This window comes from Mugil cephalus, chromosome 13, assembly GCF_022458985.1.
Source record: "Mugil cephalus isolate CIBA_MC_2020 chromosome 13, CIBA_Mcephalus_1.1, whole genome shotgun sequence".
NCBI classification, from domain to species: Eukaryota; Metazoa; Chordata; class Actinopteri; order Mugiliformes; family Mugilidae; genus Mugil; species Mugil cephalus.
The window spans coordinates 20,244,377-20,316,465 of record NC_061782.1 but is presented as its reverse complement, the minus strand read 5'-3'; the positions used below and the strand labels follow the sequence as shown (position 1 = coordinate 20,316,465).

Genomic DNA, 72,089 nt, shown 5'->3' with positions numbered 1-72,089 from the left:
AGTTCCCTCTCTAGCATCGCCACCTGCTGATCATTTTGGTTTAACATTACATTTGTTTTTTTGTGTTTTCGACCTGTGATATGACATTCTACTTTCTCAGGTTCAAACTGCTCAATCCTTTCATTCAACAAATTTGGGAAGTTGAAAATTGTCTTTGATTTGGCTCGCATCTTGTCATTAAGGGGTAATGGTTGGTCCTGAAGCTGGACCAGTTGAGAACCACTGATGCAGAGCACTAAAAAAGTATAGTGTACCTGTAATTGATGTAACTGTATGTATTGTAGATGATGTTTCTTTTGCTGCTGTGTTAAATATTTAATTGGTAATACGCATTTGTTCCACCCACCAAATTTCGCCACACACAACTTGATGCTTGAAACTTGAATGTTACCAGATTACACATATTTCAGACCAGATGTGCATGTTATTCTTGAGCCAGCAGTGTATGAAAAAGTGTGGGGATAAAAATTAAGGTGGAGTTTTAGAGATTACATTTACATTGCTATATGGGTGCATAACAACATTGTACACCTAAAGAAACATTTCATACTTCAGAATAAAAGCATACCAATGCACGTCTCATTTCTCTTTACCTTCTGCCCTATATCTGGCGCCATATTATGTGAAAACTTCTTGTTCATTTGCAAGACAAAGTCACATGAAAAATCAGATGAAGTCTGATAATATATAGCATAAAAATAAGGATCACTCAGCCTTCCAAAGAGTTGTCCTCCCTTCATTTAAAGGAGTCTATAACAATATGACGACTTTTCTCTGACATTTGTGCACATTAGCATACTTGTGAGGTGTCTCTGCAGGCATATTATGAAGGCTGACACATATAGGATGGAAAGGGCACGGAAAGAGCTGACAGGACACACACATGCAAGTCCGAAGATGAAAATGACATGAAACATGAGTCATGTTTCTATCGGAGTTTCGTAGAATAGGAGAAAGAGCTGGAAATTTGAATCAGTCTCCCACACGTGCACACTTGACCTTACAGCATGCCACACAGACAAGGTTGGTGTAATTAGATACTTACAAAGGTGCATGCTGACGGACATTTTCTTTATCGTGCTCATCTCTGTTTCTCATACACACACAGAGATGCCAGATGCTATGTTATATACTAGATGCATGCATGGTGGAACATATGAGACAGCAGATTTATACAGAGTTAAGAAAACACACATTTCCCAATTTTTGGGTCCTGATAACATGAACTGAACTATCACATTGACCTGACTATCACTACTTTGGCAAATAACCCTAGACTCAGGTGCAAATCTCATCAAATCTCTGGGGGTGATCCACAGAGGCCCCTCCCCTCAACCCATAGGACCCAAAGGCCCTATTAACAGCATTCTGTTGCCAGACACTACAGGACACCCTCAAAAGACCCATGTATGCTGAGGATGCTTCGTCTATATATGCCAAAGTAAGCTATGGAGTTCCTCAGGGTTCTATGCTAGGACCAGTATTATTCACATTATACATGCTTCAAACATGCCTTAAAGACATAAAAGCCTGGATGACCTGTAATTTTCTACTTCTAAACTCAGACAGAATTCATTGTATTTGCCCCTAAACATGGCAGAGATTCATTATGTAATCATCTGGTTTTGTTTGGCATTACCATGGCCAGTACTACTGTGAAAAAGCTTGGTGTTATATTGACGAGAATATGTCCTTTAATTCTCACACAGAGCAGATAACCAGGACTGCTTTCTTTCACCTGCATAATAACGTCAAAATTAGGCACATCCTGTCTCAGAGTGACGCTGAAAAACTAGTTCATGTATTTGTGTCTTCCAGGCTGGATTATGGTAACTCATTACTGTCTGGCTGTCCCAATAGCTCTTTAAAAAGCCTCCAATTGATTCAAAACGCCTCAGCAAGAGCACTGACAGGAATTAGCAAGAGAGATCATATTACCCCAGTTTTAGCTTCTCTCCATTGGCTCCCTTTAAAATCTAGAATTGAATTTAAAATCCTCCTCCTTACATACAAGGCCTTGAAAGGCCTAGCTCCATCGTATCTGAAAGACGTTATATTACCATATTGTCCCAACAGATCACTATGATCTCAAGGTGCAGGTCTACTTGTGGTTCCTAGAGTTTGAAAAAGTAGGATGGGAGGTAGAGCCTTCAGTTACCAGGCTCCTCTCCTGTGGAACCAGCTCCCAGTTTGGGTTCAGGAGGAAGACACCCTCTCTACTTTTAAGGTCAGATTTAAGACTTTCATTTTTGACAAAGCTTATAGTTAGGGTTGGACTTAACCATCCCTTAGTCATGCTGCTAGGGGACGATGCATTGAGGACATATCCTCTACTTCCTTTTCTCTGGCACCAAACTCCTGTCCTCTAATCACTTCTAATTTTTGTCATTAAAGGTTCAGTTATACGAAAGAAAGGTGTTTTTTTTTTCAACTCAAAAGATAAAAAATAAGGGAAATGTGCTGGAGCTCAAACATGTTTTGAGAAAAACGATGTCTATTGTGTCTGTGCTTTCCTTCTTCTTGACGGAATGAAAGTGATGAATAACATGTAGCGACTTTTTTTCATGTTGTCAGCAATGTCTGAGAAAAAGATGAACAATGACATACTTGCCTTTTCCACAAAGATCTCAACATATCTGACTACACAAAAGACCTCTCTGAAAACCTTTTCCTGGTTCCCCTTTGGTTCTGCCTGGGATCTCGGTCTATACTTCACGACTTCAATATTTCCTGTTCAATTCATCAGTTTCTGTATCAACTCCCACAAGTCATAGCCCTAAACATTTATTGTACTTTTTGGCAAAGTTGTTCTCAATGATCTTATGTACTTTATGGAGGTGAATCATAGTTGACGTTATTGATAGATAAACCGAAGAGAGACACAAAACTGAGGCGAGGTTGGGGGGAAATCCAATTTCTAAGGACACGGGACACTGCTTGTCACTATCCGTCATTGTTTTATGCGTTTGGCCTCGGAGACGGCAGCAGTACGTCCTCCGAGGCAACGCTGCTGGAGCTTTTTATTTTAACTTCATAACGTCCTGATGGCGGGAAAGAGGGAGACTGAGAGGAGGGGAGGGTGGAGAGGGGGAAACCAGTTGTAAAAGGGTGCAATAAGACAAAGAGATGTGGTGCAGCAGCATGTGACAGGAGGTTATGGCTGTGTTTGTGGAGGAGTGAGGGTTATCTATCTGTCTGCCTGTCTTTTTATATAGCAGCTCTGTTTTGACTGAACGATTTGGTTGGAGGCTCCATTTCAGGAGGCAGGAACTGTATTTGATTGTCACTTTAACAAGCAAATTTGAAAAGTAAATGGCCAAAACTATAGTAAGAAGCTGTTAGCTATGATTAAATATTGGCTTGCACTGCTACCCTCATTAGAGGACTGCAAGCTTATGTAATGTTAAATTAATGCAAGCATAAATGAAGAGGAAAGGGGTGTCAAATGTGACCTGACAGTCGGGCGGCTGCTAAGCACAGCATCAAATTGAGTCCAGAAAGGTGAACAGAAAGTGTAGAAAATGAAGGCTCATTAAGGTGATAATCCAGAGCCACATTTAGAAGCAGCGCTCCTAAGGGCAGACTCTAAAAGTGTGGATGTCAGCACTGTGCAAGGTCCAGTTTTGAAGAGACTACAAGGCAAGAAAGAAGTTTATCCTTGAAAAATGTAATTTGTTTCACTTGTTCTTGTGAGTCCTCTGACACATTTAAATAGGATATGTGGTATATGAAGGGTCCAGCCTTGCTTCATTATCCTCCAAAAACACGAAACTGTAGGCTACATAAAGCTGATAAAATCACATGCCTGGACTTAAAATACTGTTGTGTTTATGCTGTGTATAGCTTTCCTCATAATAAAACACTTAATAAGCAGACATTTCTGATTCTGATACTACCTCGTGTGTTATTCATATCACAACAGAAGCACAAATATGACACAAGAGAGTGTTTAAATTAATATGTAAAACAATGTACTTTTCATTTTTTTCTTACTGTAACAGTGAATGTAGCTCAGGTGGACAAGCAAACATTGTCGACCATCTGGCAAATGTGGCATGTCCTGTCGCGGCCTGTTTAGCATTCGTTATCACAGCATGGTCATTGTATATATGGATTGTGAAGTATAATAATATCATAATTGTAGTTATACTATAGGTCACTCATTTTCCTCTGCATATTAAAGACCGCTTCACGGTTTATAAACAGTGTGATGTTCTTTGAGGGGCGGGGCTTAACTGGATGCAACACATCTCAAACACTATAGCCTGTAAATGGCGGTTAGCATATTTCAGTGGACAGTTTTGGCATGAATGGAAGAGGGAAAACGCATATTTTAAAGAATATACTAACACACTCACTCCCCAGCATCTACATGAAAGAAAAATTGAAGGCATACAAATCGTTAGACGCCTATAACAATGTCTTGAATGGACCTGTGCAAGATGTGAAACAGAAGAATTTGAACGATGACTTTTGTAACGATATTACAAGAAGTAAGTGGAACCATTGTGGAGGGTAACGTAGTAAATGCAACTTCTGCATGGACACCCCTGAAACACACAACTAGCGGTGCATTACCTAGCAGTTAGCATTAGCATTGACATGTAAAAAGAATCCCCTAAATAAGGCTTTAATTTCAGTCAGGATTTATTCTAACACATAATGTTTACCAGGTTGAAACTCATGATCCATTACATATCAATCTGACCTGATATGAAGTGTGCACATTGTTGATCGTCTCACTCGAATCCTATCTCTTAAAGCCAAAGCCAAACCAAAGTTGTCTATAACTGGCAGTGACTGATGTGAGATAAAACTTGAAGTTAACGTTTTAGATTTTTTGATTTTGGCACCAAAAATACAGCAAGATGACATTTCCATGTTTGACAGTGATGGTGTTCGCCTCATGCCTCCCTGTTTTGCCTCCAGTTAACATTGTGACGTCACAATGACGTAGGCCATGAGGGGGACTATTTTACTGTCAAATCATGACCCTTGTCAGATTATGTTATACTACTGTGAAAAAGATGAGCCTTTCTTGCCAAACAACGCAGGAATTACCATCCATGCTCATATTTACAAGGTTAAAATGTTTTAGTTTTATAAAGAACTTCATGAAAAAATGTCTGTCAACTGTCAACGACCTAAAAACAACAAAATTGCCCTTGAGCATGGCATGGCAGATATACCTCAGCTGCTTAACTGCCAACGAATCAAGTTGAGGACTGTTTTGACAGTTTTCAGATTTGACTGTACCAAATTTCTCTCTCTTCTTTTTATTCCTTTTTTCTTATATATATGTCTTACAGGAACACTTTAAATATATTCTTCACATTCTGGCTTGAAGCACTCTGCGGTCGCATCAGCAGTCTGAGGAGGCTTTCTGGATGCTGCGTACGTCAGTTGGTAAGTGACAGCTCTTTAAAACTGACAGGTGTTGGCGCAAAACCAAGCACTGGGCACAATGATAGCCAACCAATACGCATCCTATCTCCAGGGGTAAGGATGTGCACTACTACTTTAACTGTGAAAGTTTCCAGTGCAGCGTTAAATCAAACCTGCATTATACTGTGATGACTCATTTCTAAATGTAAACAGATTGCAGTCACAGAGGGTTAATATGCAATGCTTGAGTTCAAGAAAATGAGGATATGCTATAATGTGAAGCACCCGCGGTTAGTAATTCTAGATGGAGACCAACATGGGCATGACAAATTGAGGCTGCTTTTGAATTCCCCTAAACCATCAGCATCTCCGACTCAGAGGAAATAGGCCTGTCAAGTCGGCCTGATAGATTAAAGTGGTCTCTGTATACATGTATGTATTTACTGAGATATAGTCACCTTCCATCGGCAAGCTGGCAGACGGCGAGGCAGCAGCGATGTGTGTTTGTGTGTGTGTTAATGTGAGAATTTCTTTTAAATTGTGTACTTGGTGCACGAGTGTCGATTCACAGTAAATGTGTGCAGCTGTTAATGTGGCTGTGTGTGAGGAAGCATGCTTGATATGCAGGAGCTTAACGCGACAACATTTTTATTTACTGTTCTCTGACGCACACACCTGACAGGCAGCTCACAGTTGAGAGTGTCAAGGTCTGCAGAGACATAGAACCCAAGTGCAGGGTTCGAAACAAAATGAATTTAAAGGGGATCTATTACGCTCATTTCACTTGCTTTAAATATGGTGTTGGACCCCAGTGGGGCACTACTGAGAGATTTGATCAATAGAAAAACATAATTATTGCATACAAGTTGTCTGTTTACTCTTATATTCTACCTCTTTACTGCTTCCCTCTGAAACACTCAGACTAAAACTGAGAGTAGGGACCCCCTACCTATTATATGTGTTCTATATTAAACTTGGCATAGTGCTATTTATTAATATGCCTTATTATTATCATTTTGTAATTCAATATTAAGCTATCCCATGTTAATGTGTATTTAGAGAAATTTTAATTTGTGGGCGAAAATTTTAAAATATAGAAAAATGTCTAATCAACCAAAGATTTTGCAGTATGTCTGCGGACCCCCTAGGGGTCGACCTATGTATTACAGATGGAAGCACTGTCCACAATATTGGTTCACTCTAAATTCACTATTCTGATGGTGTGTTTGGGGTGTCAGGTGAACTCAGTGGAGTGTTATGAGTCGTTGACGTAAAGACAACAAGACCTGCCTCTTGCAGACTGATAACGTACAGCTTTCATCTAAAAAAAAAAAAATTGCACAAGGCCTGATTATGACTGTTCAATACAAGTCAAACAGCAAATTGAGCGCAATCAGATGTGTCCTTTAATTATGCAAATGAATATTTGGGTTCAACCTTCAGCAAAAGGAAAGAAAAAAGAACACACCAGTGTTTAACTACTTTAAGTGGGTGAAGATACAAAGTCGAAGGTTTTTCCTGTGTGTGCATCTTATCTCTGTGGGAGTGGGAGCGGTGGGGATGAAGGTCCCAGAGAAGTGGTCCTTGAAGCTCTTGCAGATTTCACACACTGCAAGTGTTTGTGTAGCTATAAAAGAAGTGAACCATTAGCTGAAATGAGGCTTCGCAGGTGGAAATGGGAGAATTACAGGAGTGTGTGTGTAACAAGAGTCACATGGACACAGCGGGAAGACAACATTTGAGTATTTTTCCACCAGTGACATAAGTTAAGTGGGTGAATTGTCACTGTTGAAGCATAACCTAGCTCATCCATGTGTTTCCCTTCAAAAAATTTAAAATGCTTTGAATGTGGAAGGGGTTGAACTCCAGGGAGGATAGTTTTTTTTTTTAATGTGTTTTCATTTTTCTCCAAGTAAAATGCTTCAATATTAAAATGTACTCTGAAAGGGGTGAATGTTTTTCTGCTAACGCCCCACTTGTATTCACCTAAACAGGAGTTAACATCATCCATTGTTGGTTTATAGTAAAAATCCCAGACGCCAGGGATATTAAGTATAATGATTTTCTCCAAAAAGCACCCGCCGAGTATGCCTCTGCTTTCATTAGTTCCTCAGAGCAGGAGTACCATCCTGTAATGTGCTATAAATCAAACAGGTCTGTCGTTTGAAGGCAGGAAACCAAGGAATATTCTGAGGGAGGTGAGGCTTTTCCTTCCTTAAATAATGTCTTGGCCCAATCAGAAAATATATAAGTGGGGAAAACAGGTGAAAAGTGGGAGTGAGATGAAGGTGAAGGAAAGCCAGTGAAGCCAGAGCCAACATGACAGATCCACAGTAACAAAGAAAATCAATATCTAATTTTGCAGGCAAACATCTTCACAAACAGTGCTGAACCTCACAAGCCGATTCATTCTCCACTCTGCATTTGAGGAAAAGTGTGATTATTTTGCCCTGATATTCCTATGCAAGAAATATCTATAATGGATTAATTCTTACATGATTTGACGCCTCTCTGAGTGTTCTGCTTTGGTCGTTGGTTGATTAAAATCAGTCGGTGATAAATGGCAATCAGAGAAAATCAGCCGACAGGAATAATGAAACTAATCATTGTTCCATTATGAGCCGGTATCCACTTACAACTTCCAGAGTACTGTATTATTTTGTTGATAAGAGAGTAATGACTTTCTATTCACTGGATGAGTGGATTGATATGAACAACTGTGGGTGATGGTGTTGGGTTTAAATCAGTCAGGGAAGTTGTCATTTCAAATCACAACATCGATGTTTCACGATCACGATACACATTTTCAGGGAAATCAATTAAAACATAAATAACCATGTATTGAACGCATATAAAGGTATTAAATCTCATTAAAGTCATTAACATAATGCATAGTTATAAACTGGTGCTACTATATTGACCTTTAACCAGACATAAAGGTTTGAAGGAGCTGATGAATTTCAATTTAATGTTCTTCTTGTTGTATATTATTGGTTCTACTCAACCACCTTTGACAGATGTGTTAATAGTAAAAGGTGGGTAATGAGCAGAAGAAAGAAAAAAAGTCTTTCAAGAGTCTTTCATTTCAATATGGGGCTGTAAAAAAAAAATTCCTTTTGACTTTTTTCGTGCTGTTGCTGCCCTTGGTTTCACCAAAACTTAAAACAATCTGTAAATTATTTAAAAAATAAATTTCTCCTCGTAATTATGTGTTAGCTTGGGAGGGCTTAGCCCCGTTAGTCCATTTATACTAACTGTCCCTGTCGTCTGTAAGGCCTACTAGTAAAACAAGTCATGCAACTTTCATAGCGCATGATTAGAACGAAATCCACAAAAGGTGGGCTCAAGTGCAACAAACAACCAGCATGACCTGGGGCCTGTATCATGAAGCAGGATTATGGACTTAGCGGCATCACAAAGTTGGATTTATTCTTATCGAGGTACATTACCATGGTAACTTACTCTGAATGGTAAACCTGCTTCGGGTCAGGGTAACTTTCAGGATTTATCTGAATCCGATAAAAGGCTCCACCCACCGGCCAATCAGCTGTTCGGGAAAGAATCACATGCCCCTTCATTGAAGACCCGATTGAGATTGAGCCCAAATCACGAGAAGAGCGTGAACGCATCTTCCAGGTGATAACCACACAAAGAGTATATTTTTGCCATTTGTCCCCGCTAAGCTCAAACACAGCTCAAAATCAGGATAGTTTCATTCAGGCCAACAACTTGATGTATTGATATGATGCAATTGTGGCATCAGCTTCCATCTTTATTGTAGTCCATGTAACATTATGGAATTAAGAAATCCAATTTCCCAGATGAAATTATATTTTTGTGCCTGTTTTTTATATGCTCCCACGTTCTTTTTACTCCAGAGGGGTTACATCTGGGGGAATGAGACTAATTGTCATACACGCGATTCATCCATGCAGCGCAGTGATTGGGTTTTGTGGCTTTGTTAAATGTAAACTAATTGAGCCATTGATGTGTAATTTATGCATTTACTGTATGCGATCTGTAATCCTTTGCCATGTCATTTAGCGTCTATACGATGCAGCCACGGTGTTTGACTTTTCTGTGACGTTTACTTTTTCTTCTTCATATTGGAGGAGAATCAGTCTTTGCTCCTTTTTGCTGGCGGATCAGCGCTCATGAACCCGCCCTTATACGTGGGCGTTCACAGATTCGCAACAAGACAAACCTGGGTTAAGTTAGCGAGATGATAACCGGTGTCGTGATACCACTTATCCAGATTGTCATTGATGTGGATGGGTTCAGCTGGATAGGTTGGGAGTAACCCCAGGTAAGTTGAACTCGCTTTGTGAAACAGGCCTCAGGAGGATTCTCAGGGAACATAAGTAGGTGTAGTGTACACAAAGTGCTCAGAGTTTAAGTGGTAACAGAATTGGTAAATCGCGAGAACCCTTCTGCTAGTTGTCACGGTTTCCGATGAGGTTGGACCTAAGATCAGGACAAGAGGAAAAAGACAGGAGCAAGAAACCCAAATCTAAAAGACACTGGTGGAGACCAAAATAAGAAGAGACACTGAGATATACAAACAAGACAAAAAACATCTGCTGATCTGAACATTTTCTCATTAACACAATAAATACAACTGAATTCAGAGGAAGCATAAATACAGGGAAGGAAGGGGAAGCCTAGTGTAACAAGACAGAGGTGAAAACAATCCCTCACAAGGGCAGGAAGTGGAATTGCTAATGACCCTATGAGTGAGGAATCAAATATTTAAAAAATGTCTGAAACCTAAACCCAATATTATAACAATCCCCCAGGCATCATCCACTCAATGAAATGATACCGTACTTATCAATGACCTTCTGACAAGATGAATGACTGAAAAAATTGTCCTGCGTTGCATAAATAAGGATCTGGCTGTAGCAGATAAAGTCGCCTAAACAACACGTACTCACTTGAAAGTGAATCCTTGACGTAACACACTGCAGAGCCCCTTCTTCTTACCGTAATCCAATTGTACCCTACCCAAGCCCTGTGTGTCACACATACACACACACACACACATGAACATCATGTTTATTCTGACTAATACTCAGTCTTTTGTAGGTTGTTTAAATGAGTTCTTCTGGAGAATGATTCAAGCTGCAGTTGCCCCCTTCCTATCGGACATGTTTTGAAGGGTGCACTGCACCAGTTCAAGGAATATGTGGTGTCTGAGCATTTTCCTAATTTTAAATCTTCCTCTGGATCCCCTCCAAGAAAAAGACCTTTATCTCTTATTTTATTATCAAGCTGTTTTTATAAACTGTTGACATATTTCATCCAGGATAACCATGATTGAGTATGACTTCAAGGTGAAGCAGTCAGCTAGAACTGCTCTCCTTGCACTGAGTCACAACATTAAACTTTTCCTCCAACCTTTCTATGTTTCCTGACATGGCAAACAATCAGCTTGACATCTCCGACCTCTGTCGTTAAACACCACAAACCTGAGCCCTGGGCCTCCTCCAGTATTTGTCTCCCATTGTAAAGGAGATTATGTGTAGTCACACATTGTAATGACTTCTGGGGAAACGGTTGTCAGCTGTAGTTGCTTGTTTTGGTCAAGATTTGAGAGGGACCAGAAGAATAGACTGTCCAGTTAAATCAGCAGAGTAACTGCGCAGCTTTCTCATCAGCCTGATGCTAGATTTGTTTTGACTACACCTAAACTTCCCATCTTTGCAGTTCTTTTTTTTTTTCACATTTGGTCGATGAAGCCTGATCATGTCTAAACTGTGCCTTTCTAGTTTAATCAATCAGGTGTAGCACATTCTTACTTTTCATTTGAGCCACCCATTAATCTGTTACTTACCTAAATAAAGTGCGGGATGTCCATGAAGTGATCTTTATGAGTTACTTTTGTAAATGTGTATTCTGAATGTACAGTGCTAACTGTAAGTGACTTTGGACAAATGTCATATAATAATTATGGCTGTCAGTAGATTCAAATGTTTAATCACATTTGATAGCATGAGTCACATAGCTAACACAGCTAGCTAGAAGCATATGGCAGAACTTGAACTTGAATTTGGTTCAGACATTCTTTAACCATTTTTTCTCATTTGTTGCATTTGTACTTTCTTCTTCTTCTACTAGTTCTTTAGATATTTTTGACTACTGCAATACAACAGGCATACTACTGCCCTCCAGTGGATAATTTTCTCTACTACAACTGCACTTCAAGCTCTGCTTGCTTTTCGGAAGTGTTACCACTACACAGTGTGGTTCTTGATTTTCTAAACTATGGTTCAGACTGAGGTCATGATTACTGAACATTCATACGTTAATTGCATTTTTCCATGATATTATAAATAACTACAAATAATTGTTATCCGCAGTGATCTTTCCAGAATGTCCCTGAACATCAGAGGTTTAGAAAGAGAAAGACAGGGCTACATCCTGCACACCTCACCTGAGCACAAACACAGTCAGTCAGTCAGTCAGAGCACTTAGCTGTGAAATGAGTTGATGCTACCGCGACTAAAGCAAGCAGAGAGCATTGATCCTCAAGCCTCGGAGCACTGACTCTCTTTTTCATTTCCTTAGTTACAAGTCACACAGTAAACACAAGCTGTCAGCTGCTACTACCTGCCTGTGTTTGTGTTTTGGAGGGTGTAAGGGATCGCCAGTTCTCCGTGTGTGAGCGGGGAGTGAGGTGAGTGGGTGGGGCTCTCACTTGCGGTTGGTTGTAAATCTAGGCGCGTGTGCTTGTGTGTGCTTGTGTGTGCATCCCACAGCTGCCTTCTGCCCTCTGCTGATTGCAACACACCAGTCCCATCTAAAGAGTGAAATGACAGTCTCCAAAAGCTCCAACAAAGAAAGCGTACGAATCCAGGAATTTCAAGAGATGAGTCCTATAGATACAGCCTGAAGAACAGGGAAGGAAAATGCATACAGTATAATTCTATAACATGCTTTTCTCTACATACTCCATGACTGTATTCATTGCATTGATGTTTGTTTGAGTGCTCTTCTGCTATTCATATGGTACAGAATCAACAAACATCCCATGACACTTTGCAAATAAAAAGTACAACTCTTGGCTATAAATCTAAATTCCTCCCATATCTTTATACACTAGGACCGCATGTGCTGTACTGCACAAAGGATTTGTAATTACAGAAAATGTCAACTAGCAGCCAAAAGTCGCTGGCTTTGACTCCACACAAAAGTGACAGACTCTGAGACAGTGACAATGGATGCATTGTCCTGTTTTCGCACAAGCCTTACATGCAAAGACAAAACAATGCGATGCATGAGACAGAAGTGTCCCGTTGTCGTAAACATGAACACTTGAGCCAGACGAGTCCCTGACAACCAGACACTGCGGAGCAGCTTCAGCAAGCTCAACAAGAAATCAAATGACAGAGTGAATGGAGTAAAATAGAACCGAGCGACAGAGCTGCTTGTGCTTACACATAATAGCAAATCAATTCAACAGCCTCGCGGCAAAACAAGGTTTTTTTATTTTACTTCAATATTGGAGCAGAGAGGACACTGAACTTAATTTAATGTCAGCAGGTGTGCCAAAAGCAGCAGCTGTGACAATAAAGCCTGCCTAAGTAAAAACAAATAGATATCTCTGCCATTTCATGGTTACTTTAATTGGTTATGTAGCAGGTTCAGCTCCAGATATGGTAAACTCTTGTTTTGCGTCTCTATGCACCTCAGTTTGTTGCTGGGTTGTTGCATCATGCTTTTTTCTGCATATTGTTGTTTTCTTACCATCTTGTAGCTTGTTTTGTTGCAATGCCTGCTACCTGTCTGGCCTACTTTCACTTAAATTAAAGTGTCTAAGTTGGTGATCAGCTTTTATAAATGCCTGCTTGTTACCTTGATTGGTTGTAGATGGAGACAGACAAATATGTTACATGTCATATGATTCCGGACGGACAGTTTTGAAGATCAATATAGTGGGCACTAGGCATCGCCATCTTGAAAATCCCTGACTAATTCCTGGCTAATTCCAGGCTAATCACAACATATTTATTCCTGCTTTAAAGCTGGGCATTTCAGCATGAAGAAGATTAACTCACTGTTGGAACCAGCCTCTTGTAGTCATGACAGGAAGGAGATGCAGTTTTTGGCACCTCCATGTTGGCTTTATGTTTCAGCCCCAGAAGTTTCCTTCTGGTTGCCACCTATCAACACTTTTCAACACCAAACCTGCCAAATGTGATACAATTTTAATTTGCATTTGGAGAAAAATAATGGACCTAAACTTCACAACACGAAGACATCCACACTAAGATGTCTAAACTCAAATAATAATAAAAAAAATAAAAGAAATCCACCCCTGTAATTACCAGCTCTCCTCAGCGTGACAGTGTTTGTGAGTGCTACTCTACTGCTCAACTGATTTCTGCCTCGCACACGATTCTGGTCTGGTTTAATTGCTTTTACTTTGATGTCCATGTGTCAGACTTGCAAAAATTGAACAAGCAGACACTTAAAGCCATCAGGCAAACAGCAGGTCTGTTTTCCAGTCGTCTGTCGGAGGTTTGTGGTTGAGCTGTCAACTTTTTAGACAAATGGCCGCAAAAATGCTGAGAGAAAAACATAAAACACGTTGAGCTCCAGATCCCTGAGTCCATATGCAACCAGGTGCTTGATATATGGGTCTGTTTACTCCACTGGAGAACGATGGAGGGAGGGAGGTGAGGAAGGATGGAGAGGAAAAATCTAACCAGCGGAAACCAGAGGGAGATATAATGAGACAGGAGGAGCAGAGGAAGAGATGAAAAATCTAACAACAAAGGGATGGAGGAGGACTTTGGCAGTCAGATGGAACAAAAGTGAATTGAGTCGATAAAAGAAAAAAGTAAGTGAAGGGGTGATAGAGAGCAAAAAATAATAATAAAGGAAGGAGGGAGGTAGGAAGACTCCTAGAGATAGAGGTGACGTGAAGATGAATGCGATTGAGATGAAAATGGTCCTGAGGGGAAGAAGAGAACAGTAAAGCTGGAGGGCAGTGAGGGAGACAAATAGACATTCAGAGGGAAGCCTCTCAGACACCATGAGAGATGCTTCAGGTCTATAGAAAAAATTATTTTCATGTCACCGGTCAGCAAACCAGATTATTTTTCAGGCTGCTTGTCCTTTATCAATTATCTGTGATTGACTAAAGATAACAGTAACTAATACACACTGGAAACTTTTCTCGTCCGACATTAAAAATATCAAATAATTCCAGTACTATCTTTTTAACTGTGATTTGTAACACAAGCGGACTGTGCTGCAATGTTAAAAAACGACCTTAAACTTCCTTTGCTTTAAACTGGATGCACACGTACGTTATCCTTTCTGTTATTTCATTTCTTTTCTCTTGCACGTGTCCCATCGTCTTTCCTTTGACTTGTCTTTCTCATTGACCTGGCTGCGCCTCCTTGCTGGCAGATGGAAATGATGAGACCTCGAAGCAATTCTGCTGCTCTGTCACCTTGTTCATTGCAGCATGATAATGACAAGATGTCCCATAAAGAACTCTTAACATATGGACAGGTATACTACATAGAGGTTGATGAATGCACTATTACATTATTATGGGGGCAAGATGTCAATTGTTTTCGGAGCTCATTGACACAGGGGTTAAAGATGAATGTTTCATGCTTCTAGTTTTACGCTCCTAATGATCTACATCAGCTACAGGTATCTCAAATCACAAGGATGAGATGTGGTAATATATTTTCCTACATAAATAATGACTGTCACTATGATGTCTTGTCAATGTGAAGCTGCACCGTTTCTGGCAAATATAGCTCTGACAGTGTCTCAGTTTATTTTCCTGGAAGGAAACTTTGGCTGTGCACAGGGGAAACCAGCAGCAGGTTATGTAATGGATGGGGCACCAGAGTGTCAGTCAGTCACTGTAGAGAAATCAAATTATGCTAATTGCTCTCATGCTAATACACTTTATGCTAATCCTCTTTAAACTCACTGGTTTAAACTGCATCGTAGATCAGTACTGTGTTCTGCACTACTGTGTGTGTGTGTGTTCAGGTGTGCTGGATATTCTGGTGTCTCGGCCGTGTGACTGTGTCTAAGCGTGTTTGTTCGATGCTGCTTTCATGCAGGTCGCCCTGCATGAAACCTGGGTCTCCCTCGGTTAATCTGAGGTCTATGCACTGAGCCAAGACTGGCCTAATCCTAATCCTAAAATCTTGTTTTTGTGGCAGTTCCACTCTCACCAAGCAGGATACAATACGAGGGTATGACTTGCGTTGCATGTTGTGGGGATCCGCCTCACTTTTGGACACAAAAAGAAAGACATGACAATACAAACCACTGAAATTTTAGGGAAACATGATTAATTTATATCAACGTGATTAAAACAAATGTGTCTTGTGTGTTTGTGTATCATATTCTCACTTCTACATGTCTGTACATGTAGAAGTGTTCTACATACTGAACAGGATAAATATTTTACTTCAAATTAGCCTATTTTACAACATAAAGACCGTAGCCTGTTAAGACCTTTACTGCTGCGTTATTTCTCAGCAGATTGGAAGAAAACATAAAGGCAGTTAACAGGTTTTACTGATCTGTGTGCACTTCCTGCCGTCAACACCCACACATGCACATTAGCTACCAGCTGCGCCTGTAGCGCCATTCACTCGCCAATCTTCATTATGGTTTATATTTACGGTTGCTTTTGATTTATTAAGGTAAGTATTATCCTAAACTGCAGCATGGTGTCCACTGAATTTACAGCTTTACCGAGCTGTAGAGCCAAACCGCAGTAAAAAGAAAATATAGTTTCACCTGGAAAAAGCAAGGTTTTATTTTGTGAAGGGAAAAATCTTATGAAACCCAGGAAGAGTCTGTGGAGAAGCTGACATTTAGGCTTCACCCCACATCTCTCCCTCCACGTATCCCTCTGCATCAAAATTATGAAGCAATAATGTGAAAGGAGAAAATGAATATTTCACAGTTTGTCTGTCTACAATACATACAGATTAAATTTTGCTCTCTGCAGCCCTTCAGGCATGACTGCTGACTCTGGAACGGCAGCAGCTGAGAATAACAATACAGAATGAGGAATAAAATGCGATGAAACGTGAAAGTTCTGTCTGTAATATTATTTGCATTCGTGTACTTGTATAACTCTGTATTAATATGACATGAGGAAAATTCTTTTCATCAGCATGGTTTATTTGTTATCCAGATATATGACACATTTAGTTAAACGAGTCAGTTTTAAAAGAGACTGTTTACTAATGACAGCTAAATGCTAATAAGAGCAAGCTAACATGCTCATAATAACATTTCTAACCTGCAGCCATTGAGTTGCAGCAAGATTGTTTGTCATGTTCATAATCTTTTATCAAGTCAGCCCATTAACATTCACTAAATAGCACAAGGTCAGCCTGGTATCGTCTAACAGCATAGCTATGGTCAACTATTTTGCATGCTATCAGCACGTGTTGAATCTCAATGTAGACCACCTCAGCGCCCCCTTTCTTAGCCCTTATCCCAATCATCTTCAGTGTCATGTAATGCTGTAAAATCATCCTTTGTCATCATATGCTGTATATCATACCTGGTAATTATAGACCTCAGCCCCTTAAGTCTGAACAATAGAAGAGTACCAAAGGACAGGCAACATTACAAGACCCTTCCATACTCTTCCTTACCATTTTAAATAATTTACCACAGATCTGATTTGATTATCGTCCTAATTAGCGACCCATGACAGTTGATTAAGATTTCTTCAGCAATCGTGAAATGCACATGTTCTCCAATGATCTGATTAGAATAATGCTCATTAGCGACAATGAGCTCACACATATTCCCTAGGCAAGCACACGTGACTATGTACACGGGTTTACAAGTTCAAACAGAAGAACAGTGGAACACTCTGAAAGAGCAAAGGACTTGATCCAGCTGAATTCCTGCAACTGTCACGCTTAATAATGGCTCAGAATGATGGTACCAAATGAGATGATGACACAGAAGGGGTGGAAAGGCTTCTCATATTGTAAAGTAGTCATAATGACATCAAATTGCTGCAGATTGTTTCTGGTTTGCCACTGTTCAGAGACACAATGTCTCATCACAAAACACGAAAAATGTTCATAAGCTGATGCATTATTTTTTCTTTACCTCCCTGATGGAAAGCATCCCGATATGCAAATTATGATATATTAATTCCTGGAAGCAGAAGGGGGGCATTAGATTGCTTTGAATAAGACATGTCTATCTTGGCCACACAGAAGCTGGATGGATTTAATGCATCCACCGAGAGCTGGTAACTATTCAGAGACCCATTTTATTTGAAAAGGAGCAAGACATTTCAACTCCCATGTATATATCACACGGAGGAAAATAGCTGATTAACTTTTTATTCTGCAGGTAACATGTCATGTTTTTTCACAGCCTGATGAACTCTAGACACCAGCCTTAGAATGAAAGGATCAGGTTTTAATAATACAATTCTACAAAATGTGATGTGCTGCATCTACTCAAAGAGTTCTGTATAAACGGCACATATACTGTGCAGCGCTGCCCACAATAGCTCCACTTATCATTGAGGTGACAGGCGCATAATAACATGGCTCTATGGCTAATGGCTCCCACACACTCAAGGCTTAAAATGTATTTCTCTCCGACTATATGACTCCTGCCCTCCTCCTTCTTAAACATGATGGGATAATATATCCAACAAAGGCAATGATTCAGGGGTAATGACTAACGTCAGCGTAGATGGCCTCGTTCTTAGCCTCCAGCCAAAATCCCTACAAAATTAGTTTTAGTCTTTCGTTCGCTTCCAAATATCTTTTCATCTGCACATTGATTGTTTTTGGTCTCGACTCTTGTATAGAAATGTGCTGTCTGGTGTTTCTCTGGTATAATCTTTACAGAATCACAAGTATTTCTAAAACAAACACAGATGGTTCTTAGAGATCCTTAGAAACGATGCAGGCCACTTATGTTCAAGATTGTGAATATTAATTTGTGATTAAAATTAAGCTTACTTTCTTTTGTCTACACTATGAAAACCAAAGAACGATCTTCGGTTTTCTAGGTTCTCGGAATTTCAGGTAGCGCATTGCTAAAGCTCAAAAAGATAGAGGCACAAGTTCCAAACACACTGAATGAATCATTTCTCTTTAGATTTCTTACAGGTACAGGTTCTTACAGGTCATTTAAATATTCACTTTTCTTGCTACTGTAGCGTCTTCTAAATTAATGCTCAACAAGAAAGCAATACTTTAAGACACATTTATGATCCAAAATACCAGAACTTTTTATGAAATACGAAATTCTCATACAGTTAAAAGGTGAAAAAGACATGTGTTTTTGCAGATTATGGTGAAACTACCCACAGTGCATAAAGATGGACAAACCCTCAATGATGTCACACACAGGTTTCCTGAAAAGTGGTTTAGAAGCTCAGTGTGGTGTCTCCGGACATCTCCATCTTGGCAGTGGAAGTGATTAACTCTTAGCTAATTCAAAATTAGCTAGCGACCCGTGGTAACACTAGCCTGTTATTCAAAACAGTCACTCCCTTAATTATGCCTAATATCATTTAAATGGATGAGTTATATAAAAATCTAACTCCTTACTGTTACAATAAAGTGGGAAAGAAGAGCTTTAAGAGCTTTGCATCTAATAAATATAAATATTTCTGCTGTAAATGTAGACATTTTAACATGGAGGTCTGTGAGAACTGACTCGTTTTTGGAGCCAGCCTCAAGTGGCCAAAAGGGGAAATGCAATTTTTGGCCACAAATCCTTCAGTCTGCATAGAGCAGGGATGTTAAATGTACGGCCCATGGGCCAAGCCAGTCCATCAGAGGGTGCTCTCTGGCCCGCGGGATCAATTTGCAATGGTGAAAATTAGAATTAAGCTTAAGAGCAATTTTTAAATAAAACTGGCACCTATTTGAAAATTTTTCACTTGGGTTCGTAACCACTTGCTCACAGTCGCAGACACAACACACTGAGACCTATTACTTATTTTTCTTAAGAAATTTCAGATTGTTGATTAAGTGTTTTTAAAAGGATGGTTCATTAAATGTAAACATTTTTACAATATACTTCTCTGAACTAAAACCAAGGGAAAAATAGTGGTGTCATTATTTATAGAGTATTATGCTACAATGTTAGTGGTCTGACCCGCTCCAGATTGAATTGGGCTGTATGTGGCCCCTGAACTGAAATGAGTATGAAGTCCATGGCATAGAGGCTGCTAGTTTCATATAAAGTCGAAAGTTCTATAAAATGCTATCTAAAAACCCGATAAAGTAGAAGGGAAATAACTAAAAGAAATTCTGGAGAGTTCAGTCAGCAGCTGAGAGCACAAACCTTCAGGCGCATTTAATGCATCTACCACCTATTATCTGGCTGATGCACTGGCTGTTTGAGGCAAATAAGCAGCCTTCAGTCCAGCATTCAAATCTAAGTGTTTGAAAGAAAATGCTGCACTTTCTCTGTAACTAATCCTTGAGTGAGTCTGTTCTAAGAGTAAATACATTAAGTGATACAATATAGAACAACATAGACAACTGTATTTATTGCTCTGATGCAAAGGCAGCCATTTATCCTTGAGGCAACACACACACACACACACACACACACACACACACACACACACACATATATATATGTCACAAAAGGAGAATGACTGAAAAACTCCCTATACCCAGAAGACAACAACTGCTGCATTTCAGTCTGCAGTAAGGGAGGAGAGGCAGCCCAATGATGGCATGCCTAAATAAAGCAAAGCCTGCAAAGCCCAACCTCAGTTTCGCTCTGCTCTTGCGTGGCACACTCCTCTCACTGCAACACATATGCAACACACCCTTTAAATCTTGAAGGTGCACTTAAGCTGTCAGCTCATTCTTTTGCTGCATGCCCCTGCACACTGCACACACCAAGTAACCCGGGAGAAGTCGGGAGTCGGTCGGGGGGTTGAAGTCGGGAACCCAGACGGCAAACAGTATTAGAAAGTGGAAGGAAAGAAATGAAAACATAAATAATACTGTAAATAAAAAGCACAAATGGGCTAACAAATTAAACATGAAATATCTCTTTGTGTTGCATGTAAGAGCGCAGAAAGCAGAGTGTGTTCCCAGCTCTGATGAATGTGCATAGACAAAAGGGACAGCTGCTGTGGAGCCAGAGCATTTCATAGCATGTTGTTCATCCTGAGGACTCATCAGAGCAGAACAGGATCTGTTGATTGCTGTGCCTCTGGTTTTCTGTCCTGCCAGGTAGTTAACTGTGATCACCTGACGTCCCAGATGGAAATCAGACTGCGATGAGTCTGAATGACCCCATCACTCTCCACATGGCATTTTCATGCCAGAGCCCATTAATGTACCTCTTGTAGCGCCAAAAAAGCAGTTGGGCTTTAGTTATTAGGCATCATAGGTGGCAGTGAATTTGTAACACGATGATTCATTGGGAACACGTTATCCATTTCAGTCGCCCACTGTTTGCTCGCTTGCTGCTCACATCATTATATGAGGGCATTTCCGGCAGTGCTGAAAGCTGTTTGTTTTTTGGGACCAGAATTTACCAAAGGCTTTGAGTCAGAGAGAACATCCCATTTCAAAGCTATTAAAAAGGAGTTAGCCAGGCAGTATGAAGACTTTGTTAATTTTCCGCTGAACTTTGCTGACTAGAGTAGACTTCAGGGACTAGAGGAGAAATGGGCTTCTTTCTCCCTGAAATTGCCTTAAAGGTTTTATATTATCTTAGTCGGTTAGAAAACCAACTTGTCTCATTCAGCATTGACGGTGGCAGCAAGCATTTTGTCTCGTTACGTCAGGATGCCCAACAGTTGAAACTAATTTCAGTAACGATCAGATCCATTAAGTGTTCACCTGGGGACTGGATGGGCTCTAGGCCAATTGAGGGGAACCTGACAGAGTCAGCGTGTAATATTCTGCCTCGTGACTGGCTCAGCAGCGATAGGGGGGGGGGCCTACTGAGTACCAGGTTTAGATTGACAGATCGGCTACTGTGGTGCTCCGTGTGATGGCACTGAATGAGTGAAGCCTTGAAAGATAACGTCTTCTGCTCCATTTATCCCTTTACTAAAATATGTTGATGTTAGTGTGTATTTAAAGAAATAACACGTATCTATAGCAAAAGAAATTTTGAAATATACTTCAGCTTTCTGGGAGATGTGGGCATTTGTGCTAATAGCCCAGCTTCCCCAATAACAGCCCAGTCATTATCCATCACAGTCTCTCTATGATCATTTGCAGCTGGAGTGATGTCACTAGCATTGTGATAAGATATAATTTTTTCAGGAAATAACGTTTGGTCTTTCAGACTCGGTCACATGCTCTCTTTAAGGCCATTTTCTTCTTTCAGTATCAGCATAGATAGAAATACTTTGAGGGGTAAGTGGCGTTTTGACATTTTTTGGCACCAGTGTGACCTTGTTGGCATCTTCAACTGACAACACAGCACAGGGTGAAAAGGCAGAGAGCTTGATGGCAGATGGATGGATTTACTAATCAGCCAGTATCAGCTGTGACTGGCTTGTCTCTGATTTATGAAAACCATCTAAGCCCCGTGAACCCAGATCAGCGGAGCAGAGAACACTGAACAGTAGGATTAACAGATCAACTGCCTCTCGGGGTGATAATCAAATTAATGCTCTGGTAAAGGACATTTTGAAGCATCACCTCCCTGTCCTTTCGTTATTTCACTCTCAGTCTTTCTCTTTTCCTGCCAAGCGTCTCCGCGTGATTTCCTGTCCTCATTTTTCATGGTTTGTTTCTCTGCCTTCACCTGCTTTGATGTGTCCCTGAAAACATGATGTCTGCATGCCTCTTCGCGTGCACGTGTGTGTGTGCGCAAACCACCCAGTGACAGACTTTCTCACCACTGTCCCAGCTGATTGTCTGGGCGTGTGTGTGTGCGACCATTCAGGCATGCTGCTAAGAGCCCTGAAAGCCGTAAAATCATAAAACGAGACCGTATGCCGTCGGTGAGCAGCGCTTTATGATCGGAAATGACCCATGTGAATGTGTACGAGTGTACGTGCATGTTGCTGTTAGATTTTAAAAACATGTGGAGGATATGAGGAGATGAGTTTTCTCATTATAATTCTTGTCATATCTAAAATTTAATGGCGTGCCTATGCTTCTGTACGTCAACATCGACCTACTGTAGCTGCACCCCTTGCCTTCTGCGTAATATGAAATAACTGTTTGTGTTACGGTCCACTAATTCCTGCCACTGTGACGGTGAAGTGAGCATGAATTTATTGGTCCTTTCATTGTGTGTGTGGCCTCTATCCAAGTGTGCGTGTGTGTGTGTTTGACTAAATTAAGGGACATCTTGCCATTATCATGCTGCACTGAACTGTGACAGAGCTCAAAATGCCTCAAAGGTCAAATTATTTTCATCTGAAAAATAATAAGAAACGGGAAAGTGCATGTTCGCTCGTGTGTGGAAGGTCAGGAAGGTTTATCACCATAACGTCAGTCCGAGGTGTTTTATGGTATCTATAGAGCTTCAGCAGATGGCACGATGGCCGTGTTCCCTGCAGTGTGCTGTTTGCTGTCCTGTCTGTTAGAATAGCTCAGACCATAAATGACTAATGGTGACGGTTGCATAGCTGCGTGTGTCTGGATATTTGTTAAGTGAATGCGCCACTGGGCACTGTTACAGCATCGTGACATCATTTGCCCCGAGCTTGTCAAGAACATCCAAAACTTTCCAACAAAGAAGATGCGCTAGTGTGTGTCTTAAAAGGAATGTGTGCATTATTTCATTTTGGAAGATTGTGTCCTTCATCAACAAACTGATGAGCCACAAATTTCATTTGACAGTATTCATTCGTGGCCAAACCTGCCCCTCAGAGCAGGAGATGAAAAAATGTTTTTCAGGCTTCATAAAAAGGACCTTTCAACAGCTCTCTGAATTTCGGGTTGAGGTGGACAAAACGCTTCGTATCACATATGGGGAAAAGTCGGCACAGAATGAATCCTTGACAGTGAAGCCGCGGTTCACGGAACATGAAAAACAGCAGATTTCATTCAGAAAGAAGGGTAGAAAGGGCAAATTCAAGGGTGAGGCCATGTCACAGTTTGGTTTAGGGCATATGAAGAGGCAGTGTCCAGAAGTGTAACTTACAGTACCGCGGCATATTAATACCATGGCTACGGCGTAGAGTGTTACACCGTTATTTAGTCATGCTAAATTATTAGTCGTGTTGAGTTTTACTCCGCACTTCACGTCTAATAAAGTTAATAAATGTGACTCAACAGTCACTAAATTCACTGCAGGACATAGAGAAGACATCTCAGGAGACGGATGTGAATGACCATGAACAGAGGGAAACATTCTGTGCTTGTTGTGGTGTACGGTCCAGAACTATGCCTTAGCTACGCAGTCAACGCGCCGCGGTGCAATAAATCACATGTCAACTCCTAAAATGAAATATAAATCTCAGTGAAGATGCCCCAATTGTTAATTTAAAAGCGTTGCTGTGTCTGTACTAACAAAAAGCTAAAAAAAAAAAAAAAATCACTGTACAGATGTAGTTCTGTAATTCTCATATCACTACAAGCCAAATTTGAAATCCCAATGTCAGGAGTTACATGACACCCACTCTCACCCGCTCCTTCCCCACCCTGGGGTGTGTTTTAATGATAGGCTGTGAAGCATCAGCGCTGAGGGAGTGTCAAAGTCCTGCTCAGCTGTCAGAGCCGCTTTGTGGAGCTCTAGATGGTGACGGGACTTGACTGTAATTACAACGCTCGTCATTTTCGTAGAAGAAGGCGCAGAAACAGACAGTGGAGAAGGAAGACCCATACGGGTAAAAGACTGAGATGAACTGGCTTTTTAAAAAAAATATATGTAATAAATGTATGTTGTTTACATATTACACATATGCGGAACATGACAGAAATAGCTTGACAAAAAAAAAAAAAATGTTGAAGGAACTTAATGTGTTTGATGATATAAAATCATGGATAACACATCCAAGTACTATATACTGAAATAACAGCTTAGTAAAAAGTGGTTAATTAAGCACAACAAAGTAGAGCTCAGTGACATTTGCACAATATATATTTTTGTGTTAAAAAGCAATGAGTAGTAAATGTGATGCTTCTTCTGTTAGAAATGACTGGCGGGGAGGGTAGGTTTCTTTAACAACAGCTGTAGACAGAGCCTACCTTAAACTCACATTACCATGGTCTGTAACAACACGGAATTTGTTTTGATCCTGTGTTTTCCGCCAGTGAATGACACATTAATGGGCAGAGAGGAGGTGTAATGTGGAAGTGGTTACTCACACTGTACTGAAGCTATTTAAAGTCTGTTTCTAATAAACACTGCTGTTTCCACAGTCTTGCACCTGTCAGAGTTAGAGCTCTGTGGCTTTGACATTTTGACGCATGAACTCCCTGTCCATTTCACTTCTAAGTCACAGGAATCACATATGATGTCACACCAGAAGTTATGATGTTGATGCACAATATCATCAGAGCTATAGGATGAGTCACTCATTACCGAGTATCACCTGCATTTAAGGTACGCATTTTAAGTCAGTCCTACACTTGCTCACCCTCAAGCTGCTTTGTGTGTGGAACCGATGTGGCTTCTGCTTACATGCTCACAACAAAGTGGCACTTGCATGACCCCTGTTTTTTGCGTACAGCACCGTAGCTGCTAGATTATTATTTTTTTCTTCTATTTTCTTCTATTTCATTTCATTATGTCATAAATCAAAGACCAGGCCAAAAATCGTGTGTTAAATAACTTTGTCATGTGACATCTGCTGGCAAATGTGTATGAACTGTTTTTGTCATGCTTTCTTTCCACTTGATAAATCAGGTCCAATCCAAACAGTAGACCAGACAGTGGTCATGCTTGAGAGCTCCCAAATAACAAGCAGAGGATCCCTGCGAATATGAATCAGGTTTTTGCTGAGAACAAGCTGAAACATGTTCAATCAGCCGTCTTTTTTTTTCTTTTTATATATACAGTATATATCCTCACAAAGAGGTGTTCTCACCAAAGGCATACATTTCAAATCCAGAGGTTGTGAGAAGGAAAGGTGACATAATAATAAATGTGCCAAGAGGCACAGCATTTCATTATTTTGCCTCTGTACCTCATAACAAATGTGCACTTCACGTTAAATCTGTGCGATCCTTCTTCTCTGTGAGAGAACACAGTGTGCGCCGCTGTCTGAAAACGTTGCTGGAGGTCGACGACCCTTCACTGTCCCTGACCCTCAGCGAGGGAAACGAGCGCTTCGAGCCAGACTGACAGACGGACGGATGGACGGACGGAGGGACGGACAGAACGTAACAGGATTATTTTGTGGTGGATGTGGTTCACTGATCTTAATTGTAGCCAACACGCCGTGGCTCACAGCTACATCTCTCCATGTCAATGAGAATTAAAGTTTCAGGAGTTCAAAGTAACTTTAATGTTCGTTTGGGATGCCCTCAGCTCCGCGTGGTTCCACTTTTGTCCGCCTGATAACTTATCTGCCTCCTCACTTCCCACTGCAGGCCAGGGCTTAGTCATTTCACCGTTTACTATTAGCAGGCTGAACATATGTAGGGGCACAAATGCTTCTGAGGAAAAGCTCTGACCACCCACCTGTTTTATTAGAGAAGGTTATTAAAAGCAAACATACATATACAAACGGTGATGTGAAACAGGAACAGGGGAAAACTGCAATTTCAGTGAACATTAATATGGAAAGTGATCTTACAAGAAGTACAAATAACACATAAAAAACACACAAGCAAATAAAAAAAGCAAATGAGTAAATCAAATACTCAGTAACACGCAAACAATATTCATCTTACTTGTAATGCTATAATGCTATAATAATATTCATTTATATTACAAAGTGACAGTGGTCGCTCACAGTGGACGCTTGCCAAATCCTGTTGTATGAACAACCACTGTACTCAGCTTTACTCCTTTACTAAAATGCCATGACATACGAGATGTGCTTGAAGTTGCATGCTTTTAAAGCCATGATATTATGGAAAGCAAGGCAGAGCCAGAGGCGCTGGAGGGTGAGTCAGCACGAGTCAGCATGAGCAAACGTCTGCTGCGTTTAAGGTACTTGTGCACTGACTCGGGCCTCAAGCTGCTTCCTTGTCGCTGTTTTCTTTGGGGGAACTGATGAGGTCAAAGGCGACGGCGTGTTTCTGTGATGGCGCTACATGAGGCTTTGCAGATACATGTCAAAATAACATCAATAACAATCAGTTTGTGCTGTTCACGCTACAGCTTCGCCCCTGCAGCACAAGATGTGAGATGAAATGCGGTGAGAAAACAAACAATTATTTGTGCCTCTCTCTTGTTTCTGCTTCTTTTTTTTTTCTTCTGGTGACCTCTGCAGTTTGTTCCCTTTCGTGTTCGACCTTTCAACCAATTGGCATTTGATGTACGTGCCCAGAGGTGATGCAGTGTTGAGCTCCCATAATCCTTCGCTCTTCGTAGATGGAGAAGTGCAAATAAGCGCCACCTCATTTCTATAGTCAGCCCTCAGTATAGCTCTGAAGGTAATTTTGTACGCACTGGAGGAGGTTTTTGCTCTCATCCTTTTCATTTTCTTTTCACCGCTGCTGATCTCCCTTCACCTCATTCCTCGTCCCCGAAGTCTTTTTCCCAGAGAAACATTCGGTATATATACATATATATTGTATGTAATGTCTACATTCTGTCCAAAGGCTTTCACGTGTGTTAGTTAAATTCAGAAAACTTAACAATGACCCTGTCTCGCCAGTGCGCAGCAGGGTTAAGGCTTTCACACTTCATCAAGCAAACCTCGACACCAGAGACAGGAGAGGTTTTCCAGAATATATCCTTGTTAATAAGGTGAATTTAGATGAAGGACCATCTAGTAGACGTTATTTACAGATTTTAATTTGAAGAGTAAAACATTTATACCTGCACAAAGTTGTGTGATCAAAGAACGGTTATAGTAGATTCTGACTCCCTTGGACCATCTCGCAGCAGTCAGAGATGATGCTGTGAGAGCTGTGGAATCTCTCAGGGGCTAAAAGCAGTCAAGCTGCAGAGCAGAGAAAATGGAGAGAGTTTATGAAACATGACATCACAAATACAGTGCTATCATAAAGTTAGCCCCGTGGCTAGGCTAGAGGTGTGCTCGAGTGTGTGCGTGTGTGTGTGCGGATGTGTGTGATATCGCTTATGACATTACAGGCGACTGCAGATCATTGTTCCGCGTCAGGGAGGAAAGATTGTTCTGTCAGACCAGCCATTAGTACGTTCTTATCCTATCATTCAAGGTGCTGACAGTTCAGACGAAGCGGATACGGAGGAAGACGGATCTGCGTTCACTCATTGGGAGATAAAAAGGGAGTCAACTCTCAGACTAGGACGTCTGCCACGCAGGCTGAACTTGAGGACAAGATTTCAGTTCAATTCAAATCACTTTATTTGTCCCCAAAGGGCAATTTAAAAGGGCATGTAGTAGCTGATAATAGACACAATCACAATCAGACAAAAAAAACACAGCACACAGTACAACATACAACATTGCCAATTGCATTTGACCTAATGGATCACCAATATTTAAATACTCATGGCATACAATCACCCCTGAACAACACAACTTATTTTATTGCAGTCTAACTTTGTGTGTTTAGTTACAACTGGGAAATATTGCATGTTGAACTGGGTACGTTAAAATCCTGGTTTGGGTTAAACTTTGTGCTTTATTAACATCATGGGACCTGTATTGCAGTGGCCACCACATGGTTAGTTAAATAGGGACCCCCTACCTGTGATATGTGTTCTATATTAAACCTAGTGCTTATAATACAAATTATTATCATTTTGCATTAACACAAGTGAAACTGCCGTAAGCATACAGTAAACATACCTATATATACCATACTGTTAGCTTCTCTTCTGCTAATACTGCAGCGTGCGTCTGCATTTCACCTGGGGACAGAATAGACTCTCGGCCAATAGTGCAGGAACCTGCCAGAGTCAACGTGTAATATGCGGCCTCATGATTGGCTCAGCAGTGATAGGGGCGGGGCTTACTGTGTACAGTAAGCTTAGATTGACAGGTCTGAACGATAACATTCTGCCTCCATTTATCCCTTTGCTAAAATATGTTGGATTCATGTTAATGTGTATTTAAAGAAATGCTACTTTGTGGGGGAAAATTTAAAAAAATATATAGGAAAATGTCTAATCAACCAAAGATTTTACGCCCCCTCTGTAGTACCTCCGCAGACTCCCTAGGGGTCGTAGACCCCTGTTGAAGACCTATTGTCTACATAGTTTTCTACTGTGACTTGTCCAGGGTGTACCCCCCCTCTCGCACCCAGTGACAGCTGCAATGGCGCTCCCCGGCGACCCTCTAGAGGACAAGATGTTATAGAAGATGAGAATATTTGCTACTGTTGAGGAATTTCAAATCCCAAGTGGTGGATCCACAAGCAAAACAACTTCCCATGGGAAATTACTTTCTTTTTGGTTTCCCGTAGCTCCTACACATTCAGTCAAGGGAAATGGAGGCTATAATAGAATCCATCGACAAGTTTTTTAAATTCATTTTCAAGACATCTGGAAAGACGAAATTACAAAATCTTCACCTTATACAAATATACGGAGCAGTGATGAGCTCAGAGAATTTCATTATCCCTCCTGCAGTGGAACAGGCTGGTGAGAAATACACGGAATAAGTGGCACATAGTGTGCATTAAAGGGACTAGCAGCATGACAGGTAGGCTACACACCTTCAAACTACAGATAGGATTTAACATATACAATCCCATTCTGAACTGTTAGAGATGGATCACTCTGAAAAGTCACTGTGAACTTTCAACCCTCAGCCTGTTCTTCATACAGTGGCTATTATGAATCAACAGATTATATTTTATCTGAGGGGATCGTACTGAGGACACAGTATGTCTTCAGAGGACAACACTCTTCTATTAGATTTCTGCTAAAGGGAAATTATGACTGCTGTAAAACATTCTCTCCTCCAGCAGCCATTAACTGTTGGATTGAAGCCATGCGCCACAAACAGGATGCTTAAAAAGGCTGCTGGTTTATGCTGCGTGAGTCATTCTAGCAGTATAGAGAAAGATGATGTGTCCTCTCTGAGTTCACTATTGATTTGATTTGGCCATGACCAGATTAAAAATATCGTTACTGTTGCTGTTGTTGTGCGTTGTTATGAGTGTTTGAGTATGCTGATAAACTGTTGAAGTCAGTTTTTTCCGATTGCGCCTATCGCAAGAAGTCTCTTGCTGTTCTTCTGCAGTGAGGTTGTCATTACCTGGAGATGCAACACACAGTGCAGCGGGCCTAATGTATAAACACAAGGCTAGTTGACTCGATTTGGGTGACAAAAAAAAAAAATTTCTGCTGTGTGTACAGTGTGTGTTTTAGCAATCCATGAAGGCCATTAAGGGAGTTAGATAATGAGTTTTGGAGTTCAGGAGGACAAAACTGCACAATGTTTTTCATTATTGCACAATTTTACAACTTCCTGCATTATTGAATTTACCCTTAAGTGCAATGGTCTCCAGGTAAACAGCCTCTGTATGATGGTAAATGATAAATGATTAAAAAAAAGATAATGTGCTAAAATTAAACCTTTTTTCCTCACAACACTGCATTACACACTTTACACATGAACATAAACAACGTGACGCCTATGCTAGCTACAGTAGTTAGCATAACATCAGCTAGCTAATAGTTAATAGCTAATGGGGTAACAACAGAATGTTAGCTACAGTAACAATCACACATACAGATACGATGGCTATTTGATTCATTTAATAGTAATGTATTAATTAATATTTCATAGGCTTTAACATTACTTTCGAGTGAGAACCCCCTTGCAGCAGAAACCGCACGCTGTGGATTTAAACCCTTGTTATATTTGCTCATTTCTGGCTGAGTTTATTTCTCTCTCCTTTAGTATGAGCTAATTGTGAGCCCTCGGTTACAACAGGAGCCATTTTTATCTCGCGGTCAATTATTTATCAGCTTGCATTATTCAACAAGTGTAATAAGTACAAAATGCTGCTTCAATGAATAATGGAATGGCAATCATTTTAAAAAAGCACATCTCTCACTCTGTCTAACTGGTAACCACTTTTGCATGACTGAAGGGCACTCAGACTGACCTCCGGAGCTGGGCTGCGGTAGGTCATGCTCTGACTATGTGATGCTGCACAGATGCCACAGTGGAAACTATAATTACATTGATATTGTTTTATATTGGAGTAAGCAACTGTCTGTGATGAAGCACAAGATACAAATAACAAGTTCAACGAGAAGCTTATTACATGTATTTGTCTGTATTCTAAATTTAAAGCCATCAAATACCAAGAACCGAGAACTGGCCAGTGTAATGGTGGTATCAATTTAATATCTGAAAGATGATAAGTAAAATAGTATTTGTCCATTCTTGTAAGATGTTAACATTTCTTGAATCCCTACCCATGCGCAATATGGTGTGCGACGAGTGTTCTCAACTTAGCGACTTTCTCGCTAAATCTGGCGACTTTCCGAACCCTCTTGGCGACTTTTATTTTGAAAAGCAACTAGGGACAAATGTAGCGACTTTTTCCGGTCCTGATTTCTCTTTCGTCACGATTCTCTCCAACAGCGTTAATTACATCCAGATGGTCACTCATGCAAATTAGACATAATGACGCCATGTGCCATGATGCCATGACGCCATGACGTCATTTAGCGACTTCTAGCGGCTTTTAGGACAGCCAATAGCGACTTCCATTCCTGAGGAGTTGGCAACACTGTGTGCGACAGATAAGTTTCAGCATTTGTAAAGGACTTGAGAAAGAAATGTTGTCCAGTGCCCAAGTAGAGCAGAGTGTGATGTAACTGTGAGAAGTAAGACCTTTCAGAAGGGCCCAAACAGTGTCTCATAGTGTCATCACAGTGTCAGACTGAGTGAGTAATTATGAATAATCCTGCTCATGGCCAGCTCGTCATCACTGCACGTGAAAATGTGAGCCTGTCTCCAGTCCTGGCTGCTGTGCCAGGCTGAGTTTACCACAGGCTGAGATGACACAGTGTATCTGACATTAAGATAAATTGGCAAAAAGAGACAAATAGTGGATGATGAACAGACGTCCAGGAGGACGGCAGCAGAGAGTGGCTCGGATGGGTTAGCAGACGTACACTTACACAGTATGGGTTATGCTGTAGTAGCTAAGTGAGGGGAAGGTCTGGGGGACATACAGTATTTGAAATGTGGCACACGCATCAAGGCGGGACAACCTTTCTCGGCATGAACGCACAAAGGTGAGTATCAAACAGGAAATTGCTCCAATCGATGTAACAAGAACCCAAGTGGCAGGATTCAGTCTCGCACTTCATCACCTTTATATTGTTAACCAGGATCTAGATTACATTCATTGGCTGGTTTTGAAGTACATGTTAAGGAAGTAATGATATTCTCACTGGATGAGATGATGGTGTATAGTTATGCTACACTTAAGCCCTTTGCTGCCTGCTTTAGCTAGAAAATAGAAGCTAGAAGAGTGAGAAAGTATAGGTATCCAACAATTGACTGAGTGCAGAGCCTTAATGGTGTCTCAGACTGTGGTAACTAGCACCTTATTGCTCCATCATCAAGCAGACAGAGAAAAGCACAGAGTGTTTTTTAAGCACTGGTTTGTCTTGAAAATGAAAATGTCTAAAAGCAGTGTACAGTATATCTCCCTCAAACACATCCAAAACCTTTCACTGTCTTTCTTAACCGGAGGATAGTAAAATATTATCCATGCTGTTCTTGTTTCTGCTGGATAAAATATGACCTGGGCTTCTGTCTCGCTTGTTTAACTTCTCTGCATTTTTCCTTCATGTCTCATTAACTATTAACTTGCTTTTCCGCTATTGGACACAAAAACAAAATCTTCTTTTCGTCCCTTTATTTAACCTTCTCTTCTTTTGTTTCCATGTTTTAAAGATCCGTTAAATTTCATCTATTTGTTGTTTCTCTGCAGGTGGCCAGGATGATTCTGCTGCCTATCAACAGCTGAGCCTCTGAATAACAAAATATTTATGTGTTTACAATTCCCAAGTGCCTCTCACATGCCCTTTCTCTACTATTTTCTCCGTCCTTCATCCCCTGGTCCATTCCCTTTTCCTCATTTTAACTATTCTTGACCAACTATTCTTGAATCATTTCTTTTATTTTTCTTTCTTCTTTTATATGATCCGTAATCACTTCCAATTGTATTCTGTCTTCATCCAGTCTTCACTGACTTCACTTTCACGACTTTTGCCTGTGACTTTTTTCTTGTACTTCCACCTCTGTGCTTTCCCAGTTCCTTTCCTCTTTTATGACTCTTTTCACTTAACCCACACTTATCTCCCTCCTCTCTCTATTTACCATTCCTTCCTTTGCATAAAATGTCTTGCCTCCTCTTTCTTGTCTATTCCCTCTCCACCTTTACCCGTCCCCTCACTCCTTCCCTCACCTTTAATTTCCACTCATTTTCCTCCCACCTCTCCCCTGCTGAATATCGATTCACTGTACTTTTTCATTTCTGCTCTTTCCGTCTGTCTCTCTCCACCCCTCTCCAGACTTGACTCGCCCTGACTTACCTCCACCTTTTCTGCTCCCTCAAGCCAAAAGTACAGCTGAATTTCATCACACTCCCCTCCTTCTCCTCACGCTCCGTTTTCCATTTTCTTCTACGTTCTACCTTTTACTATTCCTCCCGGCAACAATAACAATTCCAATAGCGGCTTCCTCCTGAATAATATCTCCATCAGATAAACTGTCTGGGTGTTGTCACTGAATTACAATATTCACAGCATTTACTTCAGTCTCCTCCGGCCGCTTTGCACCGGTGGGTATCACCTGCTTCCACAAACTTTGAGTTGACAAAATATTATATAACTGTCTTCATTTCCAACAATGCCATCTGGTACAGGAACAGTTTTTCCTTAGGGTAATTTAGAGTGCAGGGTGTAACAGAAAGAAAGCTCTCTGCAGCACATTATTTTGGTTACAAGTGGACTGCAGTGATCGACTATCACGGACAAGATTTAGGAAGAGTCACACTGCTCTGGTAAGAAAACTTATTGTTAAATTAAGAATATCAAGCATGTGACGTATATATATATATATATATATATATATATATATATACACAAACCGACTCATGTAAAACAAATACAGACAAACAGAATATAAAAGCAGACCTCATTTCAAAAACTCCTGAACGGACTGTAAATGAAGATGAGTGAAACCCCTGTGACATCACTTGCGTGTTTCATGAAGAGCAGTTTAGAAGCGTAGAGCTGAGGCAGGATGGCAGCAACTCCATTTAACTTCTGCTGATTGAAATATGGGTAGAGGCAGAGCATGGAGATGACGCAGGTGATTGACATGTAGGCAAGAATAACTATAGAAACCGAAAAGTTTTTTGTTTTGCACAAGGCTGTAAACATGTTCAGCGTGTAGGTGGGGAGTGACTCTCTTGTGGAGCCAGCCTCCAGTGACCATCTGCAGTCTTTGGCACTTAAGCATAATTTATAGTGGTGCAGCATGTTGACAGTGTAGCCACAGCATAGAAATTTATGCTGTCCAAAGCCTTCATACCTGTGGGCTGGTTTGTCCGTATTGTTGTGTAATTACACCACCGAAACACTGGGTGGCGACTGGCCAGGTGTGATGATTTCACTCAGAATTTAATAAATGAGGATCAACAGTTAGTTCCACTAAATTTACTGCAAAGCAGACATCTGATTAGACGGTTTGAGCCTGAACAAAGGAGAACTTTCTGTGCTTGTCAGGCCGCTGAGACACGTGAACAAGGAAATGCATTTTGGACCAATCACAGCCATTGCGATGTACGGTCCCGTACGTGTAGCTACACTGTGTTGTGTTGTGGTATTATAAAGTATGCATTAGCGTGGGCCGCCCAGGTTTCTGCTTGGGTTCCATCTGGGACGCAAAATGTTTCCCAACTCTTCTTCTTGTTGGAAATGCATTTTCAAAAGAGGATTCATGTTTCACCTGCTGCAATAAAACTATTACAGTGATGAATCGGTCTCTCTCCGGCAGATGAAAACTGCCTCGCAGTGTCAAACTTTCTTTCTGCTTAGTGAAGGACAAACAACCAAGCGAGAAAAGCAAAGCGTACTTTTGAGCTGAGTCAGGACCTGGTAATTTAAATGTAGATAAAAGAATGATTGTGGACTATGGCTGGGTTCACTCCTTTTAAAGCCACAACTGAATTTGAGTCACGGTGGCTCTCGATGAATAAAAGGCCTACGGCAAGAGCAGCAGCCTCCTGGAGAAAGCACTGAAGCACTGATCTTTCCTCACCGTCTGAAATACTTGGTAGCATCTGACAGTTTTCTCATTCTGCCTTTGTGTCATTCTCATTGCTGAAATTGAGCAAGTGTATGAAATGCATGAGACATTTATTTTTATACAATACCAGAACTGTCTTTATCTTTCTGATGTTGAGGACAACACAATGTCCAATAGGGAGGATTTTAGAGGTTCTTATGTGGGTGCAAAGTGTAGTGAGGCACCGTCTTCTAGCTTTAGTGAATGAAATGAAATGATAATCCTGATTTACTAACCTAATTAACATTTACCATTAAAATTTTTCCTTTCTTCCTCTCATGTCTTCCAATTTGCCACCTTCCTTATGCTTCTCCCCTCCCTTTCCTTAATTCTCAGTATAATCTTTTGTCCCTCTATCTCCCCTTGATTTTCTCTGCAACGTTTCACTTCTCACTTTTACTTTTCCCTCCACTCTGACTAATCTTTTCCCTCCACCTTGATTACGTCCTCATCTTCTTCACCTTTTGTCTTTTCACATGCAACACACCAGATCCCCCGCCACACGCGCTCCACAGCAATTAATATTACATAAAGCCTCACATGTTAAATCTTTCATCTGACACTGAAGGGGCTGCATAATTCAAGATCCGTGTGAGAAATTGGGAAGCTTATTTGTGCGTGTTTCGTAAAGTCCAAAAATGTAGTGTGTGTGTGTGGAGTTTGGCATCGTTCATTTCACTGAAATTATCTTTAGTGGTGTGGATAAAAAAAAATCTACAAGGATTTGAAGAAAGCGCCGGAAGAAATTGAAAATAAAACAAACGGGCAATAAAAAAACATGTAATGGTCCAAACTATTAAACTAGCTTTGTTCATAGATAAAGGTTTGAAAGGAATTAAACCACATACTGTTTTTTTTTTCTTTTTTTTTCTAAATGGTCTAAATGACCTCCAATTGTCCATTCTAATCCCAAATAAACTAAATGTATCCGGACCAAGAACAATAACGTCACTTTTTGTTCAGTCACAATTAGAACAAGCTGAAAGCATTTTTTTCAGAGGCGCAAATGGAAGCAAATGAAACTTGACTGGTTCAGTTACAAACAGTACTGCAGTTCCAGTTGGTTTGAGGTCAGTCTTAATTCATTTCACTACATTTCATTTTTTTGTATACTGACAGTAACAATCAATATTGTCTCGAGATGCTTCACAGCAAAATTAGACTCTAACCTGTGTTAGATGTTTTAGTCACTCGATATAGTCGTTAAAAACAACAATGATCTAACACATTATCAAGTTAATATGGATATTTTCTTTGACCGATTTAGAGAAATGCAGCATTATGTAATTAAGCGCACAAAAATATCAGATGCCAAAGAATGAGTGACTAATCTGGGAAGCTCATGTGACATTAATCCAGCAACATATGGCAGATTATGTTACTACACATCCAAAAGGGAGATACTATATTAATGAATCATTAGGTAGTGATGAGTTCATAAATATCAGCAAAAATGTCTGGTTTATACTCACGTTTGTAATGATGCTAATAAATGTTAACCTACAGTTCAACATGGCTCACGGCATGGGAGATAGTGAAGATGATGAGTTGTACCTGATTAACTCTAATCCTAACACAAAACAATATAATCAAATCCAGGTAACCAGTCAATCCGACAACATGGACAACAGCTGAAAACCCATGACGTGACACTTGATGGCCTCCATTTACCTGAGCTCCACTCTTCAGCACGTCTGTTCATGAAACGCCAGACACGGTAACTCAAAGGAAAAGAAAGGTAACTGCCACCACTTAAGGAAATTAAAAATGTATGTGGGCGGGAGTGAAACCGTAAACCTATATTGCTGGGTGGATGCTTCATTTCAAATGTGTGGCTGTAGATACACCATCAAAGTCACTTTAACTGCACATTACATATAAACACTCATATAAACACATATGTTAATAGAAATATATTGGTGGGTGCAGCTTGAAATGACTGAATATTAACTATGAAAACTAAAAGGATAAAGCGGCAACAGGCTAGATATATAACAGCTAATGTTGAAACGGACAAGTGAGTACAGTAAAGTACAGTACCCTCCCATAACATCAAGACATGTCTTTTATGAGAGATTTTCTGCACTAATAAGGAGGCTGGAACAAAGCCAGAAGTGATTTGCTGACTGTTATTTGTTGCTTCTCACTGTTACAGCCTGGTGTGGTGTCGCCTCCATTCACCTCCTCTCTGTGTGAGGAAAGCAAGAGGAGGAGGAGGAGGAGGAGGAGGAGCAGGACATGAGGAAAAGGAGGTGTCAGAGAGGGGACAGCAGGGAGTTGGAGTATCGATCCATGTCAGGTTAAGATGACCTACAGACAACTCTGCTGGGAGCAGCTTTCAACGCGCGCTCTAACTATCTGCTCCTGCTTCCCGCTGATCGTGTGCACTGCACATGGCCATTATTTACTTCAAGTAAATCCAAGGCTCTTTGAAATTTGCAAAAGCCCATCTCAGCTCTAAAGAGCTTGATTTATTCAAGAGGTCCTTTAGTGTTTGAATCACATTTTCCATTAAATTCGGAATTCCGTTTAAGATTTCTGCAATCACTTTCAGAGCCCTACATGATCAGACTAACATTAGACATATACTGCAGCCTTAGGTCCCCAGTAGGTCTCTGAGGATTTCAGATAAGAGACTCAGAACAATAGGAGACTGCCTTGAAGTGAACTTGCAGCTCCTAAACTTTGTAAGTCTCTCCCATTGGACTATAGACCAGTGAATACTTTATACTGTGTTTCTATTATTGTAAAGTACTTTGTGGTGTATGATCCAGAAAGAGGGTGTCACATCCTCTGTCTCTCCATCCCCCAAGCCTGGAGACATCTCCCCCTCTTTGTGTGTCTACCTAAGTTTTGCCTTGATTGCAGAAGTGGAGTCAAGTGGGTTGATCTTGGCCTACCAGCTCTCAATCAGCTCCAATCTTCTCCGCTTTGAACTCGCTCGACTCAACTAACTCTTTAAGTCTCATTCAGGGCTTTTCAAAACGCTACGTGAGTTCAAAGGGTTTTTCCTTTGCTGATTTTGTTGTCCCATTTGCCTAAAGAGCAAATAGATTTGACCCCTGTCTCCCCTTTCCTTGGACCCACCTCTTCCATGGCAATATCCAGTCCTTAACGGTGGCCTCTCTCTGTGCTCTGTGGCTCTTTAGACACTGATTCCCTGCTCTATTGTGCAGATGTTACATAAATAAACCTTGTATACGTAACGTCATTCATTTCTGGTCACCTGTTGTGTCCCTCTCTTTTTTTCCAAATGTTCTAAATGATCTTTTTTTTTTAATCGCAGTTGAACGCCACACGCCGGAGATCCGACGCGGTGCTGGAATACCTTAAGACCTGCATTGTACTTGTAGCGAGACACACGCAATACTGGTTAAAAACTGGTGCTCAGATCAGACAAGTTTTGGCGCACCCCCTGTGACCTCTGGACCCCAGGTTCTGAACCACTGCCTTAGATGATACATCGCAGAAGGTTAAAACTTTTCTAAAATGCATTTAATGAACAAAAACAACCATCAAACATAGCCAGCTACTGCTTGCTAGCTTTCCTAGCTCACTAAAATGTTGTGTTGTTGTGTTTCTTTTTTTGGGGATCTCATACTGATATTACTGATTGGTCTGACTGGTTGAAGCTTGAAAGTACCTGCATTTTCCGAACAATATCTGAGGAGGACTTCGCAGATAGTTCTGCAAAACAAACCATTTGGCTCATCAGCTTTTAAAATCAACCCTTCAAGGATCAGGATGTCAAAGTAAGTTTCTTATTTTTTGACTGACAGATAATCTTAATTATAAGAGTTTATAAGTTCAAACAATTAATAGCAGCAATGCCCACTTAAGGACATAACTGGGTCTACTTTTCATTGTTAATGCATCAAATCATTCTCCCACTTACTTCCATATATTTCTGCCCTTTGTGCCCCATAAACTGCATCCAGATTGGCAAGTGAACAGCTGTTAAATGTTGTGCAGTCAAGGCTGAGAACAAAGCCGTGTTTTAACCGTTTCAGTTGCATTATGGAGCTGCCTCCTCCTCAGGTCACCTGGGTCAGTTCTTCCTTTTAAAAAAGCTTTTTACAATGATTTGAATACGTAGGTAATGCGTTTCTCTTAATCTCTTTTCCGCGTGGTTTTATTCTGCTCTCGCTCAGGTGGTGTTCAGTCCGATCAATTGCAGTTTCTTACACTTCAGATCAGTTCAAGAGGTGAATTATAAATAAAGCCTACGTTGACATTCACTTTCTTTCTCACACAGATAAATACACATTGACAAACAGATTACACTGTCCTTCTCCTGACTTGAAGCCCAAAGAGAGAGTCTTTGGCAGGCAGAGTGATAAATGTCTAATCTCTAAAGCCACCTGCTGAAGACGGATGATTGAAGGAGGTTTTCTGTCTCTCTTTCTGTGTCTCTGGCTGTCTTCTCTGTCTTGCTTCTCTTTCGTCAGCTTGTTTATGTTGTAACGATGTGTCAAATAGTTGTGTGTCTAAAATAGTACGGTTTGTGTGTGTCAGGGTTTGGCTGAATTCTTTTATAAAGGCCATTTGCCAAAAAGTGACTGCTGTTTCCAAAAGCTAATGTTCACCACTAATATAGACTTATACAGCACTTTTGTTTTTGTTGGATGCAGCCTTTAAATGGAGTCGTGTTTATGGAAAACGTCCATCTGGACAGCCTCCTTTTGTGGTATTCACAACCTGGAGAAGACTGCATCCATCTTGGTCGCAAGAAGCCACAAACCAGGCTAAAGTACACACACATTTGGATGTCTACTCACTACCAAAGGACTTTGGTCAGATGTGTCCCAGAACAAATTTGTATGCTGTCTGGGAAGAATTTGACCACATTCTATGGGTAGTGTGAATACACAATGTGTCCTGGGTCACATTAACGACTGCCTTCACAACTGGGAGAGACTGGAGATGCTTGTGGAGATGCATTTTAATGTGTGAAGTGTGAACACAGGTACTCAGAATTGCACAGGATGTCTGAACAGGATTTCAGGCCACGCATGTCAAGTTTTCTTGGTTAGTTTCGTGTAGAAAATGTTGATATTCCCAATGGCCTCATCCATTCATCATGTCTTTGCATATCCTATAATAATTCACCCAGCTGTTAGCTTGCTAAACTGTTAGCCTCCGAAGCTTCTAGACACGTAGTGTTCTCCTGACGTACAACAGATATTACCATTGAAGAGGAGGTTCCAACCTTTGTCATGATTACAGGTGATACCACAAAACAATACTAATTAAGATTTCTCTTCACTGACGACACCTGCAAAATATATAATAAAAATAGAAGGATAACTGTGGTTTAGACTTTGTATTGCTGGATAAGCAAAAATGTTCACACAAATGTGCTGCTATAGTGAGCAGCCTTCAGGGAGTTCGGTAAAAGTAGGCCACCGACAGTGCAAACACTTTAGGTAGCCCAGAGGTCACAGCTGTAGTTCAGAGACAATAGATAGTATCAGCCAATGTAGTGAAGGAAAAAGCACTTGCAAAGTAAAAGCAATAAGAGCCGAGGTGAGAGGTGGAGGTGATGTTTAAGATCCAGATTAAGAGTATGGAAGACAAAGATTAGGATTCAGCAGTGTAGCGGAGGTGAAAACAGGTCTGCTCCCAATCCTGGGGAGTTCAGTCTTTGATGAAAATGTGGAGTTCAATTACAATGACTTCAAAATAGGAGAGTGAGTATGACAGTGGGGTAACCTCACTCATCTGTGTCTTAGTTCTTGCGAAATCCCTCGCTAGTGGTCACAGTATGATTTTTCTTCTTTTGCAAATATTTGCCCCCGAAACACAGTGGGACTTAGTGGATTTATGGTGGCAATAAAGCAGCATTTAAAAACCAATCCACCTCCCAGTCTGTGGGCAAAAGAACATTTTTACAGTGGCCTTAAAGAAAATGAAAAGTCATTTGTTCTGGCGGCTTTCTCCTCAGCCCCATACACAGTCACAGTTCATCCACACAGGTGTTTTCTCTTGATTAGCTTGATTAGGCCTCGTGCAGGGACTCCATGGGAAGGTGGAAATTGCTCTTTCTCGTTTCAGTTATTTTTTTTCTTGGAGCTATATTTCAAAGGTTTGGACTTTGATAACCTCACCACACATTCATCTGCACCATGTCTACAAATTTTCCCATAAGCCCTACCTACAAAAAAATGCATTCCCAGGCCCTTCCAAAACATGGTTTATCATTACTATTAATATTATTCATCTTTGTTTTCCATATAGCAAAGCAATTGTGTGTTCATGGGTGTTTGACTAACTGGAAAAAATATGTCCCTGATAGCGAGAAGAAGCAACTTTGGTAGTCAGCAAATGTCAGATGCTTTATATGATTAATTTGAACATACACGTTCATTTCCTTTCTGTTGTGATCCCAGATGATCCTAACAATAATGATAAATATCTACAAAAATAACCACAATCTCATTCCTGACATGTGGATTCTGCATACTAGAAAGCAACACCGATCAGCCACAACTTTAAAACCACCGACAGGAGAAATAATAAATCAATTGTAACTCTTAATTGTCCCACAATGGGGAAATTTGTTCCTGGTGTTTGACCCGTCCAGTTTTTAGTGTGTACAGTTGGAGTAGTGGGCTGCAGCCTCAGGTGGGTTGTGCCCGGGGAACAAATTGGGGGTTAGGTTCTTGCTCAGGGCACCACAGCCACCCTGGGACCCTTTGGCCCCCAAGCTGCACCTCTAACCACTACTGCACAGCTCTCCATATAATAACATGTAAGTAACATTGACCATCTAGAACCAACACAATGTTCTGCTGGGAAACCTTTAGATCTGGCATTCATGTGGCAATTGCTTAGTCATGTGCCACCCACCTAAACCAGACCAGGTGCCCCCACCCCATAGCAATGATACTCCTTGATGGCAGCAGCCATCCCCAGCAGGATGCTACAAAAACAGTTTAGGAATAAGGTGTTGACCTGGCCTCCAAATTCACTAGATCCCAAACTGATCAAGTATCTGTGGGATGGTCCACAGCGGCCCCTCCCCTCAACCCATAGGACCCAAAGACCCCCACTAACAATATTCTGTTACCAGACACCACAGGACACCCTTAGAAGACCCTCATCTATTCTCTGATGAGTCAGACTGTTTTGGAGGTACAAGGGAGACCTGCACAATGATTGGAAGGTGGTCATAATATTATGCCTGATTGGTGTAAATCGAGTATATGGTAAACATCATAGTTTTTGAACATTCAGCCTTCATCAAACATTCAGATACTGTCTGGTTGTGTTGTCTGCAGGTCTGTGCAAGCCTTAAATATGATGCAAGTGCCAATCATTGAAAAGGGTCTAATATAAAGATAAGGTCTTGGCTTCCCAAGTGGCTCCTTCACCCCTTGTTAAGAAAGTAATCCAAACAGCTGACCATTATTCTGTGAAACAACCCACTGAGACACCGAAACCAAACAACATCATTAACATTTTATTTGTGAGCAGATCCTTCTGTATACTCAAGACAAACTTCTCCTACTTTGACTTGGGTTGCAGTGAACTCCAGCAGCGCTGTGTTTACCTAAAAATCTTTTCCCACTCTTCACTCCTCCGCTCCCTACTGTACAAAGCCGAGAAAAAATGACTCACTCTTTTACATAAAACCCTGGATGAAGCTGTCATTATGGGGCAATTATTTAGAGGAAAGTTACTGTATGAAAGACACCAGTTCTTTCAAGAGCAACTCCCACCGCCTGCTGTCACACAGCTGGGCAGCTGTCTTTTCTTCAGCAGCTCTGTGATTGCAGATCTCCTTTGTACTTTGAAAAGGGCTGTAATATTGAGGAAATTATCTTGAATAAGGTGAAATTGAGAAGCACACAGTGAGTAATCACCAGTCAGTCTGCTGCATGGCAATCACGTCCAAATGCTAGAGGTGCAGATTATTAGCCAGCTTCACATGATCAGATACAGCTGTGTGTTTGTGTTTGCGCGGTTTGGGCATTTACTAAATGCAGGCATGGACATACAAAGAACCCGTTCAAATCTTTGTACGTATGTTCATTTGGATCACGTGCCTTCAAATGAAACTTGTGATCTGTAGTTATGATATGAGAAGTGGCAAGTACAGTTGCACATCAGTCATAAATTGTGAGAATACTAGACAAGAACTAGACAAGCATATGCTTGCCGCAGCAGGCCAGTAGTAGATGCACCAGCATCACATACTTCATCAGTTAACCTAGCTGTCAGAGCTGTGTTGTCTTACATTAATAAGCTTGAAATCAAAGTATTAACAATTATTAATCAGGCAACTTTTACTGTAACTGAAATCTGCCATTTCTAGAGCTTTAACTATTGTGATACTAATGGAAAGTCAAGCTATGTCAGTTTAACTGTTAGCTGGATCAGGGCAAGCTAATGGCCAGCTAACTGCAAAGATGTATTGAAAAGATGAGGCTATTTAGAAAATCAATTTTTTATTGTTTATATGGAAAAAAATGATGGTGTAAACACATCAGAAATTGTTTATTCGGACCTTATACCGGAAATGGATTACCACAAGCGGGGGCATGTCATATGTTTTTTTTTTTTTTTTTTTTTTTTTTGTGTAAACATGGTAAACACAACATAATTTGAAGTCTCTTTTACCATTTACCTCTAACAAAATAAAGGGGCGTAGTTAGTTTTTTATTGGTTTGCAGTATATGAATACCACCACAGACTCACAGGGGAGACAAAGACAAATTATTTGATAATTCATTCGTGCTAATGGAATTACTTTCAATTTGGTTTGCAAAAGCAAGATCACTATTTAAATGAACGGAGAATCAAAAACACATTCTGCAATAATCATCAATTAAATGATGGAGAATACACAAAAATATACAGTGTACAAATGTATACTGTTTCTGTATATACAGACAAACCTAAATAAATCCAAATAACACATGCAGTGCTGGCTTCTTTCTACAGGGACCATTTTTTTTGCTGCCAGGTAGGCTATTTCCTCTCTACTGTCACAATGTCAGACAATGCATTTTCTCCCAGCAGATTCTATCTTATTCCCACTGTAAGTCATGCTGTGTGCATCATCAACATGTACTGTGTTCTTATTCTAAACACAATTTCATTTCCTTATCCTCCCCCTCTCTTCACTGTCACCTGCCTCTCTCCCTCTCTCTACCTAACCTTTCTCCTGCGTTCACATCATCAACTGTCTTGTTTGCTCATATAGTGTTGTAATAGCAGGATAAAGTGCTGTGTAGGGGTTCTATTATTATTACCATTATTTATTTATTTTTAAATTATTATTATTATTTCCCATATCGAAGACAGAGCAGACATATCATCAGTGCTGAAACTGCTTTCAGAGCTTCTTTCATTTCCTTGTGCCTCAGGCTCAGATTTGGTAAATTAACATAATCAAATCTAGCCAATAGAATCAATGTGAAATGAAGAAATTATGAACAGCTTTTGGATGCAGCAGTGAAATGGTTTATCACAAATAATGACGGCAGTATAAGCATCAGAAGTATCCGTATCAGTGGTGCAAACTTAATTCCTGAAAGTAATTAATGATGTGTCACGAAAATCAGACAATAAGCTGAGAAGAAAAAAAGACTCAGTAGTTCAGAAAGGATATTTGCTGTTATATTCTTGTTATTCTATGACATTGGGCTGCAAAATTCAAAACAACAACAACAACAACAACAACAACAACAACAACAACAACAACAATAATAATAATAATAATAATAATAATAATAATAATAATAATAATAATAATGTTCTTATTATTATCACTGTTGTTGTTAGTAGAAGTAGTGTTAGTATCGTTATGTAGAAAATCGCTCGAAGTTCGCAGGTGTTCCCTTATTTTTCAACAGGCGGAGTTCAGACGCCTTGTTGTCCTCGGAAGGACCCCTCGTTATTCAAACATGGCGGCGTCCATACGGGTGTGCTGTGCCCTCCGCATTACACTTGGAGGTGAACTACTTCTGCTTATTTAACACTCAAAGCTTTATTAACATCGTTTGGTATATACATCGGAGTATGCTTATTGTATTTTTGTTTTCGAGTTGTGCCTGTTTGTTTCCGGTCAGTTTAGTTTACGGACCCGAGAGGGGGACGTCAATGCTGCAGGGAGCCCTGTCATCCGACACGTCGGGAAAATACACTTTAATTCATGACCGAAATATTTATGGCAATATGACATAACAATGCAAATTGTCGTTGTAGTGAACCCAGCCTTCGTTTTAAATACAAGTTGTGTATATTGACTTCTGACCAAACTCGGTCCCAAATTATGTAAAATTAGCGTCACACTGTTTATTAAAGACTATTAAAGACGTTTGAGAAAAAAAACTGAATGCTAGTATGGTGAATTTGGCTTCATTCTTTTATTCGGCATACCGGAAGAGCAGTTATTTTTCTTGTATATCAGACTTTGCTGTCCCTTATTTCGAGATAGGAAGCTAACGGAAACAGAACCAACCTGGGAGCCTGATGCTGCTGACGCTTGAAATTAGTTGACGTGTATTCTTAATTGTGTTGTGCTTGATGCCATACACACAGTGTGGGTTTGATACATGTGCTTACGGTGGATGCCTCTCATTTACAGGTGCAGCACCCCTCCGTATTGCAGGGGGAGCCATTCAGGTGTCCCACTTTGCCAGCAGAGCCTCAGCTGCCTCTCTCCACAGACAGCCTGCGCTTCCTCTGTTCCCTTCAACATCATGGCAGCAAACCAGACACGGCAGCTTCTTCAACAAGTGTAAGTTAATAAAAATCCATTTCAAACCTCACTACAGCTCAAAGAGAGCAACTGTCATTTGAAGATGAATTAGGTGTTATACAGTCGCACGATGTGCAGATGAATGTGTACGTTTAGTTTAAATAGTATAAGCAATTTGTTTGGGATGTTGTTCTTATAAAATTGATTTATTCTTGTTTACTTTGCGTTAGAAACGTGTTAGTAACGTGGTACTGAGGTACCAAGGTTCCAAACACAACCAGACATCAGGCAAATCAAACAAATCCCTCTTTGTAAGTTTAGAATGATATTGGATTTTTTAAAGTCGACTATTCGATGACATCACACATGAATGCACAGTAGAAAGTCATGCTTTGCAACAATGAAATCTTCTCTATCTTCTTGACCTGAATACATATTGTAAAATGAAGCTCTGGAAGCTTTTTTGCTGGGTAATTGAAGTTTGAACACGGGCCACTGTTGACTGTAGCTTATAAATACTATGCTCTGCTGATATGTTTATTAATCAACACCATCATTAACATTTAATAGTACTTCACTGTGTGTTGTAAGATAGAATAATGTAGTTGGGATTAAAAAAAAAAGCAACATATCTTGTTAGTGGATGCCTTTTCAGAGGAGTGGGTAATGCAATGGTAAATTTGTTGTATTTCAGGATTGACTTACATATTCTGGATGCCACAGTAGAACGGGCTTCATCTTCATCTGTCACTTTGCTGCAGTGACCCACTGGGCTCCTCACGCTTCTTCTTGGAGGCATTTGTGTTGTTATTGTCACATGATTAGGCAACTTCATGCTTAATGCGTCATGGCACAGCAGTAAAGTCCACTAGTCGGTCCAACCCCTACTTCAGAGGTGTGGTTATTGTTATTGTTCTTGTTATATTGTGCTTTGTGAAGTGCAGGTCACTGCACCACTGCCATAAGACACATTCATTTTGAAATATTATTGTTGAATGATCCGTGGCTGTCATTAAACATGGAAAAATTACGTGTTAATGATCGAGTGTCCACGCACTTTTGGTCGCGTGCTGTATGTTTGAAGTGATTTTCCTGTCAGTGAATGCAGGTGCATGTTGGCAGAGCTTGTTTAGACAACATGTCAGATTGATGACAGTGCTTTAGATGGGTGTACGTGGAGCTGTCAAAACATCTCTCTTTTTATCTTTCTTCATTTCTGCCTCGCATCATCACCGGCTTCTTGCTGCACTTTTCTTTCCAGAGTTATTTACAGGAGCTGCCTTAGCATTTCTCACAGAAGATTAAATTAGTTTGTGTCTTGTCAGCGTGCCAGGTGCACAGTTTTGCATCGCGATCACAGAGAAACGGGAACAGAAGCATCAACGACGTTCATCGTCACGTTACGCTGACTGTCTCTAGTTTCACATTTCCTCTTTTGATGTTTTCTCTTGAGAGATATTTGGTCTTGTTATTTTACTTTATTGTCCGGGTTTCTCATGAGTTTCAGATAGGTCTTAATCTTTGGATTTACTGCTACTCTTAAAATTGACCTGCGGTATTCTACAACCATTGCAAGTGCAACACTGCAGGTTTATTGTATTTTAAATACAGTCCCTAGGTGCTCCCGTATGTTACCTTTAAGACACCTGTATTTCTGGCCCCTTATCGGTGTTAGTGGAGCCTTGAAATTGTGAAATAACCGTAACGGAAGTGGCTATAAAACATTTTGATGTGCACTGTAGGCTTGGGGAGAACTGACAGCAGCAGCAGTTTAATACCTAAGACTACATTCACGCTGTTCTTGAATTGTGAGGTGTTTCTCGCTTGTTGAGCGGAGCTAAACTCTGCTGTGTAGGAGTAGTAGGTGAGAAATGGACTCATTTGAAGGTGGGGCCATATGCCGTGTTGGCAGCACTGCAGCTTTTCAGTCGTGGAAGGAATAAAAGATGCATATTGGTAGAATATTTACATTGTTAAGGCCACTGTCTCTCACATTTAGGGTTGTAACTAATAATTATTTGCACTATTGATTAATCTGCATTTCGTGAGGTCCGGTGTTTTATCTGAATTAAAATGTCCCAAGGTATTCAACATATTGTACTCTCAAATTTAAGAATAGAAAACGAAGACAGCTTTCGATTTTGTTTGCAGTTTAACTGGAAAAAAAAAAGATTTAATTGATTATCAGTTACTATAAAGCTGTAGTTTTTCACTAATTAGGACAACGTGGATGTGAAAATTCAAAATCTCCTAGATCTCTGATGCAATGAGCAGGCAGCCAATTACTATGTTTAGTTTGGGTCAGCCTGGAAAAGGGTTTTAAGGAAAGCTGCTGATTTGTCACATTTTGTACAGCTCCTGGTTCAATGAATCTCTACAATGGAAGTAGGGAGTGTAGTCACAGTAAACACTTTAATGGGCAAAACAGCTGGTGGAATAAACTGGAATTAACTGTGAGGGTTTTGTTTTAAACATGAGAGAGCAACACAGTTTGCGGATGAAGTTGTGATTTATACGGACAAGGCGATAAAAAGATACAAATTTCGCAGATGATCTAAACCGTCGCGCGTATGTTTGTTTTATCTGTGATGTGTGTGTGTGTGTGTGTTCACAGTGACGGCGGAGCAGCTCTGGAAAGGTGTGTTGGCGGAGTCCGGGAGCAGCGGCAGGAAGGGCCGTGGGAAGCGAACCAAACGTAAATTGAAGAGAGATCTGAACCGAGGACAGAACATCGGAGAAGGTGGGACATCATCACTTTGATGTTGTTTTGTTTTGTCTCGACTTGCAGCAGTTAAAACTTTCCCATTCCTTTCATAGACTCAGATTGTACAGTTTGCTTCATATTTTTGTAGTTCTGAGCGCTTAAATCTCCTCTCCTCTGCTGTTAACGTGAGTACTGCCGCTTAAAAGTTTGCCCTGATGAACGGCGCATTACAATATTCATAGATTTGTGTTGCTTCATTTATGAGACTGCTTTACAAGACAGAGGAGTTAACCTACATTATTGTTGTTGTTGTTGTTGATGTTTTATTCACTTTCCTTTTCAGAGGGACTGTTGCTTTCACTTTAAATACTCTAAATGAACATCTTGTTTGTGTGTGTGTGTGTGTGTGTGTGTGTGTGTGTGTGTGTGTGTGTGTGTGTGTCTCTCTCTCCCCCCCTGCAGGTCGTGGTGGTTTTCTGTGGCCTGGTCTAAACACTGCAGTGATGAAGGATGGTGCTTTGCAGCGCATAACTAAAAGAGGAGAGGCTGAGCAACAGGAGGTTCAGGCTGGACTTGGTATTCAAACAAGCATACATACGCACGTCACTTTCACCTGGACATGCATGTTACTAAATCATGTTCAATTATAAGTCACATATCAATGTATGCAACATATCTGTGTAATTAATCGTACTCCAGATGCTGTTATCAGATATCACCTCTGTCAATCAGTCACAAGCTCTAATTCCACTGGGAGCTTCAGCAAAGCCAAGAAGTAATCATTGTACATGAAAATAACATTGTCTTTTAATTAGCCACCAGAAAGAAGCGGCAGGGGAAATGAGGTCTTAATTTTGAGAAACAGAAGCTACCAGTGTGACTCCACTGTGATCTCATTTGTTCACAACAATTACACAGTTAATATGGCAGTGACAGATATGGTGCTTATAATGTCGTGCTCATCGGCTGTGGCCTCTGTACACGTTTGTCTCTCGTGTCTCCCTTTCAGTGCGCATGAGGGATGAGTGGGAGAAGCGCAAGAAAGCGAAGGTGAAGAGGGAGAGAGGGTGGACGGGACACTCCTGGGGGGGCGTCAGCCTGGGCCCCCCCGACCCTGGACCCAATGGAGGTAAATTGCACTCAGAAAGTTCAGGGAAATGTCTGAAGATGTTGATTGCAGTTGTTTAAAAGATTCCTCAATAGATACAAAGACCTGATCGGAACAGCTCACTCACACATATACGCTGAATAGCACAGACATAATGATTTTAGTGATGGATGAAGCATTAGAGGAGTAATATGAGCCGTGCTGCTGTGTGAGAGAGAGACACAGAGAGTGACAGGTCAGTATGGGGGGATATTAAGGCCGACGAAGATGAGGAATCGACTAAAGTGTCAAGTGGAGCAATTTCCTAATTTAGAAAGACATCTCTCTCTCACTCTCTGCGTGTGTGTTCATCTTTTACACTCTTTACCACTTTTGCTCTCTACGGCTTTTACTATTCTGTATCTAACTCCTCTGGGTTTCTTTTCTCACTCATTTACTTCATGCCATGTCACACTATTTCCTCTCACACACGATGTATTGTTCTTTATTCTTCGTCCTGAAATCCTAAGTGATTATATTATTTCTCCTCCATAGTGAAGAGCCATGCAAAGCTACTTGTCCACCTCCTCCAAACTGAATTACTATGAAACTTCATATTGACACCCTCTTGACAATGCCCAATGTCTTGTTTTGTGTTTGTCTTTTTTTGTTTAAAGGGCTGCTTGGTGATATAGTGATTAACATTGTGTCCAAGGCCATACATGTCACTCTGAACAGCCCTTGCCCCAAGCCCCTATTTCTTGTTTTTTGGGGAAAACGCTGCAGGTTGGTCCCACAGAGACCAGCGATCTCTGGCCAAGAATGGCAGCTCATATAGTTAGATTCAAACAGTTTCAAATGATTACGTTAATCTTAGACATAAATGATACAACAAAGATACAGTTGAATATACAAAATCAGTTAAAAATGAAACATTTACACTCAAAACATTTGCACTCATGAAGCCTGGATATAATGGGATTTATCATGGACTTCAATAAATTCAGAGATGCTGGATTTTGGAATTTGAGCTCTGACTGCAAAATGTTCAATGAGGTTGAAGCAGTAAACCTAAAAGTTTTCTTCCCTATTTCAGTTCTCACCATAGGAATAGTAAAAAGGCCCTGAGAACTGAGACTGTAGGGCCTACTATTAAGGATTTAAAGACATGTTAAATAAGATAGAGTCATCTCATGTATAGCCTTGTAAGTCAAGACGCACACAGATATAGAATGGATTAAGAAAACAAATATGTAAATACATCAAAGGTACAAGAATATTTGCTGTGACTGTACCCAGCTTAGGTAACTAAAATTTGCTGTTGCATTATTTGCATTCTGACTTTTTGTCATCTGTACCTTGTTCTGGAACGGTGTGAGTGGTATCTCCATCTCCACATTGTTAGAGGGGTTTATATGAGCACTTTGAGTGGTTGGTTGGATGTAATATTGTATTGTAAATGGTCTCTGAAGCTGATAGTGGTGCCACTTCTGTCTAATCTACTCGTCATTACCAACCCAGAGGAACAACTCTGGCTGATTCCAGCAGACGCCCTGATGGAGCTGCTCTCCTCCTGTCCCCAGCCGAGTTACATGTTTAAACCTCTTCCTTTCATTGGAATTGTGTTCAGCTTGTTTACCTCACACCAGATGAAGGACGAGGCTCTGTAGTTTCTTCTCGCTCCTCCTTGCGTTTGGTCTCTTGTGGCGCAGCCTCCTTAATTTTCAACCTTTTTCGTGTCCCCTTGATGTTTCCTCTCTCGTCCACATGCTAACAATCTCCGTGAAATACTCTGTCTCCGTCTCTCCAACATCCGCACACTCTGATTCTTAACGTTCTCACACATACATACACTGATGTGCAGAGATTTGTGTCTAGGTTGCTTGTCTCTGATCAGGTTGGTTTCTTACAGATGGTGGGCTAATGTCCCAGCTGATCTATTTATGTATATGTGTGTGTTGTCTCCTTGGAGCCGTTCAGTCTGCCCTCTTTTGTTTGTTGTTAATTGGTTCGAATTGAACAGGCTGCTGTTGGGAGAGTAACACCCTTCAGAGGTCACTGACAATGGAAAGTGAAGACTCGTTACGCTGTTGCAAGGGCTTCTGGGTATTTGTTCCGCTGGCGGGAGCCTGGTTTAATCTGTTTATTGTGTGTGCGTGTGTGAGAGAGAGACTGTGTCTAAATGTGTTGGTGTGTTAAAGCTTTCTTTTTTCTGCCCTCTGTCCACAGAAACTTACGACTTTGATTCGCGTGTCATTGAGGTGAGTTTGACTTCTCTGTTACCACTGACTGAACAAACTCACACACACACACACGCTTCATCAGTCAATCACCGTTAAAATATGTCATTTATATCAAAAACCACTCAATCTGGAATAAAGCTACGTCAGGTTTTACACAGACTGTCTTCAAATTGTCACACCAGTCGAGTTTTAATTAAATAAATCAAATCCGTTCACATTTTAACAACTTTTGTTTCAGTACATGTTTGACATCTTTTCTACATTAATTCCCCCTACACAGTGACACTGAAACCAAATGTGACACCTTTTGGAGACCGAAAAAAACCCCCAAAAAAACAGATTAACTTAACAGTCTAATTGTGTGCTCCTCTGAGCTGCTGCTTAGTTGAGGCACCCTTTGATTTTATTCCAGCACCCTCTCTGTTTGGAGAACACTCAGCTCAGCTCATCTTGACTTTCCTGAGCTCTTCTATAAGATTTAGGCCTGTGCGCTGGCTATGCCATTCCAATACATTTATCTTTTATCACTTGAAGCCATTCTGTTGTTGATATTGAAAAATAAATTTAAAAAGGTTCTGATATGATTTATCTTTGCTCAATTTTTTTACATCACAAAAGCCTGTTGTGTTTACTAGGGTCTGTAGACGTTTAAATCCATCCTATACTCAACTATTTTCTTCATTAATATAGCTTTTGCTAATTAGACTTAGTAAGCAGTAAAATAATGATTCATGAAACAACCACATATACACAGGCAGTAAAAACAGTTTTGTTTATTCCATCTTCTAACTAAATCAGACACGGTAGCCTTGCAGAAAGCCTGAGAGGAGGGGAACTGTTTTCATAGCCCCAGAACAGTGGAGAATCCAGTGTGGCGTGTACACATGGATGGGGTCGGGGGCAAATTTGCTGAGCAAGGATGGTTGGCAGTCACGTTTGCATCTGTGTTTGGTGCAAAGCAGATAAAAATGCATTTCATCTCCCCAAAAGCGGTGGTGTTTATTCAGGAAGTAGGTGGGCTGAACTGTTGTTTACTCTGAATGTCAACTGTAAGACCTGAAGACAAATCAACATATTTAACCCATAAGGCCATGACTCAACAAAGCAGCAGTCAGCCACTAGGTGGTGTCAGGTCCTAATTTTGGCACCAAGTCCCACATCATTGTTAGTAGTCGTACTAGCATGTTAAATTGACAGTGTAACGAGTCTGATTGGCTGTTCAGCTTGGCGAACAGCGAGAAGAGAAACACAAGTGACCAAAGTAAACAAAACAACGAAGACTCTTCTCATATATGATCATCCAGGATTAAAAGCTGTGGACAAGCCAGCTTTGTACCATGGGTTGTAGCTCTTCATAGCTTCTTAGACCACCCACCTAATAGTAGCTCTTCCTGTTTTCCCTTTTTAGTGACAAATAGCGACTACTGCCACCAGCTGGTGTGGAGTTATTTATTTCAAATTGGCTTTTATCAACTTTTTGCTCCAGACGTGGTCATTGCCGGTAGTTTCTTTGGTGTGATTCTGGAAGCACTCAGCTTGTTGGGATTTTTCTTTAACAGTGTTCTGGTGTCAAAACATGTAATAATGTTGGGACCTCCATTAGTTCTGTAATTAGTGAAGTGTTTTTGAATAACAATATACTTGAGGAAAAAAAAAGATTAAAGGCAAAGCTGCTGTGTGTGAGAGAGAGATAAGATACATTGCATGGTCAGTTCATTTAAATTCTGTCCGTCGTGCTGTATCTTACCTTAATTCAATTAGCACTAATGGACCCTACTAAACTAATGGGGTAGTGCCACAAGGTCACAGACACACACACACACACCAGGAGACCCAAATGTGTGTGTACGTCCCTCTTTGTTTTTCCTCTTATTTGCACACAGACGGTCTCTTTTGTGCATCATTTTATCGTTCCTCGTGTAGTGGACCTATATTCCCATGTATGTCCATACATGTGAGAGTCTATATAAGATGTTCTGTATGTGTGTCACATTGAAAGTCTTCCCCAGCCCTGCATAAATAACAGTGGTGTCACAGACATTAGGCTTCCCCCAGAAACCGACAGACGCTTTTATGGTGCCATTGCCTTCTATAAATATACTCACTGTGTGTGTGTGTGTGTGCGCACCACTATAAATTCAGGCTTAATGAAATGAAAGAGGCTTACAGGAATAAAAAGGCTTGTCTCCCAAGGACGAGGATGTTGGCATGCCATTAGTGAATACATCCAATGGGAGAGGAGGGAGGGAGAGTGAAGGAGCGAGAAAGAGGGGTGGAGGAAAAGTTCAGACTTAGCTGGGAAGCCACAAAAAAATGTATATGACACGTGCATTGTTTGTTCATTCGAGGTTTCTGTTAAGAATCCCACACTGGTAAATCAGAAAATACTGTTCGATTTTATGCTTGAAAACAGGAAATGAGAAAAAGGTCCTCAGATAGATCTTGAATGAATTCTGTTGTCAGGAGAAAGCAGCTAATAACCTGGTTTAATGACATAACAATGCTAATACATTAATAATAGTATTTTTCAGTAGGCACAGACAAGTGGTGAGTTTGCTGATGTGACCTAGCTGATCTTTATTCCACTAAAATACAACTTGTATGATTACATTTTTAAAGATTAATAACATTGTGTGTGCGTGTGTGCGTGCGTGCGTGCGTGCGTGCCAAAAACAGTTAGGTGTTGTTCACGATCCCCTTATTATGAGGTTTCTGTTTGATAAACATGGAATCGTGCATCCCCCAACTATTCAGCTCTGTGGAGCCTTTTAGCCTCTTTAAGTACACTATTTTGGTTTTTATAGCCCACAACTTTGCATTTTAGCTTTAATCTCACAGTTCTCATCGGCCGTATTTCCAGCAGCAGCCCTATGATAAAGCTACTGGGAAAGATGGGGCAGGCTTAATAGTAGAAGAAAATAATAGTTAGGGGAAAGAAATTCACCAAAAATACACCTCAGTATTCAATGAAATCCAATCCAATAACATTAACCTTAAACATTCCCATCAAGCTAAAGCACAACTACCTGGCATTACTCTCTGAGAAGCGCGATTAAGAAGGTAGAGAAGCATGATGGAGAGCTGAGGAAACCCTAAAGGAAGGGAGGCGAGTCATGCCACACGGGCAAAAGTGATGTTCATGGCCTCTCTCCAGGTACAGCAGCCACTTGGACAAGACTCAGGGATTTCATTAACAGAGATGAAACGCTGCTCAGTGTCAAAACAGGGATTGTGTCATCTTTTTTTTTCTCTCCCCCTTTCTCCTCCCTGAAGTCATCAACCTTGAAAGTTTTGTTGAAAGTAAACACACAGCAGGCTGGAAGGAGAGCAACTCTGCAAGAGCTTTCAATTGGATTAGATGTGGAGCTCGCTGAGGCGTGTGCACAACTTAATATCTAAAGTGGAATTCACACAAAAGGCAATAATACAGATTTATTAATGTTTCTTAAAGACAGGATTTATTTATACTGGAGATACAAGCTTTTTAAAAGTTAGAAATTTGCAAGAAACTACCAAAGCAGGGAAGACTGCAGCTTAAAGGACGAGTAATTAAGACAGTTTTTCGTATGTTTTTGGTTTCCAAGTTTCCAGTCAGGCATCTCAATAATCTTGAAAGTTAATTTAGAGCAGCGGGATGCTTGTAAAGATGTATCCGGGAACATGGCGTTCATTAAAGTTGACCCAGGAACACACTGTTCATTAAAGCTCAACCAAATGGTCGTTGAAGCACTTTTTAGGAACACCATGTTTATTAGAGTTAATTTATGACATTGCTTAGTCAGTGATGGCACGAAAAGCTTTTTGTTCAGGTCCATATTTTATCTTAGGATGGTGGTTTGTTTATGTAGCTTAGATTTATTGTCCCGAATGCCACAAATAATACATTTGGATGAAGTAGTCGCGTCTTGTATAGTCTATTTTAGAAATGGAGTGGTTTGTATTAAAAGTACTTATTCGCACATTTAACTTATTTAACTATTTGTATTGTAAAGATCAATTCACATTGGGTACATTAATTTTCTTCTGATCACTAGTGAGTGTACGTCTGAGGCATTTGCTTAATGGATGCAGTTCCTTGAGCTGACATGATTGTTTTTTCTAGTAATAAGCTCCCTTTACATAGAAGTCGTCGTGTCATTTGGACCACACACTGGTTTACTTTAGCTCCTTCGCTCCTCCTCCTAATCAGATACGATGACAGTGGTGAGAGATCACTGAAAAGCCAAGTAAGGTTTCATAAAACCCTTCAAATACTGCACCTATTTTTTATGGATAATACATAGATTTCTAATACATCTCAAATACATCTACAGACTTTTATTTTGAAGGTCTATCATTAGATTAAGCATTTGAAACAGATGGAAACTAATCTGTTTCATTTCTCTCCAGTTCTCGAAGTCATTGCTCATTTATTACTCATTTCTGCTCGACGGAGACACAAAGCAATCAAGCAGAATCTAAAACTAATTTGACCAAAATCATGAACAATCACAGCAACAATAAACAGGCCGGCCCTGTGTGACACGCCATCAATTCAACGTGTGAGGAAGGAATGTGTGGTCACCCAGCATCTAGCAACGGCTATGGCCAAGTTTACATAGACACTAATGTTTCACCAGTGAGAACAATAGAAATGCTTTATGTAACCACCTCAGTCTGAAGGAATCTTGAACCTTTGATAATTAGAATTAATAGAAAAATATCAGTGAACTGATCTGATAGTTTGACTCTGGTTGGAATAATACATTTTTGTGTACATGTTTGCCCCATGTGAGGTAAAGAGTTTCCAGAAGAGACAGAATCAAAACAAATAAATAACAACAACCCATCGTTAAAACAAGTGTTTGAAAGATCTTCTTCTGTGATTAAATTAATTTGGTGTTTGGGGAAAAGCTTGACAACATTTCCAGCATCTTTGAAGCTCCACATTAAGCGCGATGTTTTTACGGCAAGTCATTTTATTTACAGCCAAGTTGGTATCTGTAATCAGAATGAGTTTGATCTGTCCGAAGAAACCTTTTCTATGTAAGCCACCGATTACTGTACAAAGTCAGGAGAAAAACCTTACACCCAGTAATTAGATCCCCATTCATAACATGTGTAAACATAACCAATAAGCAGCTGTTGCAGCCTTGTAAATAATGCACTAAAATATCATTGCAGTTCATGGGAATACCTTGGTGACGTGCAGATATAGCTGTAATGTAAGTAGTCTGGTTTTAACCTGTAGTTCTTCTGCTACAGGAGTTGTCACCTTTCAGCACCGTGAGGTAAAATAAACAATTTCAACTGTCCCGTGTTTGCATTAACCTGATGCGGAGTGAAACATCAAGTCAAACAAGCGCTCGGCGTTGGTGGAGGTTTGTGTTCTCCCAGCGCCTTCTGGTTCCACGCGGTGAAAACTCCTCCCCGGCTCTGCAGAGTATAGACAGATACAGATCGAGAGACACGCAGCAACAGATTGAGAAAATAAGAGATTAAACAGAAGTGAGAGCGAGCTAGAAGCATCCTCCCACCACCGAGCTGTCGCTCATCCGGTGGAGAAAAAAACTCAGCCCATCTGCTCTGCTGCCGACGCTCCGGCAAACCTGCTGCATCTTCACCTAAATTGACAAACGTAGCCCGGAGCTCGGCGTCACTGGAGATGTCTGCGCTCACTTTAAACTGGCTGCAAGTAGCTGAGAGATGAGAATTAATAACTTGTTGAATTTCGATTTACCAGAAACTGTGTTTTTCGGATGCCATCTGCTCCGACTCTCTGCAGAGAGTCAGGGAGAGTTTCCTTATCCTCAGCTGCAGACACATTCGATAGGAAGAAATTATATGCTGGTAGCCCCCCTGACAAGACTGCACACATACTTTACTCTAAAACATTCAAGAATTATGATGTGCACCATTGACTGGTTAAATCCGTGGAGCTGTGTGGTGGTGTTGGGACGTTGTCAGTGTGTGTTTTCGGGTCCCGCAGGGTTGTGTTCTCAGTGTTTGCTGCTGCCCTGACCCCAATCCTTCTGCTGTGGCCCTGCAGCCACATTATAAACCCTTTACTGAGATGTGCGTTACATAACTGGTGAAGCTGGAGGCAGATCTTGACTTTGAAGTTCCCTCAGCTGAAATCCAACACTGTTCTGTCGCTCGCACTTTCTGGCGAGGATGAAAGCGTCGAGGTGGACTGTGTTTTCTGGCCCAGATGAAGTGCCCTCCCTCCCCCAGAAGGCCGCTGGTGGTCTTTGTAGAGCCGCTCATAGGGAAAAACACAGGGCGATAGATTAAAGACAGACATGTAGCACACTTCAAGATCAAAATTGTAAGGTTGCGTGGCCTTTATTGCTGTACCATTTAGGCTCATCTCACAGTTAAATGTGATTAATATAAAACAGTGGACAGATTGGAGATTCACAAAGTGTGAAAAAAAATCTACGGCTACAATAGACTCTCAGAAGGTGTTAACTTCTCTCATGAAATAGTCTTTCATGTGTGTTTGTGGGTATAACTGGTCATTAGTGATTCTCTCTTCAGGATTTGTTGGTTTAGCATAGATGACATTTGGCTGATGTTTTATAGCGATTATCATATTACTATTCAGAAATTTCTCTTAGAAAGTAGATTTTCTTGATGCTTTTTCCTCTAGCTGTTATACTTAAAGCTGCACTAACCAGTGTTTTTATTTGATTGCTTTCAAAGGGTTCAGTTGAGCATTTTAGGTGGTGAACATAGTGAAGCATTTAGCCATTAGAGAGACATTTATTTTTTTGTATCATGTATAGAAGTTCATTGAAATCAAAACTGAGTTTTAAGTCATGAATTGGACCTATGAGAGCCAGATCTCATGTAATGTGAGAAAGAACCTATTTACTGCAACGTAATGTGTCCATTTACTACTAAAGATAATCAAAATATGTGAGTTATTTATAAAGGTTATTAATAATGTCAATAAAGCCTCATCAACATTAAAATATTTTCTTGTCAACGCTGTAATAGCTGTAATAACCTCGACTTAATGAAGTCATCTGTATGAGTTGCAGTGTTTTACGTATCACATTTAGCGTGCGTGTCATGTTTTGGATTTGTGGTGAATTTACATCAGACACATCCATCTGTCCCGACTCTGTGCGTGTCTAGTTTGTGCTGCTCTTTCTGCTTCCTTCTTTCTTTTCTTTTATTTGTAGACTCAGCAGTTTGCTCTTGTGTTATTAAGACACCACTCACACTCTGTCTCTCACGCCAGGGTATGACACTGTTCTTTTCTATTTTGTTTGCATGGTTTCTTTTTCTCCGTCTGTCACTCACACATACGCTCACTCTGTTTGCCATTCGTTTGCAGAGAGCCATCATTGCCTCCCGGACAGAGAAACATTTGACATTCTCCTCCTCATCATCTGCTTTTTGCCGTTGTTTTATTTTTCATCTTTACTTTTCTTGTTTCTCTGGTTGTTTCTTCTCTTATCCTGCTGCACAATCTCCGTCTCTTTTAATCAGATTAATCACGCCTCTAAATCTAAATCATCTCTCTTCCTCTTCGTCTGCTTTGTTTTCCTCTCTTCTCCATCTCTCACGCCGTCCTCACCCTCCTTCTCCCCCCGTCTTCTTCCCTCTGTTCTCCTATCTTCTCTTCTTTTTTCCTACTCTCTCCTGTCCTCCACTCCACTCTTGTAGTCGGCTCCTATGATCTCTGTCTGCTGTGTATCTATGCTGCCCCCTGGTGCTTCAGAGGCACGTTGCAGGCAGTTAATCGGCCGGTGTGGGGACAGGTTGTATATGTGATAGATGATAGAATCACTGAAATCTGGACAGGCATTTGGGGGGATTGACAACACACACAACAACATGTTGTAATCTTATAGCTGCAGTCGTTTTACACCTACATACTGTTGAGAGTTTGAAAAAAATGTGGTAGAAAAAATGTGGTAGAATATACAATCAAGTTTGTGCTTTCACATCCTTCACTTCAGAATGATTACTAGACTGAACCTACTACTGGCCTCTTTTTCTTCTTCTTTTTCTTTATCTTTAAAGGACCTCAGACTACCTCTTATACCACAGAAGACGCTGATTAATTGATATACTCTTCTGTTAATGAGCAATATTAGTCGCAACATGTGTCATCATTGTCCAAGCATAGCAGCCCAGGTGTCCTGGTTCTCGTCTATTTCCAACGTGTCAGAAGAGATACATTATCATCCCTCCTGTGTAATCTGGAGCTGCCCCATGGTCCCGTTAAGGGAGCTAGCTTGTTTAGATGCTTTAACCACCTCAGCTGACTCCTTTCAGTACTGAGCTCCTCACCCAGAACAGAAAATTCATTTTCTGTACCAAGAGCTGTTCAGGGCTTACTACCACAGTACGACTAAGTACATCGAGAGATTTGCATTACCTGGATCGCTGCAGATGCAGCACTTTCAGAAACTGTCTGCCAACCTGCAGTGGGGAATCCAGAGCTTCCAGCAGTGCACCATACCTCGGATGTGGAGGCGCCGATTCCTCATCCCAGCTGCTTCATGCTCGGTTGCAAAATGCTCCGGTTCCCGCTGAAGGTCACAGCCCGATGAAGCCAGCGGGAACACATAACCTGTATTAAAACTAATTCTAAAAAAGAAAAAAGCAAGAAATAAACTCTGCTTCAATAACATGGGACAGTGATTATATTGAGAACATCCGGTTTATGTGTCTGGTTGGATAATCGTACGTAGTGGCTGATAGATATTAGATGGAGTTTGTTATATGTGTTTTTTTTTGTTTGTTTGTTTGTTTTGCAGCTCAAGAGTGTGTTCAACATGACGGCCAAGGAGGGCAGGAAGAGGTCCATCAGCTGTTTGGTCGTCGTGGGAAACGGCAACGGAGCTGCAGGTTTGGATCTCTCTAAAGGATAAATATAGATCATAGAAACAAGTTTAAAATGGTTGATAATCTCTAACATTTTGCACAGATTAGTATAAGGTTATTTTGATATGAACGATGAAGATTATTTTATTCTGCATTAAGATGTGAAAGAAGCAGAAAGGATTTGTCTTTCTTTCTAAATCAGTCCCTGTAGATGTGGTGAAGTGCAGGAAATGGTTTTGACAGGTGTCAGACGTTTTCAGAAGAGAGGGTGGCAAATTAGGAAAAACAAAACAAAAGCAGAAGAATCAGTTCACCCACTCCACAGGCTCATCTGCCTTCAGCCTCTCATTACGGAGTGTGTCAGGGCTGAACATGCTCATCGACTTAAAGACGTAAAAGCCCAGGGAACGCCATTGAATTTGATATTACTTAAATATCAACAAACAATGCGCAAACTTTACATTTTTCTGACACGCTGATGTCTCTCCCCCTTTCTTCTCTCCAGGCTTTGCGTTGGGTAAAGCACCAGACAGAAACACAGCTCTGAGGAAGGTAAGGCCTAAGACGCTTCTGATCTTCTTATCAACATAATCAGTAACTTCTAAATTCTATAAAAACTTGATAATGCATCTGGATTGGAGTCCATTAAGAGACATTATTATAGATCCACATTTATAGTTGTACACAATAAAAAAATAGACTATTAACATGTAGATTAATTAACATTGGCACATTTGGACTTAATTCAGGAAGATTTGATAATAAACTTAACTAGGGGTGTTTTAGATTTATTGTGCACAGTGTTTCTGCTAATAATACAACTAATAATTTTATGTTTTTATCATCTAACTGTGATGTTCAGGCCAAGAACCGAGCGATGCACTACCTGTACCACATAGAGCTACACAACAACCACACCAGTAAGTCACCCTGATCATTTCTCTTGAGTTTGACCACTCGTTCACCGTCAGCCGTCCTTGTCCCCACTCGTCTTAAATATCAAGATAATAAATTTAAACGGTTGAATGCTTGACTTCATGTGACACGTTCTGATGAACACAGAGCGACAAACTTTATACTGCCTCCAACAGATGATTGATTCAGAATACTCTGGAGTACCTTGCTGCATAAATGTGGATCTTAATGAGGATACCAGAGGCAGTTTTTATCCTCCACTTCATTTTAAATGCTTAATACCCTCTAGTGTAGTGTCGACATCACAGGACCATGGTTACACAAGATAATAGACAATTAAATGTGTCAGTGAAGATTCTCCATCATCCAAACTCATTTTTCTAATTACAGATGAGTATCTGTTTGTTAATAGACCACAGTCCTGTGAGTGTCAGGTGGGCACCACCCACAGATATTCTGAAAAAAAACCTAAACTGGTTCCTTTAGAACCGAAGAAGACACTTGGATGAGGAGGAAATTATCTTCCAAGAAAACTGAGAAAGTCCAGTTGCTTTGTTAGCTTTGTTTTTTGGGATTTATTGCCATATAATCTGTGAAACTTAAACCACATATAATTCATACAGAATAGAGGATATTCTAATGCAAACGTAGCAGTCCCCTGGGTTTATCATGTTTTGTCTGTGAGGTTGTCATGGTGGATGGTGGAATAAATACTACAATACCCATGAGCTGCAGTGGTCGTTGCTCTGTGACGGAAGCAATTAGTGTAATTATAATAATTAGGGCAATTATTTGCAAATTCTGAACTTTTCATTGTCACAACATAACACAATAGTTCCTGGACTGGTGTTAAATTGGCCCAAAATTCAAGAATAAACCGAACTATCCTTCTCACCAGCACTGTAATCCTTATTGTTGCCCCTCGTTAGCAGCACATTCACCACCGTTCTCAACCCTGTGATTGGATATTTAGCCTCAAATGAGTTCTGATTGTCTCCATCTTTTTCTCCTCTTCCTCCTCCTCATGTCTAGCACTATCCCGTCTTATTACCCTCTCATACTCTTCCAAGAGACATAATCTAAAAAACTGATTTAAGAAAAAAGATATGAGAGTTATAATGCACCGCTCGTACTTATTGTAAAACTCAATTTGGCTCCTTGTGCCGCTGCCGGAGAGCGGAGCCAGAGAGATTAATGTGTGTGAGTCATCGGCCTCAAGCGCGCCCACCGGAGGAGAAAGTTAGCTTCCTGCTTTGGCCCTGAACCAGAGGAGGGAGGCGTGTGTGCTTCGGAGTTTCCACCCAGCTTGAGTTGAGAGCCGCGGCACATCGACGTTTCGCAGGGTCGTACCAAGAAAATGCCACCACATGCCAGGTCTCTCTGCGCGGCCATCTGCACCCTGTCTGTGTGACGGTGGTGTTTACCTCTTTGTCTGAATGTCACAGTCGTGTCGGAGCTCGGGTAGATGCTAGATGACTTTTTATTTCTTCTGTCAACTTTGTGTCAACTGACGTCTTTTTTTTTTTTTCTTTTTTTTTACTTCGAGATTTTAGTTTTCAAACTTTTTAATTTAGCAACCTGACCGGAAGAGTCAATTGGAAATAGTTTTTCTTTATGAATGATTCTGCTGCTTCAATGTGTCTTGTCAGACTAATAACCCCAATAAACAAAAACAAGCTCGGGATCGGGGGACTGCTCAGATCCAGCAGATGTTTAGAGCCCTGCTGATCTTGTAGTTGTGTGAAGTCAATGTGAATAGATTAGAATTCAGTTGTGTGTATTTATTTCAACCTATTTTGGCATTTTTCATCTTTATTAGAGAAAAAAGTTAAGATTAGCCAGAAAAGATCTAAATTTGCTTTGGTTTAAATTCATGTTAGTCTATTTGAATGTTCTAATTGTTGGAACATAAAGGAGTGTTTGTCGAGGTTTTTCTGTCTGCTCTGACTCCGTCGTTTTGCCAGATGAAGCTGGACCTCCTGCAGCCACAGCAAATGTTCGCCTCCCTGTGTGTGTTTAAGCTTGTGTGTGGCATTTAGTTTTACATTTCAAATTCTTTCACTCGGCGGGATGCGTCTCCTGAGCAGTTTTCTCTACTTGACTGTCCCCTCTGTTTATCCCCCCTCGCGTTGCCGCAGCCTCCCTGCACCAAACCTAATTCATTCGTTTGTTAAATTCCTATCGAACGTCTGGAGGCTGCAGGGAGAGAGCAGCCAGAGAGGCGCTTTAAAGCGAGGTGAGATGAGAACAAGGTTTTAGCCTGAGGCCCAGTGCTGGCTTCATCCAGCAGCACACTGCTCCCGCTAAGGGGCTGTGTGTGTCTGAATAACTGAATTAACAGCTGCTGCTGTGGCGGTGGTGGCATGTGGAAGGACATCTGGTGGGCAGGTAGAGAAACTCGAGACCGGAGGGAGAACGGCCGAAATGATGCAAAACAAAACACAAGCGGCTCCGTTTGGAAATGGCACAAAACATGAAGATAATTACAGTCTGGGATCATTCCGACTGTTTGTTATGTATTAGTTCTCTCTCTGCCGCCTGGGACAGTAACACGGCTGTTGTCTTTCTGTCCCAACAGTTTATCACAACATTGAGTCCAAGTTCAAGAAGACGACGCTGCACATGAAGAAACAAAACGAAGGTTTGTTTAGTTCACTGTAAAAAAACAAAATAAAAAAATCTTAATTTATACTTCGTAGCACTCAAATATAATTATTACATTATCCAAAGAGTGTTTGGTTCTCTCTGCAGGTTACGGCCTGCACTGTCACCGAGCCGTCATCACTATATGCAAGCTGATCGGCATAAAGGACATGTACTGCAAAGTGGAGGGATCTGTTAATCTCCTCAACATCACCCGGGCCCTCTTCACTGGATTAGCCAATCAGGTGAGGGCATGCAGGTTTGGCAGGAGGGATTTTCAAATTGAGAGTTTTCTGTAGGTTTTCTCTTCTCCTCCTTCAGTTCTCCAAAGCATGAGAAACCAGATAATTCACAAAAACAGCAGCGTATTATCGTCTTAGTTTTTGTCTGTCTGATTGATTCCCTCTGCTTGTAGCTCTTACTCCATCAACTGTGGGTTCTGTAAAGCGTATTGAGACAGTTTATATTGTCATTGAGTCTTTATTGGCACATTTGGCTGCTAAATGTTCCACAGTATGAAACAGTGAACTTGGTCTGGTAGTGTGCAGTACAGTGTACAGACTGTGGTAAAGGCAGCTAAAAATGTGAGGCAAAGATACACGATCAGTCAATATAGATAGGTGGATTCAAAGACACAGTTCACAGCACATTGGAGATTAAGTGCATTTGTACTAGACAAACATTTGCCCCCAAAGACGAGGTGGATAGCTGCCGGTCAATTTAGCAATCTCGTTCAAATATAGAGAGAACTGGTCACACTTTCAGACTGTCTGTCCTGGAAGGAATTTGAGTTTCATCTTGGCTTAGGGTCAGCTGACCAGTCACAACCTGAAAATGTCACATTTTCAGTTTCAGAAAGTTAAAGACATAGTCCGACACAGTCCACCTAATCCGACGTAGTAAAAATTTAAGGGTGTTTTAAGGAGTTTAATCATTTCTCACACATTATAAAGATCCAACAAAGAACATAAAACTAAAACACTGCTACTATAAACTGTACAGCTGAAGGAAACTACTGCCAGATGACAGTTCTATGGGTTTCATGTACAAGTAGTTATGTGATGAACGTTCAAATCAGTTGATGTGGTAGTTAATCTATTTCCCTCTAAAGCTATTGAATCCAGAGCCACTGGATCCTTTCTTCTCTTCCTCAGTCTTTCTCTTCACTGACATCAACCACTTGTTCTGCTGCCACCCCGTAGAAACCCCACCAGGCTGTGGCGGACAAGAAGAAGCTCCACGTCGTGGAGTTCCAGGCGCATCGGGGCCCGCTGCCTGTGGTGGTGGCGAGTCCCAAAGACGGAGCACGGCCCGACCCAGAGCCTGAGGACGAGATCCCCAACACCAAGCTGAACTGGAACGACGTACGCGCCGCGCAGGGAACCAAACGCTCCATCTGGACTGGAGTCAAGCGCACCATCTGGTAGCACGGAAGTAATCTGGAGCTCGGAGAGAGCTTTAGGAGACATGATTGGACTGATGGAGGCCCGGAGTGTGATGGAATTTTTGTTATTGATCTCTGAATGGATTCAGTTTGTAAATGTCTGTTTTCCGAACTGAGGACTAACATATAAAAAAAAGTTTCTCAGTAAAAGGCTGGCAGTTCTCCAGATACACCCTGCGTAGGCCAATAGTGACACATTCTGTAACTTTATCTGTAACTGTATCTCCTACTTCCTGGTCCACGTGGACACGTTTCAAAATACAATGTACTACAGAAATTAAATATAAATCTGTCAAAGTTGCTTATGAGATTCACTCAACAATGCACGTCTGTGCGTATCTGTAGCATAAGGGACTCAGAGATCAGACGATGCACTGAACAGCTGAAATTTTAAGTCTCAACACTGTGGTCCCTCTATCCTACCACGGCATTTTTTCTCAAAAACTCTTGTTGGTTGAATAACATTTCACACTTCACACTTTCACTTCAGTTCTGATTGAACTAACAGTTATAAATTGCAGTGGGAACCAGATGTGGAAATACAACAAAGGAAAAGTAGACAATTATCTGTCCATTAGCGGAAGTTGTTTTCCCCCCTTTTAGTGGCAAATTTACAGGCGATATGTGAGTATCTAATACGCAATTTGTACATGTGCTGTATGAATGATGCTTGCTTCCACCATATTGCACAAAGGTAGCACCCTTTACTGCTAAAAAAGAAGTAAGTAATTTCTATCTAAATGCTCCAGGTGAGGGTTAAACTCACAACCTTGGCATTGCTCTGCAGCTTACTGACTTATAAGTACCGTGCGCTAACCGATTGCGCGACTGGAGCTTGTGTTGATCTTTCCTATGTGTATGTCAAGAAGACACTGATACCAGGGAAGTTTAAAAGTCTCTCAGACCCACAGCTAGCAACTTGATGGAAACTGGTAAATGGAGTCAAAGTATGTTACTGGTTAACTAAAAGACTCGGTCATGGTGCTAGATTCTATCTAATAGTTGCAGAATAATTTCACTAAATCCAAAATTCCTCATCTCTCATGGAGCTGCAGGAAAAGTTTAGGGATTGTCAAAGTCGGGGTTTATCAATTTGTAGGCCGTCCTCCTGTAAACATATTTCAGTCTGGAAAAATGTGGTGCGTGGGCCAACAGATCAACCAGCATCCCAGACAGCAAATAATAATTTTAAAAAAAGAAAAAAAAAGGGCTAAAGAAGGTAAGTCAACATTAGGCATGAGCAAGAACTACAGTAGATTATTTTTCACTGAATAAAACTCAAAATAGTTTTATCTGTATTGTTTTTCCTTCGCAAATATCCATCCGACTTACTTCGCAAACTGTGAACATAACTATCATCATGGTACCAATACTTTACACATGCTTATTAACTTTTGTAAAGGTAGCGTATTTACCCACTGTTACACGACTGAATTTAGAATTGCAGAAGACTAACGTGGACACTGTGGGTTTACTGCAGCCGTTGACGCTCAGTTACACATTGAAGAAATTAAACCAAAAGTAATAGAACATAAGTAGACAAGTGTAAACTTGAAATATTTCAGGAAGGCAACGGAGCCAAGGAAATGAAACGACTGAGTGGACGTAAGTGTTTTGTTTTAATCTTGGTAATACATAGAAAAAAAAGGCATTTTCAGATCAGACAAAGAAACATAAAAGATTCTTTCCACTGTTTCTAGTATCTGTAACCATAACACTTTGTATAAAAAGACAGAATTTGCTGTTTTGATCAAACTTTTCAGATGCAAATTGATTTTTTTAAGATTTAATTTGTTCATTAATCAATTTTAAGTCTCAACCCACATTACAGGTAACATCTCAAAATGCTCAATAGGATTTTCTATTCGACTTCAGTTATGTGCTGTTTGATAATGTTACAAAAAAAGAAGTCGTACTTCTTGTTGATATAACTATCATCCTGATTAGGTTGATGACGCTGTGAGTATTTACACCACATGTGCCCACACACTCATACATGCAAACACATGGCCATGGACACCCCACTGCACAGAGGATGCACTTTATTTCTTGCAGATCTGTCATTCACTCCTCAGAAATTCTTCCATCTGATGGCAGAGAGGATTGCGTGGATGAAGTAGAGGAGTGTGGCCAAGAAGGCGAACACCTGAGACACAAAGTAACACATGCTGATAAATATGTTGAAATTGCATGGAATATTTGCTTAATGCCAATTTAGAAATAATACTTTAAATGTGAATCAAGCAAGCAGTTAGCTTAGCTTTTAGCATAATCAAAATAGCTGACTGGCGAGAACTAGCAGTACAGGAAAGCTTGGGTTAACATGCAGGTAAACTTCACCAGAGAACATTAGTGTATAACATTTAAGATATAATGCAACTATTTTACAACTTAATAACCTTTGTGCAGTCACATATTACTCAGTTAAGAAAACTTGCTAAACTATTTGGATAATGTAAGGGAAATCTAAACTAGGCTAGTTAGCATATAGCAGGACGTTTTGCCACTGTTCTCCATTTATCCAGATTACTGCCTTATTTCTGTCTTATAGTACAGAATATTGAACTCCTGGGATATTGCAGCATTAAAAACATATTGCTGTTACACAAAAATTAGTTGGAAAAAATTAGCAATAATTTGTTTTCTGGGAGACTAGCTGTGGGTGCACTTGTTAGCCTTTACTAGCTTGTATATTTTGGTGTTGTAAAAATACTTTAAGGGAGAGAAAATAGAGTCGTCACAGCGTATTGTAGGTGTTATGAGTTACCTTTCAGACCAGACTAACTGTTTGCTACATTTTTCATTTTTTTCTGCTAAGCTCCGTTAACTAACTTTAGCTTTACCTCCATATTACAAATCACACTAGCGTATTTCTCAAAAATCCTTTACATTTGTTGTAGCTGACGCCTTTAAGTGAATTGGTTCTATTTGAGCATGCAGACATTTTGGTATAAATTGTTTTTCAAGAATATATAACAATTAAATCAAACATACTGTCACTACTCATTTTTAAAGTGTAATTTTAATGTTCCCATGAAATGAAATTCTTAGTATGACATATCTTGTTTTACCCATCACCTGTATGCCAATATCTTTTGAGATTTTAAATGTTGATGACTCATTCTGCCCTAGTGGGACTATATTAGTTTTGTGCCCAATGGAACGCTGTCTGGAATTTCCTTGTCAGTCCCTTCCCTTGCATGGCCAAACAAAGGTTGGGTTTAACAGGAAACAGTTAAATATGCTCAAACAAATACCACATGATCATCCATTTCACTGAGATGACAGTCGTTTATACTCACCACGGCAGCAATGTCAATCTGGTAATTTTTAAACGGCAGTTTATTTTTATTAACCATGGTGATATAAGCCAGAATAACTCCTGCACTGAGGTAGAAGAATGCAGCCAGGCCATGGTAGGCTATATCCTGCACACACACACACACGGATTAAATTATATGACAACATAATCTCAGATCATCAGTTTTACCCTCAGTTTTATTTCCCAATTATTTTTTTGCTCTCTTACAGCAGCAGCCCAGCCAGAGCGGTTCTTGTGACCTCCGGCTACGAAGATAATCATCCAGAGGAAGGTCATGACAAAGCAAAAGACAGAAACGAACATCACCCATCCCAGAGGGTTTGGTGGTGACACCTTCGTCGATGCGACCAAGATCCACACCAATCCACCAAACACCTGCAGATGACATGGAGGACATGGAGTATGCTGACTTGTATTTGTGTTAAAGATGACCTATTAAGACGTAACCTCCCATAGTCTTGGTTGCTAGTCTGGCTTGTCTTGTGATTATGATACTTACATTCTATGCTCGACTGAACATAAACATAATGAGCAAACATTTTTACCTAGCTATTCCTATTTTGAAGCATAGCTTTCTATGCTAGGTGTATTTCTATGACGAAGCCAGTGACACACTTGAATACAGTCTTGCATAGGATGTGCTTGATAATCCAACCTCCACTGAACCCCACTGAACAGGTCAAAACTGGAAAAACACATAGTTGTTGTAGTGCCTACTGTGACACTAAGGAGTCAAATTAGGGGTTAAAACGCCATCTTGACTTATAGTATCCTAATGTGACTGCAGCAAATCAGTGACAATAGACCACCTCCTTGAGGACATGAAATCCTATCTGCAGCAGTTTTCTCCTCCTTCAGCAACCTACTGTTCCCTAAATGACCTCCGACCCACACACATATTTTTCTTTCTCTCCAGCCGTTCTAAGATATCTCATGAAACACGTGACTGCTCTACATTCCCAATAACTGGTGAAACTTTGGAAATATCCAATTGCTGACTCTTACTACTGTACAGGAAATATTAACACCAGTAACATACAATGAACCAATGGTATCGCAAAAGAGTTGCAACATTTAAAAAAAATAAAAATAAATTATCCATTAGTCTGAGGTTACATTTCTCTGTAGTATCCACGGAGTAAGGAGCTCTCTTTCAAGCTACAGCACATAAACTTAGACTAACAAAGAAGAGGCGACAGTGCATAAACACAGATTGACAGTACTCATCAAACGTAAAAGAATAATCAAAAAGATCCTAAAAGACTGGTCAGAATAAAGACTGCAAACAAAAATCTGCAACGTAACCTCTCTGAATGTTGACCAAACAAACAGCTCTCTCTTCACTTCGACGTGGGTGGTGTTAAAATATTTGACATTTTTTCTCTGCAAAATGAAGAAATGTCAGGAATAAATGTCTTTATGTATTGATATATTAGCGTATTGTGTGAGATTTAGCACATTTAGCCCCTAGAAAACAAAAACAATGGTGTTTCGCTGAGTTTTGTGCTCTACTAGTTTGCGCTATTTCAAAGTTTATACTAGTTTGTACTATTACAAAGATCTAATTTTGCTGTGGTTTGTGATATTTTGCAGTAGTTTTTCACTGGTTGAGTTGGGAGACTGTGCCAGCAGTCATTGTGTAGTTCTGACTGGCATGAAGTAATTCAAAATGTGGGTTTTGCTCGTTAAGTGTTGAGAAGTTTTGGGGTTCAAGCTTAGGAAACTATGGTAGTTTTAATTCAGACAATTTGATCAAGCCTTTGAGCAAGTGGCTGTGCACTGTGCGCACACAATCAAGCCCGAGCACCTACTTCTGGTCTTCTGGTCCAGCTCATAAACGTAGCTCTTTATTCAATAAAAACTACTTGTGAAATTTCACTGACAAGGTTTTAAAAACTCTGACTCTGGTTTAAAGAAAGAGGCTACAGGTCAAGGGTAGTGGCAGTTACTTATTGTTTGATTTAAAGGAAAAGTTGTTGTGTGTTTTTTCCAAGTGTAACATATAGAGAAAACCGCTATATTCAGCCTGAACTCAGCCAGTCACAGGTCTCCTTTAAAGGCATCTTCCTGGACCCAGACACTGGCAGGATGCTGTCCCCTCTAAATACAGTGTGTGTGTGTACATATCTGTGTCTATCTATGTTTTCAAAATGGGTGTATGCTGCACAGCTGTTTAAGCCAAAAACAACAACGAAAACTTAAGTAAACATGTTCCATATAAAAGAATGAAGCTCTTTATCTGTTATTTTCCTGTCAGCGATAGCAGCAGTTTCTCACCATTGTGTGGGACAAAGAGTTGACCGCATTCTTTCATAGATTATTAGCACAAGCACAATATAAGTGAAATGTGAGATGTGAAGACGTGCCTCCTGCCTCATAAAGAATATGTCTCACAGTTTTCACTGAAATCCACATTCTTGCGTTCCACTTCCAGTCAAAACATAAATATCTGTATTTGGGGATTGAAAGGAGCAAAATAAACGAAATAAAAAATAATAACTTCTGCAGCTAATTTTCAGGTATAAAGTCCTGCTGGCTTTTGCATTTTTGTGCACAGAACATAATTTTTGCTCGTCTTCTAACCATTTAACCAGTAGGTACGTTGTCATACATTGTCTACCATATGCTTTTAAGAAGACAAAAAAAGATAAAATTATAAATTAAAATTAAAATGATTCCCGAAACAATGTTTTTTTTTTTTCCAAATAAATACATATGTTTTAAATACTAACGTCAAACCTAACTGCTCCAGAATGATGACATTCCCTTCACAAATGTCCTCAAGGTCAGCGTCATTGTCCTTCCTCGTGCTTTGTCCACTCACCAGCTCAGGCAGGTAAAATATATCTGGGGCCGTGGTGCAGATCCCCAGTCCGCTGGGCAGGCTCCCCATAGGCTGAGCAGTCGTTGCAGCCATCTCTGCCTGTTCCTTCTCCCGGTGCCGAGTCAACAGCGAGCAACGTGCCCTCTCCTCGAAGACTGTAAACTAACGGATCAGCGGCAGGTGTAAGTGACCCTTATAGGAAAACCAGGTTACCGGACAAACCTGTTCTGCTGTTGTGGATGAGAGATCCCGTCCCACTACGTCTGCTTGCACTGGTACAAACCGGACACACCCTTCACCTCGGAGCACCCAAGGCTGCCTTTAATGTGAGCTGGTGAACTGTGGCGGGCCTTTGGAAACATCCTCAGTAGGAGTTTTGTGTTCCCAGGCTACAGCTGATCCCGTGCAACTGAAATACACCCATTGTTTCTGAGAAAAGAAACAGCTCAGTGAGTTTTCAGGTGATACTAACTTTATGACTCCATTGGGCTGCAGACTCTATTTGTATTGCGCACTGGGACTTTAACTGGAGTTTCTCTTCAAATAACATGCCCATGGTTATCTTTATGAGGGAAAATATTTCCACCTAAAAGGCACAAAGCTTTATTTTGAAGCTGTAGCACTTTACGTTAACTGTG

At 40.6% G+C, this 72,089-nt stretch overlaps 2 protein-coding genes across 2 annotated transcripts; one reads left to right on the top strand and one right to left on the bottom strand.

The window, feature by feature from the left end:
• The first annotated feature begins 44,577 nt into the window (after positions 1 to 44,577).
• On the top strand, positions 44,578 to 65,602 carry mrps5 (mitochondrial ribosomal protein S5). The gene is made up of 12 exons (XM_047603652.1): positions 44,578 to 44,698; positions 45,333 to 45,485; positions 48,061 to 48,186; positions 48,613 to 48,726; positions 49,160 to 49,279; positions 51,467 to 51,498; positions 60,237 to 60,327; positions 60,809 to 60,855; positions 61,166 to 61,223; positions 63,797 to 63,859; positions 63,970 to 64,106; positions 65,064 to 65,602. Exons 1-12 carry the CDS (start codon positions 44,650 to 44,652, stop codon positions 65,286 to 65,288), a joined length of 1,215 nt encoding a protein of 404 aa, XP_047459608.1. The 5' UTR covers positions 44,578 to 44,649; the 3' UTR covers positions 65,289 to 65,602.
• A 1,303-nt stretch (positions 65,603 to 66,905) lies between these two features.
• On the bottom strand, positions 66,906 to 71,864 carry LOC125019125 (myelin and lymphocyte protein-like). The gene is made up of 4 exons (XM_047603653.1): positions 71,452 to 71,864; positions 68,835 to 69,002; positions 68,608 to 68,733; positions 66,906 to 67,451 (listed from the first exon to the last, which is right to left on the bottom strand). Exons 1-4 carry the CDS (start codon positions 71,542 to 71,544, stop codon positions 67,377 to 67,379), a joined length of 462 nt encoding a protein of 153 aa, XP_047459609.1. The 5' UTR covers positions 71,545 to 71,864; the 3' UTR covers positions 66,906 to 67,376.
• Between the last annotated feature and the right edge of the window lie 225 nt (positions 71,865 to 72,089).

Excerpts from the sequence above, each read along its gene's own strand:
- LOC125019125 (XM_047603653.1), bottom strand. The coding sequence starts at position 71,544 with ATGGCTGCAACGACTGCTCAGCCTATGGGGAGCCTGCCCAGCGGACTG. Across the intron at positions 69,003-71,451 it reads TATTTTACCTGCCTGAGCTG|GTGTTTGGTGGATTGGTGTG; the intron begins GTGAGTGGACAA and ends TGTCATCTGCAG. Across the intron at positions 68,734-68,834 it reads GCTCTGGCTGGGCTGCTGCT|GATATAGCCTACCATGGCCT; the intron begins GTAAGAGAGCAA and ends GTGTGTGTGCAG.
- mrps5 (XM_047603652.1), top strand. The coding sequence starts at position 44,650 with ATGGCGGCGTCCATACGGGTGTGCTGTGCCCTCCGCATTACACTTGGA. Across the intron at positions 48,727-49,159 it reads GGAGGTTCAGGCTGGACTTG|TGCGCATGAGGGATGAGTGG; the intron begins GTATTCAAACAA and ends TCTCCCTTTCAG. Across the intron at positions 49,280-51,466 it reads CGACCCTGGACCCAATGGAG|AAACTTACGACTTTGATTCG; the intron begins GTAAATTGCACT and ends CTCTGTCCACAG.